At 56.2% G+C, this 60,948-nt stretch overlaps 4 protein-coding genes across 4 annotated transcripts; 3 read left to right on the forward strand and 1 right to left on the reverse strand.

The window, feature by feature from the left end:
• Positions 1–1,908: 1,908 nt before the first annotated feature.
• Positions 1,909–27,509, reverse strand: KIRREL1 (kirre like nephrin family adhesion molecule 1). Its single transcript, XM_030965433.1, is given in 17 exon segments — positions 1,909–2,233; positions 2,235–2,528; positions 2,622–2,699; positions 3,389–3,528; positions 3,623–3,730; positions 4,434–4,519; positions 4,670–4,788; positions 6,122–6,222; positions 7,338–7,464; positions 8,515–8,642; positions 9,164–9,312; positions 9,862–9,967; positions 10,681–10,831; positions 11,098–11,255; positions 11,583–11,732; positions 12,001–12,150; positions 27,369–27,509. Coding segments are annotated over 17 exon segments (2,277 nt in total). The 5' UTR covers positions 27,421–27,509; the 3' UTR covers positions 1,909–2,053.
• A 7,728-nt stretch (positions 27,510–35,237) lies between these two features.
• On the forward strand, positions 35,238–41,443 carry LOC115913180. The gene is made up of 9 exons (XM_030965106.1): positions 35,238–35,310; positions 37,475–37,657; positions 38,146–38,403; positions 39,283–39,399; positions 39,900–39,976; positions 40,234–40,299; positions 40,773–40,841; positions 40,953–41,012; positions 41,090–41,443. Exons 1-9 carry the CDS (start codon positions 35,238–35,240, stop codon positions 41,147–41,149), a joined length of 963 nt encoding a protein of 320 aa, XP_030820966.1. The 3' UTR covers positions 41,150–41,443.
• Positions 41,444–43,699: 2,256 nt separating this feature from the next.
• On the forward strand, positions 43,700–48,428 carry LOC115913433 (SLAM family member 9-like). The gene is made up of 4 exons (XM_030965452.1): positions 43,700–43,884; positions 44,257–44,577; positions 47,020–47,274; positions 47,995–48,428. Exons 1-4 carry the CDS (start codon positions 43,821–43,823, stop codon positions 48,105–48,107), a joined length of 753 nt encoding a protein of 250 aa, XP_030821312.1. The 5' UTR covers positions 43,700–43,820; the 3' UTR covers positions 48,108–48,428.
• A 3,156-nt stretch (positions 48,429–51,584) lies between these two features.
• Positions 51,585–60,211, forward strand: SLAMF1 (signaling lymphocytic activation molecule family member 1). The gene is made up of 7 exons (XM_030965107.1): positions 51,585–51,636; positions 53,460–53,780; positions 54,299–54,589; positions 56,076–56,198; positions 57,389–57,477; positions 57,784–57,928; positions 60,087–60,211. The coding sequence occupies exons 1-7, from the start codon at positions 51,585–51,587 to the stop codon at positions 60,209–60,211; spliced, it is 1,146 nt and encodes a 381-aa protein (XP_030820967.1).
• The last annotated feature ends 737 nt before the right edge of the window (positions 60,212–60,948 follow it).

A 60,948-nucleotide genomic window follows, 5' to 3' on the forward strand; every position in this document is an offset into this window, starting at 1 on the left:
ACGGGCGAGGGTCTCTAAACAAACCTGCGCTAAAAAAAACAAAAAAGGGGGAAATTCCATGTTCCAGCCCCAAAGCGGGGTTGGAATTTTAAAGCTTCCCGGTGGCCGGGGCGGGCTCCCCCTCTTCCCGTGGGATATTGCTCTGGAGTGTGGGGTGCAGCACCTGGAGCGGGAATTCCCTCCCCCCTCTGGCGTTTTGGGGTGAATTCAGGCACCTTTGGGATCCCCGGGGGGACCTTTTGGGTGGTTTTGGGAATTCCGGGAGGAGGAAAGGCGAGGGGAGGGTCCCGCGGCTCGTACCGGGATTGGGAATTTGGGGGATTTGGGGGATAAGATCCCGACCCCGGGGAGGGCCCTTGAAGGGTGGGGAGGGGTCTCGTACCTAATCCCGGGGTTTTTTGGGAATCAACCGGTAATTCCCTCCAAAAGTCACCCCCAAAATCCCAAATTGGGGCTGGGAATCAACTGGGAATTCCCCCCAAAACTCATCCCACAAACTCCCCCATCCCAAACTGGGGTCCCTTTGGGAATTTGGGAATTGGGGCTGGGAATTCCCTCCAAAACTCATCCCCGAAATCCCCAATCCCAAATCTGGGGCTGGGAATCCTCTGGGAATTCCCTCCAAAATTTATCCCCCAAAATTCCCACATCCTTAATCGGGGTTCCCTTTGGGAATTTGGGAATTGGGGCTGGGAATTCCCTCCCAAACTCACCCCACAAATTCCCCCATCCGAAATCGGGGCTTATTTGGGAATTTGGGAATTGGGGCTGGGAACTCCCTCCCAAACTCACCCTCCCCAAATCCCCAGTCCCAAACCGGGGTCCCCAGAGCCCCCCAGTCCCCGGCCGAGCTCCCGATCCCGGAGTTGTGGTTTACATTCCCAGGAGGGACGGGGATGGGGGACCCAGGGGGGTCCCGTGGAACGGTGTGCGTATGGAAACCCCAAATTGCCCCCAGTGCCGCCGCCCCGCGGGGATTTGGGGTGGGGGAGAACGGGGGCAGCCAGCCCCCAGCGAGGGAGGGCGGCCCCAAAATCAAGGCACAGGGAATGGGAATGGTTTGGGATGGGGTTTGTTTGTGGGATTTCGACATCCCCCTGGATTTGGGAACATGCAGATCCCAATGGGAATGGGAATGGTTTGAGATGGGATTTTTTCTCGGATTTGTGTTTCCCCTCTGGATTTGGGGAAACATGGATCCCAGTTGGAATGGGAATGGTTTGGGATGGGGCTGTTTTTTGGGATTTGTGTGTCCCCTCTGGATTTGGGAACATGCAGATCCCAATGGGAATAGGAATGGTTTGGAGAATGGGAATGGTTTGGGATGGGAATGATTTGGATGGGGTTTTTTGGATTTGTGCATCCCCCTGGATTGGGAACATGCTGATCCCAATGGGAATGGTCGGGACGGGGCTGTTTCTGGGATTTACACATCCCCCTGGATTTGGGAACATGCAGATCCCAATGGCAATGGGAATGGTTTGGAGAATGGGAATGCTTTGGGATGGGAATGATTTGGATGGGTTTTTTTGGGATTTGCGCGTCCCTCTGGATTTAGGGACACACAGCGCCCTCAAGGAATGGGAATGGTTTCGGACTGGGCTGTTTTTGGGATTTACGCATCCCCCTGGATTTGAGAACATGCGGATCCCAATGGGAATGGTCGGGACGGGGCTGTTTTTGGGATTTGTGCATCCCCGTGGGCTTCCCAATGGGTGGTCGACTGGGCGTTTTGGACATCCCGATTTGAGAACATGCTGATCCCAATGGGAATGGTCGGGATGGGGCTGTTTTTGGGATTTACACATCCCCCTGGATTTGGGAGCACACAGAGCCGCTCCCTGGGAAATCTCCGGGACCAAGGACAAGGCTCAAACCCCGGCGGGTGGTGACACAGAGGGGACAACGCGGCCACAACCCCTGCCCTCCACCCGCCGGGGGGGCTGGAAAGTACCGGCAAAGCCAACGGAATGAACGGAAGCTCCAAGGAAGCCGCGGGGACGGTGGGGACCGGGGCGAGCACACCCCTGAATATCAGGGAGCCCCGCCCGCCCTAGACGTGCGTCTGCATGCGCTGCTGGAAGCGCTGCCCGTAGTCCGAGTGCTGCGACGTGTACGAGAAGCGCGTGGCGCCGCCGCCGAACTTGCCCACGGCCTCGTAGGGCTCGTAGGCGCCGCCGAAGCCCAGCCGGTAGGGCGGGAACGCCGCCGTGGGGCCGGGGAACCCCACGCCCACGCCACGCCACGCCCACGCCAGCGTAGTTCTCGTAGGAGAGCTGGCTGCTCGTGTCCCCCGCCGCCGTCACCGCGCGGCCCGGGCGCCGCTGCCCGCCTCGGGGAACTTCGGGGCCGCCGCGGGGGTAGGAGCTGAGCTGGGCGTAGCCGCTGGAGTGCGAGAGCGCGAGGGCGCCGCGGCTCGCGAAGCGGACCCGCCAGGGCCGGGCGCCGCTGTAATCGCCGTAGAGCACCGAGCGCGAGGCCGGGCGATCCTCGTGTGCGCGCACGTTGTAGTAGCCGTTGGTGGGGTCCTGGAGGGGGATAAATGGGGAAATCAGCGGGTTTTGGGAATGCTGGAGGGGTGGGAAGGGGGCATTGGGGTTGGGAGGGGCGTGGGGCCGGACCTTGAGCTCGTACTCCTCGCGGGTGTCGATGGTGTCGCAGCGCAGCTCCTGCTTCAAGTCCACGTCATCCTTGAATGACTGGAAAACCCACGGGAGTAATTGTGGGATGATGGGATCGGGGAATTGGGGAATTATGGAAGGGGATGGGCGGGGAGGAACCCTGAGACCCATCCCGCGGTGGGAAGGGGCGGCTCCCCATAGCCCAGGTGGATCCCAGGGGGACCTGGGCACTTGCAGGGATGGGGAATCCGTGGGATCCAGGGAATCAGGGATGGGGAATAAATGGGATCATGGGATCCATGGAATCGGGGATGGGGAGTCCATGGGATCATGGATGGGTCCAGGACTGATCCCTAAAATCCCATTAAACCAGCCCAGGGAACGCTGGAATTCTTTGGGATGGAAAAGACCCCAAAGATCCTTAAAGATCTGAGGGCAGGGGTGTTCCCACCGTCCCGGGTGACTCTGTGAGCCTGGCCTTGGGGACACGCCCAGGGCTGGGGACACGCCCAGGGCTGGGGACACGCCCAGGGCTGGGGACACACCCAGGGTTGGGGACACGCCCAGGGTTGGGGACACACCCAGGGTTGGGGACATGCCCAGGGTTGGGGACACGCCCAGGGCTGGGGACACGCCCAGGGCTGGGACACGCCCAGGGTTGGGGACACGCCCAGGGTTGGGGACACTGCCAGCCCTCCCGGCCATCCCGGGTGACGGTCCCTGCCCTGTCCCCAGTGTGTTCCCCGTGTCCCCATGGTGTCCCTCACCGAGTAGATGGCCTTCATGACGCGCGTGGCCGTGGACACGCTGGCCGTGTCCTCCTCCCGGTCCGCGTGCAGCGTCAGCGGCTCCCGGTTCACCGTCTCCACCTTGATGTCCAGCTTGCGCAGCGTGACGTCCTTGCGGCCTGCCGGGCGACCACAGAGTGACCACGGGGTGACCACGGGGTGACCACTGAGTGACCATGGAGTGACCCCAGAGTGACCCCTGACCCCACTCACTTCCTTTGCGGCGCCGGTAGAGGAAGCAGGCCAGGGCCAGCAGGCAGCTGATGAGGAGGACGCTGGCGCCGATGGTGGCGCCGGCGATGATGCCCACGGGCAGCACCTCTGTGGGGACACCAGGGGACAGTTGGGGACAGTGCCACAGCCCAGCTCTCATCCCAAAGCCCCCACAGCTCGGCTCGGAGGGGGATTGTGGGGTCACCACGTCCAGGGTGGGGCCGATCCCAGAATTGCAGGGTTCCTTGGGGAGCCCAGCCCCATCCCAGGGCTGACCCCTTTTCCAGGAGGAATTGCCCCAGATTTACAACTGGAGGCCACCCAAAGCTGTCCCCAAGCTCCCTGCCACTGTCACCTTTGCCCAGCCCAAAGCTGTCCCAGCTTGACCCAACTTGAGGCCATTCCCCGTCACCCAGATTGTCCCCAAGCCGTGTCCCACTGTCACCTCTCTCCTTGAGCTGGATGATGGCCGTGCCGGGCCCGAAGCTGTCCCAACCCAACCCAAAGCTGTCCCCAAGCCGTGTCCCATTGTCACCTCTCTCCTTGAGCTGGATGATGGCGTGCGGGCCCGAAGCTGTCCCAACCCAACCCAAAGTCACACAAGCTGTCCCCAAGCCGTGTCCCATTGTCACCTCTCTCCTTGAGCTGGATGATGGCGTGCCGGGCCCGAAGCTGTCCCAACCCAACCCAAAGCTGTCCCCAAGCCGTGTCCCACTGTCACCTCTCTCCTCGAGCTGGATGATGGCCGTGCCGGGCCCGAAGCTGTCCCAACCCAACCCAAAGCTGTCCCCAAGCCATGTCCCACTGTCACCTCTCTCCTCGAGCTGGATGATGGCCGTGCCGGGCCCGAAGCTGTCCCAACCCAAAGTTGTACAAAGCGTCCCCAGCGTAGTCGCACTGTCACCTGGCGTTGTAGCTGGATGATGCGTGGGCAGGGCGCGTCCCAACCCAACCCAAAGCTGTCCCCAGCCGTGTCCCACTGTCACCTGTTTGGGGGCGTGTGGGCTCGCTGCTGTCCAGGCCGCAGTTGTAGCGGGTCCTGAAGACGGGGGGGGCGCGTTGTTGATGGTCAGCGTGGACAGGACGCCGCTGCCCGTGTTGCTCCTCTCCACCGTGTAGCGCCCCAGCGTCCCCGCTTCCAGAATGTTCTCCTTCCACGCCCAGGCCTGCGGGGAGGGGCTGCCTCAGCACCGCGCTGACAGAAATCATTCTGAACTCTTTTCTTTATTCACTGCTTTATACTGCGGTTTGTGAATTATCCTGATGTTAACGCAGTTATCATTATTTTATTGTATGTTATATTATTTTATATTATTTGTTTTATGTTTATAAATTGTATTTTATTATATGTATTAATATACTTATAATACTTATATATTATATATACTATATTATTTATAATACTACAGTAGTATATATATACTATATATACTACTTGTAATAGTATAGTACTATATTACTTATAATATTTTCATTGTAAAATAATATCCTTTATAATTATAAATAATTTTATATACATAGGGATTTAATATTATTTTATACTTTATATTTATTTATTATATATAAATATATTTATTTATATTAATTTATTATAAGATTAAATATAAAAAATTACATTTTATATTTAGTTATTTTATATTTGATTTCTTTGATATTTATAAATTACATTTAATTATAAATACATATTAACACATATTAATTATAGTGCACATTTATAAAAAATTTGTATTATCTTTATAAATAACTTCATAAATTTCTTAAATATTTATTTACATATTTATTTTACATTATTTTATATTTTTATTTTATTTTTACAGGCTATACTTATATATACAAATATAACCCTAGGACACACTGAATAATAAATATATAATAATGTATGTTTATGTATATTAATATTACTGTATAAATATATAAATTGATAGGTAAATATATGCAAATATAAAGATATATTAATATATATTAAAAGGTTTCAATATAAAAATGTATTAATATATATTAATTCTAATGTATATTTAATGATAAAATGAATGTTATTAAATAATATCATTATATAAATATATAAATGAATATATAAGTATATAAACATATAAATTAATATATAAGTATATAAATATATAAGTATATAAGTATATAAATATATAAATATATAAAAATATACATATATAAAAATATACATATATACATATATACATATATACATATATACATATATACATATATACATATATATTAATATATATTAATATATAAGAATATATATCTATATATTAATTATAATGTGTATTTAATGATAAAATTTAATATTAAATTAGTAAATAATATTAATAACATCAATATTATTTACTATTAAAAATTATTAAATTATAAAATTAAAATTTATTAAATTATGAAATATTAAAAATTATTGAATCCATTAAATAAATAAGGAAAAATAAACGAGACGTAAAAACGAGCGGATGTTCTGGAACGCGGTGGTTTTGTTCGCGGCTCACTCACGATGCGGTCGGGCGGCGGCGTGCTGCCGATGAAGCACTCGACCTTGCCGCGGTCGCCGCGCACGGCGAACTGCACGGGCTCGCTGGAGATGATCGGGGGGCCTGCGGGGAGACGGGCAATTTGGGGTGCTCCGGGGGGAAATTTGGGACATTTGGGGTATGCCAGGGGGAAATGGGGAATTTGGGGTGCTCCGGGGGGAAATGGGCAATTTGGGATGCTCTGGGGGGAAATGGGGAATTTGGGGTGCTCCGGGGGGAGATGGGGACATTTGGGGCGCTCCGGGGGGAAATGGGGACATTTGGGGTGGTACAGGGGGGAGATGGGGACATTTGGGGTGCTCCGGGGGGAAATTTGGGGTGCTCCGGGGGGAAATGGGCAATTTGGGATGCTCCGGGGGGAGATGGGGACATTTGGAGTGCTCCGGGGGGAAATTTGGGGTGCTCCGGGGGGAAATGGGGAATTTGGGGTGCTCTGGGGGGAAATGGGGAATTTGGGGTGCTCTGGGGGAAATTTGGGATATTTGGAGTACTCCAAGGGGAAAAATGGGGATATTTGGGGTGTCCAGGGGGTAAATCAGGGATATTTGGAGTGTTCAAGGGGGGAAATGGGGAATTTGGGGTGGTCTGGGAAGGAAATGGGGAATTTGGGGTTTTCCAGGGGGGAAATGGGGAATTTGGGGTGGTCTGGGAAGGAAATGGGGAATTTGGGGTGGTCTGGGAGGGAAATGGGGAATTTGGGGTGGCCCAGGGGGGAAATGAGAGGAGGAAATTCCCGGAGCCATGTCCAGGCCGGGCCAAGAATGAGGGATTTGGGGTAAAATTCCTTGTTTTAGCTGGAATCGCGGGAACCCCCCTGCAGGAAATTCCAGGTTTAAATTCCTGGAATTCCTGACCCCCATCCATCCCCATCTCCCCGGGCTGTGGAAAATCTATTTTCAGGATTTATTCCCTTCCCATCATCCCCCCCACTTTGCGTTTTCCCTTAATTTTCCAGTTCCAACCCCAACAAAAAACCCCAAATCCCATTTTCCCCCTCATCTGAACCACCCCAACCTGTAAAATTTAAAATTCACCCATCCAAAACCAACCGAAAACAGAGAATTTTTGGGACGCCCGGATCTGCCTCATTCCCAGGGAACCCCAGGAGGTTTTGGGGTTTTTTTTTGGGTTTTTGGGGGTTTTTTTGGGGGGTTTTTGGGGTTTTTGGGGTGGCTGACCGTTGACGAAGAGGGTGACCTCCCTCTCGCCCACGCCGATGCGGGGCACGATGGCCTTGCAGACGTACTGGCCGGCGTCCGCCTGCGTCACCGACTTGAGGTACAGCTGGTTGCTGTTGCTCAGCACCTGTGGGGACACCGGGGACACCTGGGGACAGCCCGGAGGGGACACGGGACAGCCGCCAACAGCTCGGCAGCCTGGCCATAAATCGTTCCTGCGGGAATCCCAGCCCCCGTTCCTGGGGGGCTTTGGGGTGTGGAGGGGGCACGAGGAATGGTGGGGAGGTTCAGGGGCAACGGTTGACCCCCAATTCCAGCCCCAAACCCAAACCCAAACCCCAAACCCAACCCCAAACCCAACCCCAAACCCAAACCCCAACCACCCAAACCCCAAACTCAACCCAAACCCAATCCCAATCCCAAACCCAACCCCCAATCCCAAACCCCAAACCCAACCCCAATCCCAATCCCAAATCCCGCAACCCCAAACCCAAACCCCAAACCCCAAACCCAATCCCAAACCCCAAACCCAACCCCAATCGCAATCCCAAATCCCATGCCACCTCCAATCCCAAACCCCAAACCCCAAACCCAATCCAAACCCCAAACCCAATCCAAAACCCCCCCAACCCAATCCCAATCCCAAACCCAACCCCAACCCCAACCCCAAACCCAATCCCAACCCCAAACCCCAAACCCCAAACCCAATCCCAATCCCAAACCCAAATCCAATGTCAACTCCAATCCCAAACCCCAAACCCAATCCCAACCCCAATCCAAACCCCAATCCAAACCCATTCACGAATCCCAAGCCTAACCCCAAAACCAGTCTTAACCCCAATCCCAAATCCCAAGCCCAATCCCAATTCCAAATCCCAAATCCCAAATCGAATCCCAACTCCAATTCCAAATCCCAAACCCAATCCAAATCCCAATCCCAGTTCCCATTTTTTGGGGGAGGATTTTTTTGGGCGGATTTTTCCTGACATTTTTTGGGGATTTTTTTCTGGGATTTTTCCTGGGATTTTTTTTTTTTTTTTGGAGGATTTTTTTTTTTAGGATTTTTTGTGGATTTTTTTGGCGAATTTTTTTGGGACTTCAGGTCACACGGAACCCCCCGCCCCCCGACCCCGAGGGTACGGAGAACATTCCGGAAGCCCCTTGCGGGCGCCCCTACCATGTTGGATTCCTTCTTGGTCCAGGTGAGGGTCAGCGGCGGGTTCCCCGACCACACGCACGTCAGGGTGACGTCGGAGCCGATGTCGGTCACCGTGGGCTTGGGGTCCACCACGATCCGGGGGGCGACTGCGGGGACACAGCGGGGACGGGCGCTGGGGCGGCTTGGGGCTGCGGCTGGGGTTCTGGGGCCGTTTTGGGGCCGTTTTGGGGTTCTGGGGCCGTTTTGGGGCCAGTTTTGGTGTTTTGGGGTGGTTTTGGGGTTCTGGGGCCATTTTGGGGTTTTGGGGCAGTTTTGGGGCCAGTTTTGGTGTTTTGGGGTGGTTTTGGGGCAGTTTTGGGGCAGTTTTGAGGCCATTTTGGGGCTGTCTTGAGGTGGTTTTGGGGCGGCTTTGGGGCTGTTTTGGGGCGGCTTTGGGGCCATTTTGGGGCAACTTTGGGGCCATTTTGTGGCAGTTTTGGGGCCGTTTTGTGGCAGTTTTGTGGCGGTTTTGAGGCCATTTTATGGCAGTTTTGAGGCCGTTTTGTGGCGGTTTTGTGGCCGTTTTGTGGCGGTTTTGGGGGCCCGTTTTGTGGCGGTTTTGTGGCGGTTTTGTGGCCGTTTTGGGGCCGTTTTGTGGCGGTTTTGGGGCCGTTTTGGGGTCACTCACAGTGCACGTCCACCAGGGTGCTGACGTTGGTGCTGCCGATGTCGTTGTGCACCTCGCAGCTCACGGGCTCCGTGAAGAAGGTGTAGTCCACCTGCGTGTCGTACCTGTTCTCCTTGGCCTCCTCGATGATCACCCCGCCCTTGGCCCACCTGGGGACAGCGGGGACACCGTGCGACCTGATCCTGATCCCAAATCCCTGTCCTGATCCCAAATCCCTGTCCCAATCCGAAATCCCAATCCCCATCCGAAATCCCAATCCCCATCCTAAATCTCAATCCCCATCCAAAATCCCAGTCCCCATCTTAATTTCCAATCTCCATCCTAAATCCTAATTCCCATCCCAATTCCCAATCCCCATCCGAAATCCCAATCCCACTCACCATTTCCAGGGGATTTTGGGGAGGGGGCACAGAGCCATGGTGGGGACATTCAGGGGCACTTTGGGACCCCAATCCCCATCCTAAATCCCAGTCCTGATCCTAATTCCCAATCCCGATCTGAAATCCCAATCCCAATCCCAATTTCCAAAGGGTTTTGGGGAGTGGGCTCAGAGCCAAGGTGGGGACGTTTGACCCCAACCCCAACCCCAGTTTCCAATCCTGGGGTTTTGGGAAGGGACGGGGACACGGAGCCAGGGTGGGGACATTGGGTGGCCCCAAGTGACCCCCCCAGCCCAGTCCCGGGGTTTTGGGGCTCACCTGTAGCCCTTGATCTCGGGGTTGGCCGTGGCCATGCAGGTGAACACGACCCTCTCGCCCTCCTGCACCGTCTGGGGCTGGATGGACAGGGTCACCGTCGGGGGGTCTGCGGGGACAGGGACGGCTCAGGGGGGGGCACCGAGGGGTCCCCGAAGCCCTGGGGCGGGGCAGCCCCGTCCTTGTTCTTGTGGGGACCCCAAATCCCACCCTGTCCTTGTGGGGACCCCAAATCCCACCCTGTACTTTTGGGGACCCCAAATCCCACCCTGTCCTTGTGGGGACCCCAAATCCCATCCCTGTCCTTGTGGGGACCCCAAATCCAACCCCTGTCCTTGTGGGGACTCCAAATCCCACCCTGTCCTTGTGGGGACCCCAAATCCCACCCTGTACTTTTGGGGACCCCAAATCCAACCCTGTCCTTGTGGGGACCCCAAATCCAACCCCTGTCCTTGTGGGGACTCCAAATCCCACCCTGTCCTTGTGGGGACCCCAAATCCCACCCCTGTCCTTGTGGGGACCCCAAATCCCACCCTGTCCTTGTGGGGACCCTCCCCAGGGCTGTCCCCGCTGTCCCCTCCCGCCGTGGCCGCCCCTTCCCGCAGCCGCCACCGCAGGTCCGTGTTGGCCACCGAGTGCCGGCCCTGCCTCCCCCTCCTCTTCCTCCTCCTCCTCCTCCTCCCTCCGGCAAATCCCATCCACAGTCGCTGCTCTCACCTGCAACGCCACAAAAATCCCCCAAAATGCCCCCAAATCCCCCAAAAATCCCCCCAAATCCCCATCCCCGTCCCTTTCACCCCTGGTGTCCCCAGTGCCACGCACGGTGCACGTTGAGGCGCACGGAGCTCTCCTTGCCGCCCGGCACGGCCTCGTTGGAGCTGCGGCAGGAGAAGACGCGGCCGATGTCCAGCTCCGAGGGCGTGATGGGCAGCAGGCTCGTGGTGCTCTCGCGCTTCCCGTCGGCCAAAAGCTCCTGGGGGGACATGGGGACATGGGGACAGGGGGACAGCTCCGGGGGGACAGGGGACAGGGGACATGGGGACAGGGGACAGCTCCAACGGGGCTGGGGACACAGGGAGGGGACGGCCACCATGCTGCAGTGTCCCCATCCCGTGCTGGTGACGGCCCCGTCCTGCTGCAGCCCGTCGCGGAACCAGGTAAGGGTGGGGACAGTGGGACAGGGGGCACAGATGGGACACAGGGTGACAGTTCTGGGGACAGTTTTGGTGGCAGCCATACCGTGCTGGTGACGGCCCCATCCTGCTGCAGCCCGTCGCGGAACCAGGCCAGCGTGGCCGCGGGTTTGGCGCTGCGCGCCCGGCACGTCAGGTTGTACGGGGTGCCCGCCCTCAGCAGGATCTCGGGGGCGCCGTCGATCGTGGGGTCCTCGGGGGGGACTGCGGGGGCACAGAGGGGACAGCGGCTCGGGAGGGACACCCCGGGACACGGGGAATGGGGAGGGGACACGGGATGGGGACACCGGGAATGATGAGGGGACATGAGAGGCCCTGGAGGACACAGGGGTGGGACATGGGTGACATGGGGGACACTGGGGACTGTGTGGGACATTGGGGGGACCATGTGGGGCACTGGGGGCCAGGTGGGACATTGGGGACCGTGTGGGGCACAGGGAATGGTGAGGGACACCGGGAATGGGGAGGGGACACTGGGGCCAGGGTGTGACGGACACTGGGGACACCGGGGACACCGGGGCCAGCCCTCACTGAGCACGGTGAGGCGGACGCGGCGCGAGCGCAGCGCGGCCTCGGTGGCCTGGCACTCGTAGACGGCGTCATCGGAGAGCTCGGCGTCGCGGATCTCCAGGTTGTACTGGCCCGAGTCGGCCGTGCCCACGATGCGGTACCGGGGCCAGGCTGGGGAGGGACAGGGCAGGGTCACCTGGGGACACCCTGGTCCCACAGGGACACCCCAATGCCACAGGGACACCCCGATAACACAGGGACACCCCAACCCCATGCCCAGGCTGTGGGGACAGCCCTGGGAGGTCACACAGGGACACCCCCAGAGCCACCCCCCGTTTCCCAGGTACCCTTCAGCCCCTGCCCCATGGGTGACACCCCCAAAGCCACCCCTCCTGGCCCGGTGTCACCCCCAGTGTCGCCCCCAGTGTCCCCCGGGCACCTTTGAGGCCCTGGCCCATGCCGAGGGCCAGCCCGTCCTTGGTCCATTGCACGATGCCGGAGTAGTTGAGCACCACGCAGGACAGGACGATTCTCTGCCCGGCCACCACCGTCTGGTCCTCGGGCTCCTCCACGAAGCGCGTCTGCACCGCTGCGGCCACGGGGCCACGGTCAGCACCGGCCACGGGGCCACGGTCACGGCGCAGCGCCCGGCACCGCAGCACCGCGTGCGCTGCCATCCCGGGATATCCCGAGATACCCCTGAGATCCCCCAGGAGAGCCTCTGAAATCCCCCAGGACCCTCCTGAGATCCCCCCCGGAGCTGCCCCGGATCCCCTCAGGATCCCCCCGGAGCTCCCGGGGACCCCCGAACGCCCCCAGCCCGGGCCCCGCCGCTCCCGTTCCCGATCCCGATCCCGTTCCCGTTCCCGGCTGTTCGGGATCGATCCCGGGGTCACGCGGGAATCGAGCGGGCTGTGACGGGGACAGGGACAGGGACGCGGCCGTGCCCTGGAGCGGGGACGGGCAGCGCGACCCCCCCGCCTCTCCCGGCTCCAATCCCGGGCTTTTTATTCTGGCACGGAACGGCACGGAATGGAACGGCACAGCCCGGGGTCCCCGTCCCGCTCCTCTCCTTCTGAACCCCCCAAATCCACAGGCTCCTGCTTTTGATCCCGAAAATAAAACCCCCGGCGGGTCCAAACATCCCCAAAAACCCCCCCAAAATCCCCAAAATCCCCGTGTGGGGGTGTCCCTGGGATCCCTGGGAGCTCGGGAACCCTCGGGTGGGGAATCCAAGGAGCCCCGGGATAAAAAACCCCAAATCCATGGAGTAGGGAATCCAGGGATCCCCTGGGATTGGACACCCCCAAATCCAGGGATTGGGAGTCCAGGGAACCCCGGGACCCCCCGGGAATAACCGGGATTTTGGGGACAGCCAGCGCTGCGGGCAGCCTCGGTGCCACCCCCGGTGCCATCCCCGGTGCCACCCCCGGCCCGAGGCCGCGGGGATTTTGGGGGAAGATGAAGGAAAAGTGGGGATGGAGCGGGAGATCAAAGAGGGGAAGGAGCCGGGGGAGGGAAAATCAGAGCGGGGAACGGGGGAGGGAGCGGCGGGGGGGACGGGGATGGAACCGGGCTGGAACCGGGCTGGAACCGGGCTGGAACCGGGATGGAACCGGGCTGGAACCGGGCCGGTGGGGATGGGCGGGTTTTGGGGCAGAATGAGGGGAAAGCGGGCACCGGGATGACACCGGCCCTTGCGGGAATCACCCCGGATTTTGGGGGACATCGAGGGCAAACCAGGTACCGGGACGGCACCGGGATTTGGGGGGAAATTGAGGGGAAACGGGCACGGGGATGGCACCGGAACGGCGCCGGCACGGCTGGGGGTGGGCGGAATTTCGGGGAGATCGAGGAGAAAATGGGCACCGGGGTGGCCCCGGGATTTTGGGGGAAAGGGGCACCGGGGTGGCACCGGCCCAGCCCGGAATGGTTTGGGATTCCCGCATCCCTGTGTCCCCACACGTTGTCCCCAACCCCGAAACGCCAGCGCCGGGTCCCCGCAGTGCCAGTGCCACGTCCCGGGGCCACCTCCCCTCAGTGCCCCCCCTCTGGTGCCACCTCCCCTCAGTGCCACCTCCCGGTGCCACCTCCCCGCAGCGCCAGCCGCCGTGCCAGACCTGTCACCGCCGGCGGGGGCTGCTGGCGATTGTCACAGCCAGAGCCACCTCCTGCCACCGGCGGGGACCGGGATGGGGGGTGGCGGTGCCGCCCCTGCGGTGGTGCCACCGTGGTGGCACTGGGGTGACACGGTGGTGGCACTGCGGTGACACTGTGGTGGCACTGTGGTGGCACTGCGGTGGCACTGTGGTGGCACGGTGGGGACACTGTGGTGGCACTGTGGGGACACTGTGGTACACTGTGGTGGCACTGCGGTGACACGGTGGTGGCACGGCCTGGTTCGCTCCGGCGACAGCGCCGCGAGGTTTTTGTCGCGCGGCCGAGGTGACACCGCGCCGAGGTGACAGCGGTGGCCGCGGGCACAGGCACGAGGTGGCGCCTCGCTCGCTGCTGTGTCCCCTCGGTGTCGCCACGGTCCCCTGGCCGCTCGTCACCGCGTCCCCCGGGCCATGTCCGTGCCACCGGGCCACCCCCTGTCACCGTGTCCCCTTTGCCGCTGTGTCCCCTTGTGTCCCTCCTTGTCACCGTGTCCCCTCGCTGCCGTGCCCCCCCCTTTGTCACCGTGGTCCCCTCCCGTGTGGCAGCGCGTGCCTGTCCCCACGGCAATGTCCCCAGACGCTGCTGTCCCCACGGCAATGTCCCCCTGTCCCCAAACCCTCCTGTCCCCCCTTCCCCCCGCCCCATTTTCCTCCTTTTTCCCCATTTTCTCCCATTTTCCCCATTTTCTTCCCCATTTTTTCCTTCTTTCTTCCCCCTCTCCTTATTTTATCCCTCCCTCCTCCCTTCCCCTTCTCCTCCCGGCTTTTAAATGTAAAAAGCCTTTCCCCTCTTCCCGAGTCGCTCGCTGCTATTTTTACGTGAAACAAAAAAAGAAGAAAGAAAAAAAAAAAAAATTAAATAAATAAAAACCAAACCCAAAACAGGCGAGGAGGAGGGAGGAGAGTTCTAAAAAAAAAAAAAAAAAAGAAACAATAAATAAATAAATAAAATAAAATAAAAACCAAACCCAAAACAGGCGAGGAGGAGGGAGGAGAGTTCTAAAAAAAAATGAAATAATAAATAAAGAAGCTCTTGGCCGGGTTGGGTTTGTTCATTCTGCGGGGAAGAAAAGAGGATTTGGGGTTTTTGGGGTGGGAAGGAGAGGCCAGGGCAGGTCCCGGGGGCGCTGCTGTCCCCAGGGCCGGGGGCGGCACCGCGGGGTGGGGACACTGAGGGGACAGGGTGGGGTCTATGGGATCCATGGGATTCATGGGATTTATGGGGTATGGGATGAGATCAGTGGGATTTATGGGATGGGATGGGATGGGGGATCCATGGGATGGGATGGGATTGATGAGATCCATGGGATGCGATCCACGGGATGGGGTTTATGGGATTTATGGGATGGGATGGGATCAGTGGGATGGGGAGGGGTCTCGAGCCGGAGACCCCGGCAGTGCCGGGAATGTGGGGTCTCGTCCCGCTGGGATTTGGGATCACATCCGGGCAGGGACCGACCCCATCCCGATGGGGATTTGGGATCCCATTTTACCAGGGATCGACCCCAGTTTCCCGGGAATTCCAGCCCCGTTTTCCCGGGAATTCCAGCCCCGTTTTCCCGGGAATTCCAGCCCCGTTTTCCAGCCCAGCGCTGCTCCCGGCCAAGCCGAGCCGAGCCGGGCCCGGCCCCCCCCCCCCCCGCTCCCGGAGCTATTTTGGGATCGGGAATTTGGGACTCTGGGATCAGGAATTTGGGACTCTCGGCTCTGGGATCGGGAATTTGGGACTCTCGGATGGGGAATTTGGGACTCTCGGCCCGGCCCGGCCCGGAGGGGACGCGGGGACAGCGCCCGGTCCCCCAGGGGTGACCCCGAGGCCCCCCCGGGATGGGATTCCCGAGCCCCGGGATGGGGGTTCAGGCGCTGCCCGGGATTTTGGGATGCCCGGAGAGCGTTCCCCGCTTCCCTCCGCCCTTCCCAAAAATCCCAGCCCGGGAAATTCCCGGGAAAATCTCCACCCTCGGCTCTGGAAAAGCGGGAGCGGCTCCTGGACGGGGAATTGTGGGGTCCCAGGGGGGAATTGTGGGGTCCCAGGGGGGGTTTTGGGGTCCCAGGGGGGGTTTTGGGGTCTGTGGGGTCCCAGGGAGCTCTGGGGTCCCCCCCCCCGTGTCCCCCCCGATGTCCCCGGCCCCACCCCCGGCCCCAATCCCCGCTCTAATCCCGCAGTAATTAAACCCCGGCCCTCGTTAATTCCCCGTTAATTGCGGCCCCGGCCCCAACCCCACACGGCGATGGCCGCACCGAGAGCTGCCACTGCCACCGGCCCTGTCCCCGTGTCCCCATCCCTGTCCCCGCCATGCCACCGAGAGCTGGCACTGCCACTGTCCCCATCCCTGTCCCTGTCCCTGTGTCTGTCCCTGTTCCTGTGTCCCCATCCCTGTCCCTGTCCCCTGGCCCTGTTCCTGCAGTGCCACCATCCCTGTTCCTGTGTCCCCATCCCTGTCCCCGGTGTCCCCGTGTCCCCGTCCCTGTCCCCGGTGTCCCTGTGTCCCCGTTCCTGCCATGCCACCGTCCCCGTGTCCCTGTCCCTGTCCCCATGCTGGTGGCACCGGGGTGAGGGATGGATTCCCACGGACACGGCATTCCCTGGGACATTGAATCGTCATGGGGAAACTGAGGCACGGACGGGGAAACTGAGGCACAGAGGGATCATTCCAGAGGGAAACTGAGGCACGGGCGGGGGTTATTCCATGGGGAAACTGAGGCACGGGTGGGGAAACTGAGGCACAGGTCCATGGATTTCCTCGGACACTGAATTGCCATGGGGGAAACTGAGGCACAGATGGGGGAAACTGAGGCACGGAGCAGTTATTCCACGGGGAAACTGAGGCACAGAGGGGTTTCCAAAGGGAAACTGAGGCATGGGGGGGAGAGAGGGGGTTATTCCATGGCGGAAACTGAGGCACGAATGAGGGAAACTGAGACACAGTCCGGGGTTATTCTATAGGGAAACTGAGGCACGGGTGGGTTATTCTATAGGGAAACTGAGGCACGGGTGGGTTATTCTATAAGGGTGGGTTATTCTTGGAGTGGGTTATCTTAAATATGTTATAGGGAAATGAGGCACGGACACTCCCGCTCCTCCCCCGCTCCCCACGGCCCCGGGGCCGGGACTGGGGCGCCTCTCCCGGGGCCGCTAATTCCATTAATTAGCGATGTCTCATTAAGACATCTGCTAACGAGGCCGCAGCTCCGGGGGGGGGGCGGGGGAAGCTTCCAGCGCTTTTTTCCCCTTTTTCCCCATTTTTTACCATTTTCTCCCCATTTCCCTCCCCTCAAATTCGGGATTTTTATTCCTTTTTTTTCCCTCCCCCCGAATTTTCCCCAAAAAATCCTCCACCCCCCCCCCTCCCGCGGCCCCGAGCAAACAAACAAAAGTCTTAATTAGACATTAATTAGACATTGTTCCTGCGCTAATTAATGAACGCCGCGCCAGTCACGGGAGGGGGGGATTTTGGGGGGGCCGGGGGGGTTTGGGGGTTCAGATTTGGGGAGGGGTCCCTGGGGCTGTGGGGGCTCAGTTTGGGGGGGTCAGGTCCGGGTTTTGGGGGTCTGTGGGGGTTTTGGGGGTATTGGGGGGTTTGGGGGGCTCTGATTTAGGGATGGGGTCCCTAAAGCCTCTGGGGGCTCAATTTGGGGGGCTCAGGGCGGTTTTGGGGGGTTTGGGGGCTCTGATTTGGGGAGGGGTCCATGGAGCCTCTGCAGGGCTCAGTTTGGGGGATTCAGGGCGGTTTTGGGGGGTCAGGTCCGATTTTGTGGGGTCGGGGGGGGTCTGATTTGGGGAGGGGTCCCTGGAGTCCGTGGGGAGCTCAATTTGGGGGTCAGGGTGAATTTTTGGGGGGTCAGGGCGGTTTTGGGGGTTCTAGGGGAGTTTAGGGGGCTCCGATTTGGGGAGGGGGCCCTGAGACCTCTGGGGGCTCAATTGGGGGGGGGGGGGGGGGGGGTCAGGGTTGAATTTTGGGGGGTCAGGGTGAATTTTTGGGGGGGGGGGGGGGGGGGGGGGGGGGGGGGGGGGGGGGGGGGGGGGGGGTCAGGGTGAATTTTTGGGGGGTCAGGGTGAATTTTTGGGGGTCAGGGCGGTTTTGGGGCGCTGATTTGGGGAGGGGTCCCTGGGGCTGTGGGGGTCCCAGTTTGGGGGTCAGGGCGGTTTTTTTGGGGGGGTCCGGGGGGTTTGATCCACCCGGGTCAGCCCAGAAGTGAAATTCGGGAAGTTTGGGATTTTTCTGGGTTGTTTTTTGGGGGGAGTATTCAGGATTTTCTTGGGGACATTCAGGGGTTTTTGGGGGGGATTTTGGATTTTTGGGGGGAGATTCTGGATTTTTTGGGGGTGGGAATTCGGGATTTTTGGGATGAGATTCTGGGTTTTTTTAGGGGAGATCTGGGACTTTTTTAGGGAGGTATTTGGGATTTTTTTGAAGGGATTCTGGACTTTTTTGGGATGAGATTCTGGACTTTTTTGGGATGAGATTCTGGTTTTTTTAGGGTTGAATTTGGGATTTTTAAGGGGGAATTCTGGACTTTTTTTTTGGGACGAGAGTCTGGATTTTTTGGTGGGAGAGTCCGGATTTTTTGGGGGAAAATTCGGCAGTTTTTGGGGGAGATTCTGTGGTTTTTTTTTGGATGAGATTCTGAACTTTTTTGCCATGAGATTCTGGTTTTTTTTTATAGGGGAGATTCGGGGTTTTTTGGGGATGTGGTAATTCTGGATTTTTAGGGATGAGATTCTGAATTTTTTGGGGGTGGGAATTCTGTGGTTTTGGGGGAGATTCGGGGTTTTTTGGGGTGTCCCGAGCGCTCCCGCTCCCGCTCCCCCCCGGCTGCGGTCGATGATCCCACACTCCTGGAATTTGAGGAATTTCCTGCCAAGGCTCCCTCTGGAAAGGCAAAAACGCCGAGATTTTAACCCCCTGCTCCCCGGCCCGCCCGGCCTTTTGGGGGAGAATTTCTGATTTTGAGATAATTTCTGATTTTTTGGATCATTTCTGATTTTTCCCCCTGATTTTTCCCCGCGATGGGAATCGCTGCTTTCCGCGGAAAAACCCGAATTTTCGTGCCTCAGTTTCCCTCCTTGACCCCGAGGGTTCCATTCCGGCCCTAAATCCCCCCAAAAACCCCAAAACCGCCCCAAAAATCCCCCCCGAGGAGGCTCTGCCCACCCCAATTCCCTTTTTTCCGACTCGATTCAATCAAATCCGCCCGGAATTTTGGTTTTTTTAAAATAAAATTTCACCAAAATGGGGAAAGGAGGAGGAAAAAGGGGCCCCAGCTCCAGGATGTTCCCAATTCCAGCCCCAAGGAGGGTGAAAGGGGGAAAAAAATGGGAATTTTGGGGAAAATCCACGTGGAGAAGGGAGGGAAAAGTGAAAATGGGGGAAAATCCAACTGGGGAAGGGAGAAAATGTGGATTTTGGGGAAAATTCATGTGGAAAAGGGAGGAAAATGTGGATTTTGGGAAAATCCACGTGGAGAAGGGAGGGAAAAAGTGGAATTCGGGAAAAATTCAACTGGGCAAGGGGGAAAAAGTGAAAATTGGGAAAAATCCACGCGGGGAAAGGCGGGAGAAAAGTGAAATTTGGGAAAATCCACCTGGGAAAAGGGGGAAATGTGGATTTTGGGAAAATCCACGTGGAGAAGGGAGGGGAAAAGTGAAAATGGGGAAAAATCCACCTAGGAAAGGAGGTAAAATGTGGATTTTGGGGGGGAAATGTGGATTTTGGTAAAAACACGTGGCTAAAGGGTGAAAATGTGGATTTTGGGAGGAAAAGGTGAATTTTGGGAGGAAAAGGTGAATTTTGGGGGGGAAAAGGTGAATTTTGGGGGGAAAATGTGAATTTTGGGGGAAAATGTGAATTTTGGGAGGAAAAGGTGAATTTTGGGGGGGAAAAAGGTGAATTTTGGGGGGAAAATGTGAATTTTGGGAGGAAAAGGTGAATTTTGGGGGGAAAATGTGGATTTTGGGGGGAAAAGGTGAATTTTGGGGGAAAATGTGAATTTTGGGGGGAAAAGGTGAATTTTGGGGGGAAAAGGTGAATTTTGGGGGGAAAATGTGAATTTTGGGGAGGAAAATGTGAATTTTGGGAGGAAAATGGAATTTGGGAGGAAAAAAATGTGAATTTTTGGGGGAAAAAGGGATTTTGGGGGAAAAGGTTTGGGAGGAAAAGTATTTTGGGGGAAAAGGTGAATTTTGGGGAAAAGGTGAAATCCCCGGGCAAAGGTGAATTTGGGTGAACTCCGCGGGGGCCCACGGGACACCCCGCGGGTTTGGGGTGGTCCCGGTCCCGGAGCCTTCATCCCCCTCCTCCTCCTCCTCCTCCTCCTCCTCCCCGATTCCCGTTTAATTAAAAAAAAAAAAAAAAAAAAAAAAAGAAAAGAAAAGAAAAAATTTCATTTTCCCCCCCCCGTTGCCACGGCAACGCCTCCAGCCGCTCTCGCCTTGGAAATCCAAGTTGTTTTTTCCTCCCCCTCCTCCTCCTCCTCCTCCTTTTCCTCCTTCCCTTCCCCATCCCGACCCCCCCCCCCGCATTTTGATTTCCATTTGGATCATAATCCGCCCGTTGCCATGGCAACGCCGCCAGCCCTTTCTGCCCCGGCCCTTGCAGAAAAGGCCTCGTTCCCCTTTTCCCCTTTTTCCCATTTTTTCCCCTCTTTTCCCCCTTTTCCCCTTTTTCTTCCCTTTCCCCCTTCTCTCCCCAGTTTCCCCCCCATTTTCCCCTATTTTTTCTCTTTTTCCCCCTTTTTTTCTCCTTTTTCCCATTTCCTCCCCTTTTCCCCCCCATTTTTCCCGCTCCTTCCCCCCACCCCGGGGTCCCTTTTGGGGGCGGGGGGGGCAGGAGGGGCTGTGCCAGATCCCGGCGCCTCCGGATGCATCCCAGAGACCCCAAATCCCAAATCCCAAACCCCGATCCCCGATCCCAAACCCCAAATCCCCGATCCCAAACCTAAAACCTCAAATCCCTGATGCCAAACCTCAAAATCCCAAAACCCAAATCCCAGATCCCAAATCCCAGATCCCAAATCCCAGACCCCAAATCCCTGATCCCAAATCCCAGATCCCAAACCCCAAATCCCAGATCCCAAATCCCAGACCCCAAATCCCTGATCCCAAATCCCAGATCCCAAATCCCAAACCCCAAATCCCAGATCCCAAATCCCAGACCCCAAATCCCTGATCCCAAATCCCAGATCCCAAATCCCAAACCCCAAATCCCAGATCCCAAATCCCAGACCCCAAATCCCTGATCCCAAATCCCAGATCCCAAAATCCCAAACCCCAAATCCCCGATCCCAAACCTAAAACCTCAAATCCCTGATGCCAAACCTCAAAATCCCAAACCCCAAATCCCAGATCCCAAATCCCTGATCCCAAATCCCAGATCCCAAAATCCCAAACCCCAAATCCCTGATTCCAAATCCCAGAGACCCCAAATCCCAAATCCTAAACGCCAATCCCTGATCCCAAATCCCAAATCTAAAACCTCAAATCCCTGATGCCAAACCTCAAAATCCCAAACCCCAAATCCCAAAATCCCAAATGCCCAATCCCAAAATCCCCGATCCTAAATCTGGAATCTAAAATCCCAAATCCCTGATCCCACATCCTTGACCCCAAATCCCTGATCCCAACCTCTCAAATCCCAGATTTGGGAGACCCAAACCCCAAACTCTAAATTCAAAATCCGCGACCCCAAATCTCCAATCCCAAATCCCAAAACCCCCAGATCCCAAAAAATCCCCAATCCCAAATCTCAACCCCCTGATCCCAGGCTCCAAATCCTTGATCCCAAATCCCAAACCTCAGATCTCAAATCCCCAATCCCAAATCCCAAATCCCAAATCCCAAACCCCAGATCTCAAATCCCTGATCCCAAATCCCAGATCTTAAGTCCCAAATCCAAAATTCCCGATCCCAAAATCCCAAATCCCAAAATCCCAAATCCCAAATCTCAGATCCCAAAACCCCAAAATCCCAAACGCCAAAATCCCAAATCCCAAATCCCCAAACCCAAAACCCCAAAACCCCAAATCCCCAAAATCCCAAATCCCAAATCTCACATCCCAAATCCCAAACCCCAAACCCCAAAATCCCAAATCCCAAATCTCAGATCCCAAAACCCCAAAATCCCAAGCCAAATTAAAATCCACCCAAACCCCAAAACCCAAACCCCAAATCCCCAAAATCCCAAATCCCAAATCTCAGATCCCAAATCCCAAACCCCAAAATCCCAAATCCTGACCCTTTTCCCGCTGTTCCCCCTGGATCTGCCCCCGCTCCCTGCGGGGTCTCTGGGGGGTTTTGGGGGGGATTTTGGGGGGTTCTGACCCCATGGGGAGATTTTGGGGGGAATTTTTGGGGGGGGATTTTTTGGGGGGATTTTTTGGGTGGGGATTTTTTGGGGGGGATTTTGGGGGATTTTTTGGGGGGGATTTTGGGGGGATTTTGGGGGATTTTTTGGGGGGATTTTTGGGGGATTTTTTGGGGATTTTTGGGGTAATTGGGGGGGGGTGGGTGGGGGGGTGGGGTGGGGGGGGTTAGGGGTTTTTTGGGTGGGGGGGAGGGGGTTTTTGGGGGTTTTGGGGGATTTTTGGGGGTTTGGGGGGGTTTTGGGGGTTTTTTTTTTTTATTGTTTTGGATTTTGTTTTGGATTTTGGGGTTCTGTTCCCGTCCCCCCTTTCCCGGATCCCCCGTTATGCAAATGAGCCGCGGGCCCCGGAGAGCGCAATTAGCGCCGAGCGGAGCCCGGAGCGATTAATTAAGAGATAATGAAGGGAAGAGGAGCCGGGGGGGGGGGGGGGAAATGGTGGGGAGGGGCGGAACTGCCGAGAAACCCCAAAATTACCGAGAAACCCCAAAATTACCGAGAATTCCCGATAAAAATCACCATAATCCCCGAAAATTGCCGAAAATTGCCGAAAATTGCCGAGAATTGCCAAGAATCGCCGAGAATCCCCGAGAATTGCCGAAAATCCCCGAAAATTACCGAGAATTGCCGAAAATCCCCGAAAATCCCAAGAACTCCCAAGAATCCCTAAGAATTCCCCAAAAATTCCCCCAAAAATCCACAATCATTCCCAGAATTCCCAATAATTCCCAATAATTCAGGATACGAATTCCCGAAAATTCCCAATAAATCCCAATAATTCCCGGTAATCCCCGAGAATTCCCAAAAGTCCATGATAATCCCCGAGAATTCCCAATAATTCTCAATAATTCAGGATATTAATTCCCGGTAATTCCCAAAAACTCCCAATAAATCCCAATAATTCCCGATAATTCCCAAAACTCCACGATAATTCCCGAGAATTCCCAAAAATTCCTGATAGTTCCCAAAAAATTCCCAAGAATCCGCGACATTAATTCCTGATAATTCCTGGAAATTCCCAGTAATTCTCAAAAATTCCCAAAAATTCCTGAAAATTCCCCCAAAATTGCTGAAAGTCCCCGAGAATTCCCGAGGCCCAAGCCGAGCCGGGCGTTCCCGGGGTTTGTCCAGGTGGGCAAAGCTCGGGATTAAATCAAACCGGGATTAAACCGGGGGGATTAAAGGAATAAATCAGTAATGAATGAATAAATTAATGAATTATTGAATGAATTAATGAATAAATTAATGAATTAATGAGCTGGGGCGGAGGCGCCGCCCCCCGAGGTCACCGCAGGGACTCGAAGGGAACCAGGAGGAGGCGCCGGGGGCTCCGGGGTTGGGGTTCCCCACCCCAAAATCACAAAAAATCACCCCAAAAATCCACCTGAAATCACCCCCAAATCATCCCCAAATCATCCCAAAATCATCCCAAAATCATCCCAAATCACCCAAATCACCCAAAGTCACCCAAAATCCCATTCCCAGGGACTGGGGACAGCCAGGGCGCTCCTGGCCCTGGCCCTGTCCCTGCCCCAAAATTTGGGGTCGAGGGGTCACATCCCATGGGATCCCAAATCCTCCAGGATCCCAAATCCCATGGGATCCCAAATCCTGTGCGATGCCGAATCCTTTGGGATCCCAAATCCTCCAGAATCCTAAATTCTGCAGGATCCCAAATCCCATGGGATCCCAAATCCTTCTGGATCCCAAATCCTCCAGAACCCCAAATCCCACAGGATCCCAAATCCTTCTGGATCCCAAATCTTCCAGAATCCTAAATTCTGCAGGATCCCAAATCCCATGGGATCCCAAATCCCCCGGCATCCCAAATCCTCCAGGATCCCAAATCCCTCGGGGTCAGCTCCCTGCTGTCACCTCTCCCATTTGAGGGAAGGGAAGGAAGAGAATAAAATAAAATATATTAAAAAAAATATATATATATAAAATAGAAATTAAAATATCAATATAAACAAAACATAAAATTATATATTTAAAATATACAGAGTAAAATAAAAAATTCAAATATAAAATAAAATCTAGAATAGAATGTAGCGTAAAATTAAAAAATGAAATAAATAAAACAACCCGGCGGAGAGGAGAAGAAGGGCCCAGAAAATGAATAAATATTTCAATTTGAGGCGCAATCACGGCGAGTGATTGAAACGGGGAAGAAGAATGGCTTTCATTTAGATAAGATACAGAAAATTATTTCGTGAGGAATGAAGAGTGATGAGCCCCATTCAGCGCCGGCCCCGAGCGCCCCCCACGGCGGGAGGGACCCCAAAACTGCCCGGAGTGACCCCAAACTCCAGGCTGCTCCAGAGTGAGACCCCACGGTCTGCAGAGAACCCCACGGTCTGCAGAGAACCCCAGGTTTCACAGAGAACCCCACGTTTTACAGAAAACCCCACGTTTCGCAGAGAACCCCACGTTTTACAGAAAACCCCACGTTTCACAGAGAACCCCACGTTTCGCAGAGAACCCCACGTTTTCCAGAAAAGACCCCAACATTCTCCAGGAAAACCCCGACATTTTCCATAAAAGCCCCAAATTTTGGCCCGGCACTGGGGACAAGGCTGCTCTGGGAGGTGATGGTGGAGCAAGAGGGCGGGACAGGGATGGGGTGGGATTGGGGTGGATTTGGGATGGGATGGGATTGGGATGGGATGGGTTTGGGATTGGGGTGGATTTGGGAGGGGGGTTGGGATGGGTGGGATGGGATGGGTGGGATGGGTGGGATTGGGTGGTTGGGATGGGGGGGGGGGGTGGGTGGGTGGGTGGGATGGGTGGTGGGTGTGGTTTGGGTTGGGGGGGGATGGGGGTTGGTGGTGGGATGGGTTTGGGATGGGATGGGTGGGAGGGATGGTTGGGGGGATGGGTTTGGGGGGTTGGGGGTGGGGGGATGGGATGGGATGGGATGGGATTGGGAGGGAGGGTGGGGTGTTGGGGGGTTTGGGAGGGTGGGTGGGAGGGTGGGTTGGGATGGGATGGGATTGGGATGGGATGGGTGGGGTGGATTTGGGGTGGGTTTGGGATGGGATGGGTTTGGGATGGGATGGGTTTGGGATGGGATGGGATTGGGATGGGATGGGTTTGGGGTGGATTTGGGGTGGGTTTGGGATGGGATGGGATTGGGATGGGATGGGTTTGGGGTGGGTTTGGGATGGGTTTTGGGGTCACTGGGATTGTCACGCAGGGATGTGAGCCCTGACCCCAAACTGGAGCCCTCGATCCCAAATCAGAGCCATTGACCCCAAAATGGAACCATCCCATCCCAAACCAGAGCCATCGATCCCAAACAGAGCCACCCCAAAATGGAACCATCCCATCCCAAACCAGAGCCATCGATCCCAAACAGAGCCACCCCAAAACGGACCTATCCCATCCCAAACCAGAGCCATCGATCCCAAACCGGGACCATCGATCCGATACCGGAGCCGTCCCAAACCGGAACCCTCCCATCCCAAGCTGAAGCTGCCCCATCCCAAAACGGAGCCGCCAATCCCAAACCGGATCCCTCCCATCCTAAACTGGAACTGTCCCGCCCCAAACCGGGACCATCCCACCCCAAACCGGGACCATCCCGCCCCAAACCGGGACCGTCCCACCCCAAACCGGGACCATCCCGCCCCAAACCGGGACCATCCCATCCCAAACCGGGACCATCCCGCCCCAAACCGGGGCCGTTTCCCCGGGTCCCTCCTGCCCCACACCGGGGCCGTCTCTCCCCGTTTCCCCGGGTCCCTCCCGCCCCACACCGGGGCCGTTTCTCACCGTTTCCCCGGGTCCCTCCCGCCCCACACCGGGGCCGTTTCTCGCCGTTTCCCCGGGTCCCTCCCGCCGCTCCCGCCGCTCCCCGCGTGGCCCCGCGGCCGCTTTTGTTCCCGGGGGACGCGGAGCCCCCGGCGCTGCCCCCGGCGCTGCCCCGGCCCCGCGGGGCTCCCGCCGCTGCCCCGGGGGTCGCGGCCCCGCCGGCGCCTCCTCCCGCTCCTCTCAAACCCCCGCGGGCCAGGCGGCTTTTTGGGGATTTTTGTTTTTTCCGTTTTTCCCTTTTTTTCCCCTTTCCCTTCCCCTCTCTCCTCTCGGCATCTTAGCAACGCCGCCCCCTTAATTAAAAATTAGATTGGATTTTGCAGCTGGGAAGCGCCGGAGGCCGCGCTGGGGCAGAGCCCGGCCCCGGCCCCGCGCGCAGGGGGAGACGAGACCCCCCCAAAACTCCCTGGGGGGATGGGGGCGCCCCCCCCGCGCCCTCCGAGGGTTTTTGGGGGGATTTGGGGACCCCCAGCCCCCCGCGGCCCCGCGGCTTTTCCTCAGCGTGACCTTGGCAGAGCAGCTCCCCCCGTGCCTCAGTTTCCCCCGGGAGGGTTTTGGGGGTCCTGGGGGTCGGGTCGTTCCCCACCCCCACCCTGGGGAGCGGCTCTGGAGGGGGTGGGGGTGGGAAAAGGGGGGTCCGGGTTCCCCCAGACCCTTCCCAAGCAATGCCCGGATTGGGGTCCTGGGGTACCCCCGGAGGCGGCCCCTGCGCTCGCCACGGACGGACGGACGGACGGACGGACGGACAGACGCCCCCCGGGCGGGTCAAGTCCCCCCATCACCCTCAGCCCTGTCCCCCCCCAGCCCCTCCCGGGGGTCCCGTTTGACCCCAGGGTCCCCGAACCCCCGAACCGGCCCCGGGACCCACATCGGGGGGCCAAACCTCGGTCCCGGTCCGGGGGCTCCAACAGGACCGGAACCGGGGGAACGGAGCGGCCCCGGGGAGGGAGAACCGGGCCCGGTTCTATCAGGAACCCCCGGTACTGAGGGGGGGTCCACGAGGAGCGGTCCCGGGACCGGGCAGAACCGGGCCCGGTCCCACCGGGATCTCCCCGGTACCGAGGGGGGTCCACGAGAACCAGCCCTGGGGTTCGGGAGAACCGGGCCCGGTCCCACCGCGATGCCCCGGTACCGGGAATCCACGAGACCCCACGGCGGGATTTGGCAAAACCGGGCCCGGCATTGAGCAGAACCGGCCGCGATTCCATCCGAACCCCCCGGTACCACCAGCGGCGACCGCGGGCCCGCCAGCACGGCCAGAACCCCCCGGGACCCCTCCGAGCCCCCGGTACCGGCCGGAGCCCGGCTCTCATCCCTCCGGGAACGGGCGGGACCGGCGGCGAGCGGGGCTGGAGCGCTGCCCGCGGAGTTGGGAACGGCGCCGCCGGTCCCGCCGCCGGTGCCCCCGAACCGCGCGTTCCCCGGTGCCCCCCGGTTCGGTGCCCCCGGTTCGGTGCCCCCGGCGCCGTGCCCACCTTGCCCGCGGGTCCCGGCGAGAGTCAGCAGGCACAGGAGGAGGATCCGCATCTCCCGTCCCGTGGCGGCGGCCGCGCTCCGGGGCCGGGCCCGCCGGGGGGCTCCGCTCTGGGGCTCCGCGCGGCAGCGCCGCCCCGCTCGGCCCCGGCCGCCCCCGGTACCGGCGGCGCTCTGGGCGAGCCGAGCCTGGCCCGGCCGGGCCGGGGCCGGGCAGGGGGCCGGGAAGGGCCACGGAGCTCCGGCGGCTCCGCTGCGAGCCCCGAGCGAGCGGCGGCGGCGGGGGGGGGCGGGGGGGGAGGGGGCGCGGGGAGGGGGAGCGGGAGCGGCGGGGGAGGGGGGGGGGAGGAGGAGGAGGAGGAGGAGGGAGGGGGGAGCGGGGACGTGCGCGCGTGTCACGCGTGGGGCTCGCGGGGGGAGCGCGCGGTGCGGCGGGAGAGCGGGATCGGGGCGGGAGAGCGGGATCGGGGCGGGAGAGCGGCATCGGGGAGTAAATGTGGCGTCTGGGGTGGGCGAGGGGGGGTTTGGGGTGTGCGATCTGGATTTGGGGTGTGCGATCTGGATTTGGGGTGGGAGAGCGGGATTTGGGGTGGGAGAGCGGGATTTGGGGTGGGAGAGCGGGGTTTGGGGAGTAAATGTGGGGTCTGGGGTGGGCGAGGGGGGTTTGGGGTGTGCGATCTGGATTTGGGGTGAGAGAGCGGGATTTGGGGTGGGAGAGCGGGATTTGGGGTGGGAGAGCGGGGTTTGGGGAGTAAATGTGGGGTCTGGGGTGGGCGAGGGGGGTTTGGGGTGTGCGATCTGGATTTGGGGTGGGAGAGGGGGATTTGGGGTGGGAGAGCGGATTTTGGGGAGTAAATGTGGGGTTTGGGGTGGGAGAGCAGATTTTGGGGAGTAAATGTGGGGTTTGGGGCGGGAGAGGGGGGTTTGGTGTAGGAGAGCGGGGTTTGGGGCTGGTGAGGGGGATTTGAAGGGGATTTGGGGTGGGAGAGCGGGGTTTGAGGTGTGCGAGGGGCGTTTGGGGAGTAAATGTGTGGTTTGGGGTGAGCAAGGGAGCTTTGGGGTGTGCGATGGGGATTTGGGGTGTCTGAGGGGGATTTAGGGCGAGAGGGGGAGATTTGGGGTGTACACGTGTGTTTTGGGATGTAAACTTGTGGTATTTTAGGGTGTGCATACGTGTTTTGGGGTGTAAATGTGTGTTTTGGGGTGTAAATGTGTGTTTTGGGGTGTGCACAGGTGTCTGTGTGTTTTGGGGTGTTCGTGCACCCCCGTTCTCACACGTCACCCACCTTTGCACACGTGTGGGGCGCACATCTGCATTTGGGGGCGCTCATCTGGGTTTTGGGGCTCACATCTCCGTTTTGGGGCTCGCATCTGCATTTCGGGGCTGTGCTCCTGTGCGTGCACATCTGGCCCCGGCCCGGGACCCCCGGGCCCACCTGGCTGTGCCCACCTGGAGCTGCAGGCGCGCACATCTGGCCCGGCCCGTGCACATCTGGCCCCGCGCGTGTTTCTGGGCGCACACCCGCGTGCGTGGGAGCTCCTCCATCTTCCCGGGATTTTTCTTTTCTCCAGGGCTGGAATTTTTTTTCCCCCTCCCCGTTCCTCTTTTTTGAGCTTTTAATTTTTTCTCCCTCTCTCTCTTTCTCCCTTTTTTTTTTTTTTTTTTTTTTCCTTTAATCTTAAATAGAATTTTTTCTTTTTTTTTTTTCCCGCCTGGAGGGATTTGGAGGAAACCTGGGAAAAACGGGGCAGCAGCGGCGCCTGAGCCAGCGCGGAGCTGGGCCAAGGGGTCGGGGAGCAGCGCGACCAGAGGCCGCCCAGCCCCTCCTCCTCCTCCTTCCAGAGTTTTTTCCATGGAAAAGTCCATTTTTTTCCCTTTCTCCCGGGGATTTCCAAGCATTTTTTCCCTGCCCTGTCAGCGATCCCGGGCCTTGTCCCGTGCCGGGACACACCAGGGGCTCCCTCCTCTCTTTTCCCCTGGATCCCCCAGCCCCAGGAATTCCCAAATTCCCGGGGGGCACCGGAAGATTCCGGTTCCACGGTGCCCGAGCTGGGCAGCAGCAAAAAGCGGTGAAAAGATCGGATTTTCGTTAAAACCAATCCCGCGGGGCAGCCCGGGCTGGGACGGCGCTCCGGGACACCGCCGTGCCCGTGGGGACTTTGGGGTTTTCTCCCAAATGCACCCGAATGCTCCGCTCGGTGCCGGAGGGTCCCGGGAGCGGGAGAGGCCCCGGAGCTGGCAGGAATTTGGGGAGGAGGAGGAGGAGGAGGAGGAGCCGGGAATTCGCTGACGGGACGGGAAAAGCCGCTGTGTCCGCACTCGGGAGCCGGGCAGGGGCACGGGGGGGCGGGAGAGGCAGCGGGGACCCCAAAATCTGGGAGGAGGAGGAGGAGGAGGAGGAGGAGGAGGAGGAGGAGGAGGAGGAGGAGGAGGAGGAGGAGGAGGAGGAGGAGGAGGCGTCATGGCCTGGGCGGCTCGGCTGCAGCTTTAACGCGGAGTTTGGTCTGTTATCGCAGGGTTTGATCCGTTATCCCAATGTTTGGTCCATAATCCCAGTTTTGGGCCCATTATCCTGGTGTTTGGTCCATTATCCCAATGTTTGGCCCGTAATCCCAGTTTTGGGCCCATTTGCCCAGCATTTGGTCAATTATCCCCGTGTTTGGTCTGTTATCCCAGAACGTGATCCGTTATCCCAGAGTTTGATCCGTTATCCTGGTGTTTGGCCCATAATCCCAATGTTTGGCTCATTATTTCAGTTTTGGGTCCATTTTCCCGGTATTTGGCCCATTATCCTGGTGCTGGATCCCAAATCCCAACCTTGGATCCATCACTCCAGCACTGGATCCCAAATCCCAGCACTGGATCCCAAACCCTGACATTGGGAAGAGCCCAGCGAGTCCCCCAGCGCACGAGACCCCAATTTTGGGATTGCTCCCCAATCCCAAAATCCCGGATCCAATCCCGGAGCAGCCGGGGGGGACACGGCCCCAGAAGCGACAGAGCCGGGATTGGCGTCCCGAATTCTGGGATTGGCACCTGGAATTACGAGATTGGGACTCAGAATTCTGGGTTTGGAATCCCAAATTCTGGGATCGGCACCCCAAATTCCAGGATGAGCACCCTGAATTCCAGGATTGGCACTCGGAATTCCGGGATTGTCACCGGGAGCTCGGGGCCTGGCACTGGCCCCGCGTTCCTCGCGCCGCGGCGCCGGGGGCGGGCGGGGGCTCCACTGGGCCGTGAAATCCCAATCGTGGACTCGATATCCATCCCAGCTTGAAATCTGATATCCACCCGAGCTTAAATCCTTTATCCACCCATGTGAAATTTATCGCTAAATCGTGGGGATTTTTATTGTTTATTCGGTATCCCCGAGTGTATACCCCGGCTGTTCCTTACGGGATTCCTGGGATATCCACCCCGAGCTGTGAAATCCCAATCTGTGCGGGAATTTCTGGGATATCCATCCCGAGCTGTGAAATCCCAATCTGTGACGGGATTCCTGGGATATCCATCCCGAGCTGTGAAATCCTGGGATATCCACCCCGAGCTGTGAAATCCCAATCTGTGCGGGAATTCTCGGGATATCCATCCCGAGCTGTGAAATCCTGGGATATTCATCCCGAGCTGTGAAATCCCAATCTGTGCGGGAATTCCCGGGATATCCACCCGGAGCCGTGAAATCCCAATCTGTGTGGGAATTTCTGGGATATCCATCCCGAGCTGTGAAATCCCAATCTGTGCCGGGATTCCTGGGATATCCACCCCGAGCTGTGAAATCCCAATCTGTGTGGGAATTCCTGGGATATCCATCCCGAGCTGTGAAATCCCAATCTGTGTGGGAATTTCTGGGATATCCATCTGGAGCCCGCGGCTCCCGGCAGATCCCAGAGCCGGCTTCGGCCGTTCCCGAGGGAAATGTTTGGGATGGAGCAGGAAGATCCTTGGAATGGACCAGGAAAATATTTGGGATGGACGAGGAGGATCCTTGAAGTACATGGGGAAAATATTTGGGGTGGCCAAGGAGGATTTTTGGGGTGGCCAAGGAGAATCTTTGGGGTGGAAGGGGAAAATATTTGAGATGGATGAGGAAAATATGTGGGATGGCCTAGGAGGATCTTTGGGGATGGCCAAAATGATTTTTGGAGTGGCCAAATTGATTTTTGGGGTGGCCAAGGAGGATTTTTGGGGTGGCCAGAGGGATTTTTGGGGTGGCCAAAGGGATTTTTGGGGTGGCCAAGGAAAACCCTCCTGGTCAGTCCCAGGATCTCTGTTGGGATTCCCTGGAGAGCTGCGGCCCTGGAATTGGGATGGAAGGAAGGAATTTGACGATTTCCATGGATTTTTAGTTTTGGGAAGCGTTCCCACAGGGGAAGGAGCGGCCAGGCTGGGGGCTCCAGCCCTTCCCACCGGAACGCGCCCCTTTGTGATCCCTTTTTAAATATTTTTTTCATTTTTTTCCCTCCCAGAAATCAATTCCCAAACGCCTGCCCTCCATCCCGCGGGAATTACCGCCCTGCCGGGGATTTGCAGGAATTCCATTTCGCCAGGAAAAGCCTCTCCAGCCCCGAAATAACTCCTGAGCTGCTCGGGGATCTCAGCCAAATCCCGGCACTGGGGGAAGGGCTGGGGGGACTGGGGGGACACTGGGGGGACTGGGGGACACTGGACATGGGTGGACACTGGCGGGTTCTGGTAGATACTGGACACTGGTGGACACTGGTCACTGTGGGTGCTGGGTATCAGTGGACACTGGTGGGAGCTGGACATTGGTGGACACTGGTCACTCTGTGCTGGTCACTGGTGGACGCTGGTGGTCACTGGTCGCTGTGGGTGCTGGGTATCAGTGGACACTACTGGACACTGGTGGGAGCTGGACATTGGTGGACACTGGTCACTCTGTGCTGGTCACTGGTGGACACTGGTGGTCACTGGTCACTGTGGGTGCTGGGTATCAGTGGACACTGGTGGGAGCTGGACATTGGTGGACACTGGTCACTCTGTGCTGGTCACTGGTGGACACTGGTGGACGCTGGTGGTCACTGGTCACTGTGGGTGCTGGGTATCAGTGGACACTAGTGGACACTGGTGGGAGCCGGACATTGGTGGACACTGGTCACTCTGTGCTGGTCACTGGTGGACGCTGGTGGTCACTGGTCGCTGTGGGTGCTGGGTACAGGTGGACACTGGTGATCATTGGTGGGTGCTGGACACCAGTGGACACTGGGGGGTGCTGGACCCTGGTGGACTTTGGTCACTCTGCGCTGGTCACTGCTGGACACTGATTGTCACTGTGGGTGCTGGACACTGGTCACTCTGTGCCGGTCACTGCTGGTCACTGGTGGTCACTGGTGGTCACTGGGTGCCCCATCCCCACCCCCAGCCCCGAGCTCCTCCTCGGCCTAATCCCGATCCAGGGTGAAATCCCCAATCCCCAAATCCCCAATCCCCAATCCCCAATCCCCAGACAGCTCCCGGCCCCAATCCCGGCCCTGCTCCGGCTGCTCCCGGCCATCCCGGCCCTGCGGAGCTCCCTGGATGCTGCCAGCGGGGCCCTCCGTGCCTCAGTTTCCCCAGCTCCTAAATCCTGCTGCTCTGTGGCCATGGGGGTCTCTGAATTCCGGAATGCCAGAACCCCAGAATGCCAGAACCCCAGAATCCCGGAATCCCAGAATTCCTGAATTCCAGAACCCCAAAATCCCAGGATCCCAGAATTCCGGGATGCCAGAATTTCTGAATTTTGGAACACCGAAATCCCAGAATTCCAGAATCCCAGGATCCAAGAATTCCAAAGATCCCAGGAACCCAGAATCCTGGAACCACAGAATCATAAAATCCCAGAACCCCAGAACCCCAGAATTCCAAAATCCCAGGATCCAAAATTCCCAGGACCCCAAAACCCCAGGATCCCAAAATTAAAGGATCCCACAATTCCAGGATCCCAGAATTTCTGAATTCCAGAACCCCAGGATCCCAGAACCCCTGGATCCCAGAATTCCAGCATCCCGGAATTCAGAATCCCGGGATTTACGAGGTTGGAAAAGCCCACCAAGCCCAAGCCGTGCCCACTCCCCACCTGCCCACCCAGAACCCCAGGAATTCCTGGGACCCCTCAACCCTCCCGAGATTTTGTGCCGCAATTCCCAAATTTGCTCTCCAGCGTCAGGAATTCCTCCCGAAATCCCCGATTCTGGAGAGGAAATTTGCGAATTGTGGCACAAAAAAGGAACAAAGCCCCTTTGGGGAGCAGCTCCAGGGCGTGGCTGTGCCTCGGGGTGTTCCTCCCCTCCATTCCCTAATTAATCCCCAAATTAATCCCCTAATTAATCCCCTAATTCCCCAAATCTCCCGCTTTTGTCTGGGCCTTTGTTCTGGGGACAGAGGCGACACCCGGGGGACATCTGCCACCATTGGGGCGGGACCTCGGCCCTCCCTCATCACCAATTAATCAATCGAAATTAATTAATTAATTAATTGAGCCTCATTATTGAATCCCCGGATCGACAATCGGCTGTTAACCCAAACATCCCCGGCGGGTGGAAAAATCCGGATTTTCCCCCTTTATTTTCCCCATCAAACCCCGCCGCGTTTGGAATGTGCGCTTTCCAAATTCCCTCCCCAAAATCCCGTCCTGGGATTGTGGGATTCTGGGATTTTGGGGGTTCCAAACCTCAGGGGTTCTGGGATTCTGGGATCTTTTGGATTCTTGGATCCTGGGATTATGGAATCCTGGGGTTCTAGAATTCTGGGATTCTGAGATTTTGGGGTTCCGGGATTCGGGAATTCTGGGATTTTGGGGTTCGGGAATTCAGTGATTCTGGAATTCAGGAATTCTGGGATTCTGGGATTTTGGGGTTCTGGAATTCTGTGATTTTTGGATTCTGGAATTCTGGGATTCTGGAATTCTGGGATTTTTGGATTCTGGAATTCTGGAATTCTGGGATTGGGGGGTTCTGGAATCCAGAAATTCTGGAATTCTGGGATTTGGGGGTTCTGGAATTCAGGAATTCTGAAATTCTGGAATACTGTAAATCAGGAATTCAGGAATTCTGAAATTCTGGGATTCTGGCATTCTGGGATTTTGGGGTCCCATCCCATCCCGACCCTTTTCCCAGCTCGGACACGGCTCCAGGATTTTATTTGGGGCTGGGGGAGGCGCAGCCGCGTCCCGGTTCCTCCTTTCCCGGGGGGATTTGGGATTTGGGGGTTCGGGGACCCCCGGCCGCTCGCTGTCTCCTGCTGCCACCTCCCGGCCCCGGGATCGAACAGAATTCCCGGGAACTTCGCTCCCTGCCGGCTCGGGAGGGCGGGATGGGGCTGCAAATCCCACAAAAACCGCGCGTCCAGAACTCGGGGAGGGTCTGGGGCCGGAACGGGGATTTTGGGGCTGAAAAGGGGATTTTTGAGGAGGATTTTGGGGTCGGAACCGGGAAGATTTTGGGGCTGGAAGGAGGAGGATTTTGGGGTTGGAACGAGAAGGATTTTCGTGACTGGAACAGGCATTTTGGGGTTGGAAAGTGCATTTTGGGGTTGGACATTCCTCCCCAAAGCTCCCGGCCCCGCTGCTGGGCTGCCCGAGCTGGGGACAGCGGAGCCACCGCCATGTCCCCAAGTGTCCCCGGTGCTCGCTGCAGAGGGAAAGCAAAACCCCCCAAAACCCCCAACATTGCCCTCCCGGGCCGATTCAAACGAATTCCCTCCGAGTTCTGGGGCTGAGAGCGCCGCACCCCGACACGTCCTTGTCCCCTCTGCCGCAGGGGCGGCGGCGGAGGAGGAGGAGGAGGAGGAGGAGGAGGAGGAGGAAGGAGCCGGAGCAGAGGAAGTCCCGGCGGGCACTCGCAGCCCCGAGGGGTCCCCGCTCCGCTCCGCGATGGCCCCGCCCGGGGGTCGCCGCTGTCCCCCCGCGCTGCTGGCGCTGCTGCTGGGCCTGGCCGGGAGCCGAGGTGAGGAGGGGGCGCGGGGGGGGCCGGGGGGGCTGCGGCCGTTCGGGAATTGCGGGAATTGGGGAATTGCGGGAATTATTGGGGAATTGCGGGGAAAAGCCGGGGCGGCGCTGGCCAGAGGGGCGCGGGAGGATGCAGAGGGGCTGGGTGCGGCTTTGGGGGGATTCTCCTCGCTTCTCTCAGCCCCCCCTTGGCCAGGGAGAGCCGGGCCGGGCCGGGCCGTGACGCGGGGCCGGTTCCCCTTCCTGGGCAGCGTTTCGGATGCGGAGTTTGCCTGAAAGTCGCGACTTCCCTGTCCCGACAGTTTCTGAGCCCCAGAGCTGTGACCTTTCCCTGTTCCCAAGCTCTGATCCCTCTGCCGGACCGGCCCCGTTCCTTCTCCTTTTGGGGCAGCTGGTGGTGACCCAGGGTCTTTTTTCCCCTAAAAGCAGCGATTTTGGGGTGTGGGGAACAGAAAACCAGCGGGATTTGGGGGATGGATTGACCCTGGAGCTTCTCCAGGTGCCTGGAGGAGCTTCTGGCCTCACCTCGGTGGGGTTTGGATTCGTTGTTTTCCTGACAGCTCCAGGATTCGCAGAATCCCAGGATTTTCAACAGCTCCGAGGTCACGGGGGACCAACCCCCACCTGGCCCCCCAGAATTCCAGAGATTCCCTGGACACCCCCAGGGGTGGGGATCCAACCCTTCCAAGGCCTTTTCCCTTTTGCGGGAGGAATTTCCCCGAATTTCCAGCCCTGGTCCTGCCCCGTTCACTGGGCTCAGACCCCAAATCCCCCCCGGCAGACCCCAAATCCCGCCTGGACCCCCCTTTTCTCCAGGCTGAGCCCCCCGAGCAGAGCTGGGGACCCTCTGAGCCCCCCTGGCAGCTCCGGAGCAGCAGGAGAAGACAATTCCCGTGTCCTGCAGGAATTCTGGCACCTGGAGCTGCGGGAAATCCCTTCCCCATCAAGGATCCCGGCTCCCACTGCCCCAGGGGACGATTTTCCTGCATTTCCCTGGAATTCCCGAATTTCCCCAGCCCCGGGGGTGTCCCCGCACCTGCGGCTCGGCCCTGGAGCCGCTGGAGCTCCCGGAAAAACCCTGGAGGAATTTCCTGGCGGAAAAACGCCCGGGATGGGTGGGATGGGCTCCGGGGTGGGGAACGGGGGATTTAGGGGCGGTTCAGGGGGGATTTAGGAGCCCCCAGAGCCGCCCTGACCACACGGAGCTGCAGGAAGCGGCGTCGGCCCTGCGGATGTTCCGCGGGTTTTATTTTGGGGGCCTTCGACATCCGGGGCTGCTCTGAGGAGAGAAAACCAAAAATTGGGGGGGAAGGGGGCAGGGGGGGAAATTCCCCGGGTTGGGAGGGTGTGGGGTGGTGTGGGGAGAGGGGAACCCCTGGAAGGGGGAACGGACCTTGGTCAGTCGGGGAAAATGGAAATTTGGGGTGGAGATGGGGAATGGACACAGGACCAGCTTGGGATAACGGGGAGAAAATGGAACTTTTGGGATGGGGAATGGACACTGAGCCAGTTTTGGGTAACGGGGAGAAAATGGAACTTTTGGGATGGGGAATGGACACAGGACCAGTCTGGGATAATGGGGAGAGAGGGGAAATTTGGGAATAGGATTGAGAATAGAGAAAGAATCAGTCTGGGGTAACAGGGAGAGAGGGAAATTTGGGATGGGGAATGGACACAGAACCAGTTTGGGATAATGGGGAGAAAATTGAACTTTTGGGATGGGGAGTGGACACAGAACCAGTTTTGGGTAACGGGGAGAGAGAAGAACCCCTGGAATGAGAGCAGACCTTGATGAGTCTGGGATAACTGGGGGAGAGTGGAAATTTGGGGTGGGGGATGGACACAGAACCGGTCTGGGAGAACGTGGAGAAAATTGAACTTTTGGGATGGGGAGTGGACACTCAGAGGGCCTGGGATAACGGGGAGAGAGGGGGAATTTGGGAATGGGATGGGGAATAGATGCAGAACCAGTTTGGGGTGGTGTGGAGAGAGTGGAAGTTTTGGGATGGGGTTGGGGAATGGGCCCTGGGGCCAGGAGTGGCCTTGGTGGACGCTGCAGGTGCGGCCCAGGGGTGGCCCCAGCAGTGACCGTGTCCCCTCTGGACTGCAGAGCCCCTTGTGGGGTCACAGCCTCACATGGGGCTCCCCTGGCTCTGGTTTAGGATCCCCGGAATGCCAAAACCAAACGGTGACCCACGCTGTGACCGCGGGAGGATCGCTGTGCCTGGCGCCGGAGAAACCCCCTCGGGAGTGGACAGAGATGCACTGGGTGGTGGAAATTAATTCAGCAGAGCGGCAGCGGATCCTGACAGTCACCGGGAATGGAACTGTCTCCTATCCCAGAGGTCCTTTCCATGGGAGAGCGAAATTCCTGCGGGGAAACCTCTCCCTGTGCATCTCCCCGGTTCACAGGGATGATGACGGCGTCTATGGGGCTGGAGTTTGAGACTTCCTCAGGGTTTTACTTCGGTGCTTCCGAGTGTCCGTGTGGGGTGAGTGCCCGTGTCCCTGTGTCCCTCTGTCCCTGTGTCCCCCTGTCCCCGTGTCCCCTGTCCCCTCTCTGTCCCCCTGTCCCTGTGTCCCCTCTGTCCCCGTGTCCCTGTGTCCCCTCTCTGTCCCCCTGTCCCTCTGTCCCTCTGTCCCTCTGTCCCCTGTCCCCGTGTCCCCTGTCCCCTCTCTGTCCCCCTGTCCCCTCTCTGTCCCCCTGTCCCCGTGTCCCCTGTCCCCGTGTCCCCTGTCCCCTCTCTGTCCCCCTGTCCCTCTGTCCCTCTGTCCCCTGTCCCCCTGTCCCCTGTCCCCTCTCTGTCCCCTCTCAGCCCCGCTGTCCCCGCAGACCCCGTCCCGCGGCCGGAGCTGAAATCCCAAATCCTGCAGCGGGATCGGGGCTGGTGCCACCTGGCCCTGCTCTGCTCCAGCCCCGCGAACGTCTCCTACCGCTGGGCCTGTGCCGGGGATGCCCCGGGGCAGATCCCGGGGAGCCCCTCCCGGCTGCTCCGGAGCCTCCCCGAGGGCGCGGAACCCCAAATCTGCCTCTGCAACGTCAGCAACCCCGCGGGCTGGAACGCGGCCCGCGCCGCCCTCACCTGCCCAGGTGAGCTCCCCGCGGGACCCGGGGGCTGCGCGGGACCCGCCGGGCTGGGGCTGAGCACGCCGGGGTTAGGGGCCGCAAATGGGGGAAAATGGTGGAAAATATTGGGTAAAAATTGAAAATGTGGAAAATGTTAGCTGGAAAATATTAGGTAAAAACCTGATGGAAAATATTGGGTAAAAATCGAAAATATGGAAAATATTAGCTGGAAAATATTAGGTAAAAATAATGTATATAGACGTAAATGACATAATTTCTAGTTTAATTTTTGTGTGTAATATACATAATTTTTGTGAATGTATTCTGTGTAAAATCTATACTTATATATATAAAATCAATTCCTATATAAAATATAGACTTACATATATAATATATACTGATTTATATAATCGACTTATTTATATATATAATTTATACTTATTTATATATATAAATATACTTTTTATAGATTTAAAATATACTTATCTTTATATATAAATCCACACTTATTTTCTCATATAGCATATTTATTTATCTGTAAAAAATGAACATTCATCTGTATAAAATCTACGTGTATTTTTATATAAAATATGTACTTATCTATATATATAATTATACTAATTTATTATTTATTATTTATTATTTATTATTTATTATTTATTATTTATTATTTATTATTTATTATTTATTATTTATACATATTTGTTATTATTTTAAAGCTGCAATCGTTCACATGTAAAACATAAAGTTATTTTTATACCTTTAATCCACATTTTTTAATACATTTTTATTTGATATAAGGGGAAAATACCAATTTAAGGATCCGGGGGAAGCTGGAATGTTTTGGGTCGGAAGGGACCCCAAGCCCCAGCTGAATTCCAGGATTCCTGGATCCTTTTCCAGGAGTTCCAGGGGATTTCAGCCGCTGGACGCTGCTGGCCGTGGCCGTGGCCGTGGGGCTGTCCCTGCTCCTCATGGCCTTCTGCTGCTGGAGGAAGAGGAGGGAGAATTCCCGGGAAGGTTTGTCCGCAATGTGGGGGCGGGATCCCAAATTTGGGGGGTCTGACCCCAAACCGACCACTGGAACCCCAAAATCTGGGAGTTCTGACGCCAAACTGACCCTTGGAACCCAAATCTGGGAGTTCTGACCCCACACTGACCCTTGGAACCCCAAATTTGGGGATTCTGATCCCACACCGACCCTTGGAACCCCAATTTGGGAATTTTGACCCCACGTGGACCCTTGATACCCAAAATTTGGGAATTTTGACCCCAAACTGACCCTTGAAATCCCAATTTGGGGATTCTGGCCCCGCATGGACCCTTGATATCCAAAATTCGGGAATTCTGACCCCACACCGACCCTTGGGACCCAAATTTGGGGATTCTGGCCCCGCACTGATCTTTGGAACCCCAGTTTGGGAATTCTGGCCCCACACTGACCCTTGGAACCCCAATTTGGGAATTCTGACCCCAAACTGACCCTTGGAACCCCAAATTTGGGGATTCTGGCCCCGCAGGGACCCCCGGAACCCCCCCGGAGCAGGCGCTGACCGTCTACGCCGAGGTGGGAGAGAAGAAACCCTGCCAGGAGCCCGTGAGTGCCAGGATTGTCCCTTCCCACCCCAAATCCGGGAATTTTGGGGTCGGAAAAGCCCCCCAAGGTCACCGAGTCCGCCCCGGCGCGGACCCCAGCCTGGTCATTCAGCGTCCGGTCACTCCTCGGACACTGCCAGGACCAGGAACCCAAACCTCGGGCGGTTCCCAGGCCTGACCCCGCTCCCCCACGGGTGGGAATTTTGGGAACCCCGAGTGGATCCTTTTAACCATTCCCGGCTTTTTTTGTGTCCCCAGGCCAGGACGGGCGAGGCCGCCCAGGAAGGAGCCACCATCTACGCCGTGGTCACTCCCAGGACATGGGTAGGGTCATTCCCGTGGGACCCCAGTGATCCCCAGGCTGGATCCATCTTTAATCCCAACATTTCCCATTTTTTATCCCAAAATTTCCCATTTTTTTAATCCCAAAATCTCCCTTTTTTTTATCCCCAAAATTTCCCCTTTTTTATCCCCAAAATTTCCCATTTTTTTAATCCCAAAATCTCCCATTTTTTATCCCCAAAATTTCCCATTTTTCATCCCAAAATCTCCCATTTTTTATCCCCAAAATTTCCCATTTTTTAATCCCAAAATCTCCCATGTTTTATCCCCAAAATCTCCCATTTTTTATCCCCAAGATTTCCCATTTTTTTATCCTGAAATCTCCCATTTTTAATCCCAAAACTTCCCATTTTTTCTCCCCAAAATTTCCCATTTTTTTAATCCCCCAAATTCCCACTTTTTATCCCCAAAATTTCCCATTTTTCACCCCCAAATTTCCCCCTTTTCCCCGGCAGGAGCGCCCCAGGCGCCAGGAGGAACCCGGGAATTTCACCGTTTACTCCACGGTCCAGTTCGACCGGAGGGTGAGGCTGTCCTGGAGCGTCCCCGAGCCCTGGGCACCCCAAATCCGTGTCCCCCGAGGTTTTGGGATCCCGCTTTTCCCAACGGGAATTTCCCCCCTTTTTTCCCCACAGCCTTCCTCCATCAAGAGGAAGAGGCTGAACCCATCTTTGGTCTCCACCGCCTACTTGGAGGTAATGGAGAATCCATGGGGTTTTTAGGGATCCAAAAAATCCCCAAAATGCCCCAAATCCGGCCTGTTTCCTTGCAGGATAACGGGGGCTACAGGCGCTTGGGCTCCCCAAATCCCGCCGGCCGCCAGCGCCCCTGAACCCCGGAATTCCCGTCCCTGTGGAATTCTCCTCCTGGAATCTCCAGCGGCCACCGGGATCCATGGAATAGAAATATCCAGAAATTCGGGGTTTTCCCCCCCCCCAAGATTCCACCCCCAGCTGCGCCTCGGAGCGAAGATTTGGGGATGGAAAACTCCGGAAGGGATGGATTTGGGATCGGGCAGGCGGGACGGGAATTCTGTGGGGTTTTCAGGGTTTGGAAATTTGGGAATTCTTTTTTATTTCTTTTTTTTTTCATTTATGCAAACACAACTGATACAATATACTTGTAGGAATACTCGTAATGCGCAGTGTAAAAATACAACTGCACAATAAATTTGTTTAATTAATTAATTGGCCTATTAGAGCCTGAATTACACCTCGGGCACGGGGAGGGAGCGGGAATTTTTTTTTTGGGAATTGGAATTCTGGGCTGGAATTCCGTGTGGGGATGGAGTGGGATTTTCTTTGGGATCGGCGTTTTCCTTGGGATCGCGATCGCGGCGCCTCTTCTCCCTCATCCCAAAAATCCTCGTGGCCGCTCCCGGGCCTTAATTGGGATCATTTACCGGGCGTTAATTGGGATCATCCACCCGGAGGGAATTTAGGGAATTGCGGCGTTCCCGGTTTTTCCCGGCGTTTTGGGGCGATCCCAACGCTTCCCCTGCTCGTGGAAGCCGGCGCTGATGGACAGGTGGGCACGGGATTGGGCGGGAAAAGCTCAGGATTGGTGAAAAAGGTGAAAAACCCTTGGAAAAGGCGCTGGGAACGCCTGGGTGACATCCCGTGGAATCGTGGAACATCCCGGTTGGAAAAGACCATCCAAACCACCCCAAAATCCAGAATTTTCCCTGAAATCCATCCCAAACCCCCCCCCCCCGGAGCAACTCCAGCCCCTCCTCATCCCGAAGTACAAGCGCTCCGTCGGGGCGCTCTAATTTATTCTAATGACCCTCATTTGCATATCGGGGTTAATTTGCAGCCCTCCAATCGCCGTTCCCGTCCCTCCTCTCTCGGTTTGGGTGTCACCGGAGGGGACGGGGACAGCCCCGGGCCGGCCCCAAGTGGGTCAGGGCGCAGCGGGGGTGGCGGGGGTCCCTTTGTTCCCCTTTGTTCCCCTTTGTTCCCCTTTGTTCCCCTTCCTTCCCCTTTGTTCCCCTTCGTTCCCCTTCCTTCCCCTCTGTTCCCCTTCGCTCGCCCGTGGGAAGACGCCGAGGGCCGTTTGTCCCCAGCCTGGGGACAGCGCGGGGACAGCGGGGGTGGCCCCGGGGAGCCGCGACAGAGGCGCCGAGTGGGGCCGGGGGGGGCGGGAGGAACCCGGGCTGGAATTGCGGTTTGGTGTGCAGGAATTCTGGAACTGTGGAATTCCGGAACTGTGGAATTCCGGAATTGCAGAATTCCGGAATTGTGGGATTGTGGAATGGTGGAATTGTGGAATTGTGGAATTGTGGAATTGTGGAATTCCGGAATGGTGGAATTGTGGAATTGTGGAATGGTGGAATTGTGGAATTGTGGAATTGCGGAATGGTGGATTTCCGGCCCCTCCTCGGCGGCCTCTGGAGCGGCGACCCCGGGAAATCCTGCGGGGATGGTTTGGGGATTGGAGGGGAAAACCGGGAGGGAGCTGGGGTCAAGCCCGGCTGGACAGCCAGTGGTCATTCGGCGTCCATCCGGTGTCCATCCAGTGGTCATCCAGGGAATTCCTCGGATACATCCCGGGGATGGGGATCCAGCCCTCCCTGAGACCCTTCCGACGCTTCCCAACCCTTTTTCCATGGAAAAACCATCCCAGACTTCCAGCCCTGGCACAGCTCGAGGCCGTTCCCTCTTGTCCAGTCCCCGTTCCCTGGGATCAGATCCCAAATTCCCTCTGGCAGATCCCAAATTCCCCCTGGATCAGATCCCAAATCCACCCGGCTGCCCCCAGGCTTTGGGGTCACTCTGGTCACTCACAGTGACCCTTGGGGTCGGTGTCCCACCGGCCATCGGGTCATTGGGGGGGTCCTGGATGGATTTGGGGAAATTTGAGGTGTTTTGGGGAGTCTGGGTAGCTTTTATGGGGATTTGAGGGGTTTGGGGGAGTCTGGCTGGATTTTGGAGGGGATTTGAGGGATTTTGAGGGGTCCCAGGTGGTTTTTGTTGAGGATTTGATGGATTTGGGGAGTCTGGGTGGGTTTTGGAGGGAATTTTGAGGGATCTGGGTAGGTTTTGTTGAGGATTTGATGGATTTTGGAGGATCTGGGTAGGTTTTGTTGAGGATTTGATGGATTTTGAGGGACCTGGGTAGGTTTTGTTGAGGATTTGATGGATTTTGGGGGATCTGGGTAGGTTTTGTTGAGGATTTGAGGGGCTTTGGGGTCACTCCGGTGGGGATTTGGGGGATCCATGGGGCGCTGTGTCCCTGTCAGTCTCAGGGGCTGTTTGTAACGCCCCGAGAGCCTCACGTCCCACCCCAAAATGTGGTTTTCGGGCCCGGAAGAGAAACAGGAACCTCCATCACGCGGTTTCTCCGCCGGCCGTCAGAATCCCCCAGCCCCAGGTTTCGGGGTGTCTCAGGGGCCTTGGGGTTCCTCGGGGAGCAGCCGCCCCGTGAGGAGTCCCACCCTGAGGGGGTCCCACCCTGCGCGCGACCGTGTCCCACCCTCGGTGAGGTGACACTGGGGACAGAAGATGGCACCGGGGCTGGCGCTGAACCTCCTCATCTTCCTCCTCTTCCTCCTCTTCACCGCGCCAGGTACGGGGCTGCGTGAGTGGCTGGGGTGGGCGCGTGGCTTTGGGGACATCTGGGGACGTTTGGGGTGAACCCGCCCTGTCCCCACACGGTGCCACCACCGGGTCCCTCCCCACAGGAGCCGCTGCGCCCTTGGGGGATGGACTGTCCCACACGGAGTCCCAAAAAATTGGGAATTTTTGGGAATTTGGGGTGGGAAAATTCAAAATTCTGGTCCTGCCCCCTCTTCATGCAAAGGGCTCCAGAAAGGGCGGAGCTGTTTCGATTTTATTTTTAATAATTATTTGCTTTTTGAACGTGTCTGGAACTCCAAGCGGGATGAGACCTGGGGAAGGACGAGCGACCCAACTCCGCCATCCCCGTTTGTTTTGGCAGCCTGGGCACAAGGACCCCAATCCTCGGAGGTGGCCGGAGCCGTGGGCGGGGTGGCACTTCTGAACCCCCAGAGCCTCCAAAATCCCTCCAAATTCTCCCAAATCCACTGGCGCTGGCAGAACCAGCTGAAGATCGCCAGCTGGAAGAAGGGGGAGCAGCCCATGTACCTCCAGGGCCGATTTGAGGGACGCCTGGAGCTCCTGGAGAACGGCACCCTCAGGATGAGCAACCTGAGCCTCGGCGACGGCGGCGAGTACCGGCTGTACCTGGAGGAGGACACGGGCAGGGAGAGCGTCCACAGGGTCCTGCTGAGGGTCTATGGTGGGTCTGGGGACAGGGAACTGTTCCAAGGGGTGCTGGGGACGTTGTGATGGTCTGGGGGTTGTCCCAGAGGTCCAGGAGGTCCAGCTGAGGGTCTACGGTGAGCCTGGGGACAGGGAACTGTCCCAGGGGGCACTGGGGACGTTGTGATGGTCTGGGGGTTGTCCCAGAGGTCCAGGAGGTCCAGCTGAGGGTCTACGGTGAGCCTGGGGACAGGGAACTGTCCCAGGGGGCACTGGGGACGTTGTGATGGTCTGGGCGTTGTCCCAGAGGTCCAGGAGGTCCAGCTGAGGGTCTACGGTGAGCCTGGGGACAGGGAACTGTCCCAGGGGGCGCTGGGGACGTTGTGATGGTCTGGGCATTGTCCCAGAGGTCCAGGAGGTCCTGCTGAGGGTCTACGGTGGGTCTGGGAACAAGGAATTGTCCCAGGGGGCGCTGGGGACGTTGTGATGTTCTGGGGATTGTCCCACAGCTCCATGGGTGGGCTGGGGACATTGTGAGATCCTGGTTGTCCAAGAACCTCATGGGGACATTGTCCCAGAGCTCCATGGGAGGGTTGGGGCTGTTGTGGTGGCCTGGGTGTTGTCCCGGAGCTCCAGGAGGACGTTATGACATCCTGAGGGTTGTCCCAGAGTTCCACAGAGGGGTTTGGGGACGTTGTGGTGTCCTGGGGGTTGTCCCAGAGCTCCATGGGAACTTTGTGACTTCCTGGTTGTCCAAGAACCTCTTGAGGACATCGTGACATCCTGGGGGTTGTCCCAGAGCTCCAGGAGGATGTTGTGACATCCTGGACATTGTCCCAGAGCTCTGTGGGGGAGTTGGGGACATTGTGGTGTCCTGGGCACTGTCCCAGAGCTCATGGGGACTCTGTGCCGCCCCGCGCACTGTCCCAGAGCTCCAGGGGGATGTTGTGCCACCCTGGGCACTGTCCCAGAGCTCCAGGGGACACTGTGGTGTCCTGGGCACTGTCCCAGAGCTCCAGGGCACTCTGTGCCACCCCGCGCACTGTCCCAGAGCTCCAGGGCACTCTGTGCCACCCTGCGCACTGTCCCAGAGCTCCGGGGCACTCGGTGCCACCCTGGGCACTGTCCCAGAGCTCCAGGGGACTCTGTGCCACCCCGCACACTGTCCCAGAGCTCCAGGGGATGTTGTGCCACCCCGCGCACTGTCCCAGAGCTCCAGGGGACATTGTCCCACTGGGATTGCCCAAGCCCGGGCACTGTCCCAGAGCTCCAGGGGGATGTTGTGCCACCCCGCGCACTGTCCCAGAGCTCCAGGGGACATTGTCCCACTCTGGGCATTGTCCCAGGGCACTCGCCCGCTAAGCTCCAGGGACTCGTGCCACCTGGGCACTGTCCCAGAGCTCCAGGGGACTCTGTGCCACCCCGGGCACTGTCCCAGAGCTCCAGGGGACATTGTCCCACTCTGGGCATTGTCCCAGAGCTCCAGGGCACTCGGTGCCACCCCGGGCACTGTCCCAGAGCTCCAGGGGACTCTGTGCCACCCTGGGCACTGTCCCAGAGCTCCAGGGGACTCGGTGCCACCCCGGGCACTGTCCCAGAGCTCCAGGGGACTCTGTGCCACCCCGCGCACTGTCCCAGAGCTCCAGGGGGATGTTGTGCCACCCCGCGCACTGTCCCAGAGCTCCAGGGGACATTGTCCCACTCTGGGCATTGTCCCAGAGCTCCAGGGCACTCGGTGCCACCCTGGGCACTGTCCCAGAGCTCCAGGGGACTCTGTGCCACCCCGGGCACTGTCCCAGAGCTCCAGGGGACATTGTCCCACCCTGGGCATTGTCCCAGAGCTCCAGGGGACATTGTGCCACCCTGGGCACTGTCCCAGAGCTCCAGGGGACTCTGTGCCACCCTGGGCACTGTCCCAGAGCTCCAGGGGACTCTGTGCCACCCTGGGCACTGTCCCAGAGCTCCAGGGGACTCTGTGCCACCCCGGGCACTGTCCCAGAGCTCCAGGGGACATTGTGCCACCCTGGGCACTGTCCCAGAGCTCCAGGGGACTCTGTGCCACCCTGGGCACTGTCCCAGAGCTCCAGGGCACTCGGTGCCACCCTGGGCACTGTCCCAGAGCTCCAGGGCACTCTGTGCCACCCTGGGCATTGTCCCAGAGCTCCAGGGGACTCTGTGCCACCCCGGGCACTGTCCCAGAGCTCCAGGGGACATTGTGCCACCCCGGGCACTGTCCCAGAGCTCCAGGGGACTCTGTGCCACCCTGGGCACTGTCCCAGAGCTCCGGGGCACTCGGTGCCACCCTGGGCACTGTCCCAGAGCTCCAGGGGACATTGTCCCACCCTGGGCATTGTCCCAGAGCTCCAGGGCACTCGGTGCCACCCTGGGCACTGTCCCAGAGCTCCAGGGGACTCTGTGCCACCCCAGGCGCTGTCCCAGAGCTCCAGGGGACTCTGTGCCACCCTGACCTCTCCTGCAGACCTGGTCCCCAAGCCCCGCGTCACGGCCACCACCAACGGCGACCCCCAGGTGTGCAACACCACCCTGAGCTGCTCCGTGGCCCTCCCAGGGGTCACCTACGAGTGGATCCCGCCCCAGAAGGCCCCGATGAAGGAGGGCCCCGTCCTGGAGGTCTCCGTCAGCCCCGCTGTGGAAACCTACGTGTGCAGGGTCAGCAACCCTGTGTCGTCCAGCAACGCCTCGCTGACCCTGCGGCGGCCCTGCAGCTGGACAGGTGCGGCCAGGGCTGGCCTGGGCGCTGGGGTGTCCCCAGAGGGGCTTGGGGGGCAGCTGGGCACTTCCAGAGCGATCCCATGGAATTGTTGGGGTTGGGAAGGAGCCCCGAGGTCATCGGTCCAACATGGGGCTGACCCCTCATGCAGAGGGGTCTGCAGGGATGGACACCCCAAACCTGCCCGGGACTGACCCCATGGGGTCACCCAGAGGGTCTCCAAGGGTTCCTCGGGCACCTCCAGGGATGGACACCCCAAACCTCCCTGAGCCCCTTCCAAGGCCTTTTCCCCACTTCCAGGAGGAATTTCCCCAAATTTCCCACCCCGAGCCTCCCCTGGCACAGCTCGAGGCCGTTCCTCTGTCCTGATTTTTGGATTCCACCCCAAAATTGACTCCGCTGTGGTGTTGGAAGACCCCTGAACCCCAAAACTGAGCCCAGAGGGGCTCCAGAGGTCCCTGAACCCCAAAAGTGACCCCATGGGTTCCTGAACCCCAAAAGTGACCCCATGGGTCCCTGAACCCCAAAAATCACCCCATGGGTTCCTGAACCCCAAAAATCGGTCTGGGAGAGGTCAGAGGGTCCCTGCGCCCCCCAGATGATCCCTGGGAGCAGATCCTAGTCCCAAGGCGGGTCCCAGGGGTGGGGGATCCCTTTTCCCTCCTCCCGTGGGTTTGGGGAGGGATTTGGGGACCATCCTGGAGCTCCTGGGTCTTCCTCCAGATGAATCCTCCTCATCCTCCTCGTCCGCTGCCTGCGCCATGCCCAGCGCCCCGGCGGCCCTGGGACACCTCGTCCTCCTTGTCCTCCTCTTCCTCCTGCTCGCTGCAGCCTGAGGACCCCGTGGGCGGCACCCCCGGTCACCTCATCACCGTCCACCACCTGCGGTCACCTCCTCACCGTCCACCACCTCCGGTCACCTCCTCGCCGTCCACATCTTTTTGTGAAAATCATTTCTTAGGATTCCTCCTGCTGAAGCTGAGACGTTTCAGCAGCGAGACGTAAACAACGGTTATCTGCTGCTGAGGAAGGCAGCAGGTCCGTCTGCGATTGGTCCGTCTTGGATGTTTATAACGAATGGCCAATCAAGGGCCAAGCTACCCCGGACAGAGTCCAAGAGAGCTGCCTTTGTTATCATTCTTTCTGTTCTTAGTTTAGCTAGCTTATGAGGAAACCGTTCCTTCTATTTCTTTTAAGTATAGTTACTATATATATATATATATATATCATAAAATAATAGATTAAGCCTTCTGAGAACCCCTGTGACCGCTGCCACACGGGACCAAGGTCTGGACGGAGATCCCAAAATCCTCCCAAAAACCGTGGGCGGGCGAGGAGACGGAGTCACCAGGATTGTTCCGTTTGGGGTTAATCTGGAAATCCTCCTCTCCCCAAAATCATCCCAAAATCTGCGGGGAGCCCCGATCCGAGCCCTTCCCGGGGTTCCCTGGGATTCTGGGGGATCCCCCTTTGGTTGGGGTGGCCTTTGGTGCTCCCTGCCACGGAGGGCCTGGGGTCGGTTTTGGATTTCCCAAATGTTCCTTTGCACATGAAATTCCATCCTGGACACCACATTTTATTTTATTTTATTTTAATTTCCCATTAAATTCCATCCTGGACACCACATTTTATTTCACTTTATTTTAATTTCCCATTAAATTCCATCCTGGACACCACATTGTATTTTATTTTATTTTATTTTATTTTATTTTATTTTATTTTAATTTCCCATTAAATTCCATCCTGGACACCACATTTTATTTTATTTTATTTTATTTTATTTTATTTTATTTTATTTTATTTTATTTTATTTTATTTTATTTTTAATTTTTATTTTTTTAAATTTTAATTTCCCATTAAATTCCATCCTGGACACCACGTTTTGTTTTATTTTATTTTATTTTATTTTATTTTTTTATTTTTTTTTATTTTATTTTATTTTATTTTATTTTATTTTATTTTATTTTATTTTATTTTATTTTATTTTATTTTATTTTATTTTATTTTATTTTATTTTATTTTATTTTATTTTATTTTATTTTACTTTATTTCATTTTATTTTAATTTAATTTCCAATTAAATTCCATCCTGGACCCCACATCTTCGGGGTTTTCTGGATTTTTCCCTGGGCTGGTTCATCCCGCGGCTCAGGGGTCGGAGCTGTTTCCCCCCAGCCCCGTTTTTGGGGACAAAATCCCTTCCTCTGTCCCCCAGAGCGGGATCTGGCTCCAGCGGGGTGGGAAGAAATCTCGGGAATGACGGAGATGATCCCTCAGCCTCCAAAAAAATCCCTGGAAAAGTTTGGGGCGCTTCCAGCTCCACCAACCCAGCCCAAAAAAGGGGAAAATCGGGGATTTCACCTCCATAAATCCCCAAAAAGTCCCACTTTAGGCAAAGATTCCTTGGGATCACCCAAGGGTCAACAGGAACCTCCTTGGAATATTCCAAATAATTCCAGCCCCGCCTGAGGAGCAGCTCGGGACAATCCCTGTTCCTTGGGTGATGATTTTAACACCAAAATTGATTTTTCCAGTGAATTTCCCCACTTGGAAATAAATTTTGGGGGTCTTGGTCCATTCCCATGTGGAGATTTCGAGCTTTTATTCCGCTTATAAAATCCAGGATGTCCAAAAAAACCTCTGGGAATTAATAAATATCAATCCTGCTGCTGAGTTTCCAGCCAGAAAATTCCAGGATGAGTTGACGGGGAGAAGAAAGGATTTAGGATCATGGTTTCCACTTAAAGGAGGTTTTCCCTGCCATTTTTAGTTCCTTGTTCCCCAAAATGCTTCCCAAGAGGAATTTTCCTCTGGATGATTCCATTTCATTAATTTTTCCCTGCCCGATGCCAGCCAAGCCCAGAGGGGGAAAATTGGATTTTGGGGGGGATTTTTTTGGCTTTCCTGGACCATTTCCAAGTTGAAAATTTTCCTTTTGGGATCTGGGGGTTGAACTGGTGGAGAAATCCATGGAGAAATCCAGCCTGGCCATGGGAATTCCAGGTGGGATTTGTGCCTCTAAAAACACCCCCAAAAAATCCTAAAATACCCACAAAATCCCAAAATACCCCCAAACACCCCAAAACCAACGGCTTTGCCACCCCAAAATCCTCCCAAGCTCCCATTCCAGAAGTTTCCAGGAGAACCACCGCTGTTTTTCCTGGATTAATTCATCCTGCGAGTCCCCATCTGTAATTTTTTCTGTAAAAGTCTGATTTTTGAGAAATGGTGGCTTTGGGTTTTTACCTATCAGGTGCTTTCTGAGCAAGGAAGGAGGAGGAGCCTCCCAGGAGGTTCCGGGTGGGTTTTTTTGGGTGGTTTTGGGTTTTGTTTTTTTTTTTGTCATTCAAAAATCATTTCCCGGCAGCAAAACCTCGGGGAAAGCTCTGAGCTGGGCTTCCCTGGAAAGCAGCGGGATGTGACCCAATCCCGGGATTGGGTTTGGGTTAAAACCCTGGGATTTTCATCCCCAGAGGTGTCCAAGGAGCAGCAAGGTGGGAGCCGGTGACCTCTTGGATTGCTGGATCCCGGAGCTCTTCTCCAGCCTCGGGGATCCTGGAATTCCCGCTCCATCCACATCCTGAAAATCGGGACAAGCGGCGAAATTTGGAGAGAGAAAAAGGCAAAAACCCTCGGATTTCAAAGCTCCTCCACCAAAACCAGCCAGGATTTCCCAGCAGCAGATCCATGACTGGGTTTTTTCCAGCCTTTCCCAGCCATTCCACCAGGAAGGACCATCCCCATCCCCAGGTGATCCCAAATCCACCCAGAATGAGGATTTGGCTTCTCCCAGGTGAGTTTTGGGGACCTCCCGTCCTTCTCCTCCTTCTGTGGATCCCATGGAGCTCCCAGCTGGGATTTTCCCGGGAAATTTGGGGATTTCTGACCTTTCTGGGTGGTCCCACCCCTGTTGGGATGGAGCAGATTTTGGGATGCTCCGAGGAGCCGCCCACGTCCCTTAGCGGGATCACTTTGACGCTTCCGCCTCTCCAGAGCTGGAAAAATCCATGAAATTCCCCCCAAACTGGATTTTCCCTCTTTTTTCAGAGCGCTTTGAGGACCCCTCAGCAGGACGATGGAATTCTGGCGGAAAAACCAAACCCGTTTTTTGCTTTCTTCTGCTTTTTCCTCTTCCATTGCTGGGGCCACGGAGCGCAGCCCCGTGCTTTGAATAATTTCCGGCCGAAGGGGATAAAAGGCGAAGGTTTGACTCAATCAGCCCCAAAAAAACAGGAAATGAGAGGCCTGGGGTGAAGCTCTTCCTGTCAGCACCTGCTCCTCGCCCCGGGGCAGCGGCGGCTCCGTGATCCCGGGATGGGCTCCGGGGCTTGGCTCCGGCTGCTCCTCGCCCTCGCAGCTCTTTGGGGTACGTGGGGTTTCCTCACTCATTTTGGGGCGTTTCGGGTGGTTTTTTCCTGTATTTTGGGGTTTTTTTGGTTTTTTTTTTTTTTGGTGGATCTGAAGGGGTTTGGGTCTTTGGGGTGGAGGTGCTCCAGGTGGGATTTGAGGAGAGTCCCTAAAAGTCTCCCAGAGGGAGGAGGGGAGTAAAATGTGATGGAAAAAAATTCAGCGGGAGAAGTGAAGGATTGGGGTGAATTTTAGCGGGGTTCTGAGAGCCCTGAGGGATCAGTTCAGTGCTGGACGGAGCTGGGACGTTCCAGAGGAAGATTCCCGGAGGATTGGCTCAGATCCCTGGGCCGGGAGATTCCCAAGGAATAAAATCATGGAATGGTTTGGGCTGGAAGGACCTTGAGGATCTCCAGCTCCCAACAATTTGCCATGGGACGACTTCCATGGAAATGGGGACAACCCCTGGTTTTGGGGGGTCTGGAGAGCCAAAATTCCCTCCAGGCTTGCAGCCAAAATTCCAGGTTCCACCAATAGGAGGTTGTTTCCCTTTTCCATTTTTTCTTCCTTTTTTTCTTCCATTTTTCTTCCATTTTTCTTCCATTTTTCTTCCTTTTTTCTTCCTTTTCCTTCCTTTTTTCTTCCTTTTTTCTTCCTTTTTTCTTTCTTTCCTTTCTGGGCCAAAACCCATGGAAAAAAGACTTTGGGAAAAGTGGGGGACCCTCCTCTGCTTCTGGGAGCTCCAGATTTGGCTCCTCCTCCTCCTCCTCCTCCTCCTCCTCCTCCTCCTCCCTCCTCCTCTCACAATTTCCTACAAAAACAAATTTTGTTTGCCCAGAAATGAGGGAAAATCTGAGTCGAGGAAAATCCAGATCGAGGAAATTCTGAATCACTGGCTTGGAATAAAAAACAACAAAGGGGTTTTGGGGGGAAAATCCTCCCACGGGAATCCCGGGCTGTGGGAGATGAAACCCCTCAAATTTTTTCTCCAAAAAAAACCAACCTGGAGCCGCCTCAACCAGAAGGAAAATGTGGGATTTGTACCCGAGCCCGCTCCCAGGGGGCTGCAATTCCCAAAATTCCAGGATGTTTGAAGTTGGGAATGAGACTTTGGATTTGGGATCTCACCTTTGGATTTGGGGTCTTTCCCTTTGATTTGGGATCTCACCTTTGGATTTGGGGTCTTTCCCTTGGATTTGGGGTTTCACCTGTGGATCTGGGGGTCTCTCCTTTGGATTTGGGGCCTTCCCTTGGATTTGAGGTCTTTCCCTTTGGATTTAGGGTCCCTCCTTTGGATTTAGGGTCTTTCCTTTAGATTTGGGGTCTCCCCCTTGGATTTGGGGTTTCACCCATGGATCTGGGGGTTTCTCTCTTGGATTTGGGGTCTCACCTTTGGATTTAGGGTCTCTCATTTGGATTTAGGATCTCCCCTTTGGATTTGGGGTCTCACCTTTGGATTTAGGGTCCCTCCTTTGGATTTGGGGCCTTTCCTCTGGATTTGGGGTCTCTCCTTTGGATTTGGGGCCTTCCCTCTGGATTTGGGGTCCCTCCTTTGGATTTGGGGCCTTCCCTCTGGATTTGGGGTCTCTCCTTTGGATTTGGGGTCTCTCCCTTGGATTTAGGGTCCCTCCTTTGGATTTGGGCCCTTCCCTCTGGATTTAGGGTCTCACCTTTGGATTTGGGGTCTCTCCCTTGGATTTGGGGTCTCACCTGTGGACCTGGAGGTTTCTCCCGTGGATCTGGGGCCCTGTGGCTCCCTGAGCCGATCCCAGGGGATTCCTCCAGGGCCGGGATGGGGACGATCCCCGTGAGCCTCAGCCCTTCTCCCTCGCCCCTTCCCAGGGACCCGAGCCAGGGAAACGCAGCTGGGGACTCTGGGGGCGCCGACGCTGCTGCAGGTGCCCCAGGAGCTGCGGAATCGCACCAGGGAGTTCGGGGAAGCCTCCTGGAAGAAGATCACCGAGGAGCCACTCAAGAAGAAATTCCTGCTGAAGATTTCGGGCGGGAACCACACGGAGTTCGAGCCGGGGCGGCTGCGCTTCCACCGGCGGAGCTTTTCCCTGGAAATCCTCAACACCAGCCGGGACGATGGGCGGCTCTACGAGTACAGCGTCTACAAGGGCGAGGAGGAGGAAGTCTGGCAGATCCAGCTGGAAGTGCTCGGTAAAAAATTCCCCTGGGAATTGCCAGGATGGTGATCCCGGCCTTTTCCGGGATGTTCCTGGCTTTTTCATGGGTGTTCCTGGCTTTTTCCTGGATGTTCCAGACCTTTCCTGGATGTTCCAGGCTTTTCCTGGATGTTCCAGGCCTTTTCCTGGGTGTTCCAGACCTTTCCTGGATGTTCCAGACCTTTCCTGGATATTCCAGGCCTTTTCCTGGTCAATTCTGGCATTTTGGGAGCAGGTCTGGGAGGTGGGAGGTGGTCAAGGGGCTGGGAAACGGCCACTTTGATGTCCAAAAAATCCTGGAATTTCCGTTTCTCCTTTTTCCAGAGCTGGAGGTCAATCCTAGCTTTTTTGCCGGAATCTCCCGGCTTTTTGTTGGACATTCCCAGCCTTTTCCTGGATGTTCCCGTTTTTCTTTTCTGGGTGTCCTCAGCCTTTTGGGAGCAGCTCTGGGATGCGGGAGGTGGAAACCGCCGCTCTCCGGTTCCCAACCGTGGCATTCCCGTCTCTCCCCAGAGCCGGTGGCCGATCCCAGCATCCGCATCCTGCGCCGGGAATCCTCCAACGGGAGCTGCTGGCTGGAGCTGAGCTGCTCCTCGGAGCGGGGGGACGAGGTTTCCTACAGCTGGGACAGCCGGGACGGCCGGGCCGGCGGCGCCGGGGGGCTCTGCCGGGCCAACGGCAGCGTCCTGGCGCTCTCGTTCCCGCTGCGGAGCGCGGCCTTCGGCTGCGTCTGCACCGCGCGGAACCGCGTCAGCAGCGCCCGCGCCGCCTTCGACACCGCCCGGTGCGGAGCCCGGCACAGGGGTAGGTCCTGGGGTCGCGGAACCCTGGAATCCCGGAATTCCAGAATCTTGGAACACTAGAATCCTGGGATTCTGGAACCCTGGAACTCTGGAATCCCAGAACCCTAGAATCCTGGGATCCCGGAACCCCAGAATCCTGAAAATCTGGAGTCATGGAATCCCAGAATTCTGGAATCCTAGAATCCTGGAATTCCAGAATCATAGAATCCCAGAATCCTGGAATTCCAGTACCCCTGGACCCCAGAATCCCAGAATTCTGGAACCTTAGAATCCTGGGATCCCGGAACCCCGGAATCCTGAAATTCTGGAACCCTGGAATCCTGGGATCCCGAAACCCTGGAATTCCAGAATCACGGAATCCCAGAATCCTGGATTCCTGGAACCCTGGAACCCCAGAACCCTGGAAACCTGGAACCCTAGAATTCTGGGATCCCAGAATCCCGTGATCCTGGAATTCCAGAATCCCAGAACCCCAGAATCCTGAAATTCCAGAATCTCAGAATGCCAGAATCCTGAAATTTCAGAATAATAGGATCCCAGAGTCCTGGAATTCCAGAACAATGGAATCCCCATTATTCCAGTATTCCAGAACCCCAGAATCCTGGAATTCCAGAACCCCAGAATCCTGGAACCCCCAAATCCCAGAACCCCAGAATCCTGGAATTCCAGAACCTCAAAATCCTGGAATCCTGGGATCCTGTAACTCCAGAACACTGGGATCTCATATTCCCAGAATCCTGGGACCCCAGAAACCCAGAATACCACAATCCCAAAGCCCCATAAACCCAAAATCTCAGAATTTTGGAATCCGAGAGTCCTGGAACCCCAGGAACGGAGAACCTCAGATTCCCAGAATCCCAGAATCCCAGAATTCCAGGATTGTGGGGTGGGAGGGGAGCTCTGAAGATGTCCCCACGCTGTCGGCACAGGGGTGGGAACTTGATGGATTTGGGTGGAAATTTGAGAGATTTGTGTGGGAATTTTGGGACATTTTAATGGATATTTGAGATATTTCTATGGATTAATGGGATCCCCCTTTAGACAGGAGATTTTTACGGATATTGGAGGTATTTCTATGAACATTGAAGATATTTCTGTCCCTTGAGCCCCCTTAAAGCCACCACGGAGATTTTAGGGGTTTTTTCCGACCCCACATCCAGCCCCCAGTGGGTTTTTAGCTCAAATGAGGCAAATAAAGAGAGCTCAGAGGCATTTCCTGCCCTTTGCTTCCTGTTCTGCAGCAAATCAACCCCAAATCAGGTGACAGAGGTGACAAAATCAGCCTCCGAATCCGGTGACAAAGTGACAAAATTCAGGCCCAAAATTAGGGTGCAGTGGTGAGAAAAACCTGCCCCAAAGTCAGGGGAGAAAGCGACGGAAATCAGCCCCCAAATCAGGGGACAGGTGACAAAAATCAGGTGGCAGAGGTGACAAAAGGCTCTGGGTGACCCGGGGCCACCTGCCCTGTGTGTCCCCTGCTGTCCCAGGTGTCCCCGGGGTGAGGACAGAGCTCCTGGTGCCTCTGGTGGTGCTCAGTGTCATCATCGTCATCATCATCGTCATGGTCATCGTGGCTGTTGTCACCCGCAGGGCCACCCGCTCGGCCAAACGTGAGTTTGGGGGCTCCTGGGGCGGGTGGGGGTCCCCAGGGGCTGAGCCCCAAAATTCCAGAGGCTGGGAAAGAATTCCGAGGTCATCGAGCCCTGGCTGTGACCGGTCCCCAGGCGGCCACCTGAGGGAGAGGAGGTGGGACTGGGATCACTGGGATCCCTGGGATCACTGGGATCATTGGGATCACTGGGATCATTGGGATCATTGGGATCACTGGGATCACTGGGATCGCTGGGATCATTGGGATCATTGGGATCACTGGGATCACCTGGGATTGCTGGGATCATTGGGATCACCTGGGATCACTGGGATCACTGGGATCACTGGGATCGCTGGGGTCATTGGGATCACTGGGATCACTGGGATGCTGGGTCATTGGGTATTCACTGGGTCATGGGGACTGGTTTTGTTGGACATGGGATATTGGGTTGTGATCTTGGGATCGCTGGGATTGCTGGGATCATTGGGATCGTGGGGATCATTGGGATCGCTGGGATCACTGGGATCATTGGGATCTCTGGGATCACTGGGATCATTGGGATCTGGGATCTGGGTGATGGATCACTGGGATCACACTGTTGGGACTGGGACTGGGCACTCCGTCTGGTGGTACGGGATCATTGGGATCAATGGGATCATTGGGATTGCTGGGATTGTGGGGATAATTGGGACCATTGGGATCATTGGGATCGCTGGGATCACTGGGATCATTGGGATCATTGGGAACTCTGGGATCATTGGGATCGCTGGGATCACTGGGATCCTCTCCCAGCTCCACCCCGAGGGACCCAGGACGAAGTTCCTGGCAGAGAAAATCCTGGAAGAAGAATTCCTGAGGGAGCTGGGGGGGCTCAGGCTGGAGAAAAAGGGGATCCGGGGGGGATTTGGGATCTGCCGGAGGGAATTTGGGATCTGCCAGAGGGAATTTGGGATCTGATCCCAGGGAACGGGGCCAGGACAAGAGGGAACGGCCTCGAGCTGTGCCAGGGCTGGAAATTTGGGAAAATCCCTCCTGGAAAAGGGAAAAGGGCTTGGAAGGGGCTCAGGGAACTTTGGAGTGTCCGAGGAATTCCTGGAGATTGCTCGGGATGACCAAGGGGGGACCGGGCACCGCTCGGACCCGGTGACCTTGGAATTCTCTTCCAACCTGGCTGACCCCGGCGTTGTGCGACCCCTCCCCACCCCACAGATGGCCCAGAGCCCTCCCAGGTCACCCCGGACACCGCCCAGGCCGCTCCGGCCAGCGCCACCATCTACGCCCAGGTGCAGCGGGTGCAGGTGAGGGGGGAAAATGGGAAAAAATGGGGGGAAATAGGGAAAATGGGGAAAAAGGGGATAAGGGGGGAAAAAGGTAAAAGAGGAGTAGAAAATAGGGGAAAAGGGTGAAGAAAAGGGGGAATAAAGCTGAGTGACACAACTTACTGAGTCCCCAACATCCCACGGTGTCTTTGGGGACAAACTCCGGGATTTTCCCCCTTTCCCGAGCCCCATTGGGCACAGCCCTGGCAGGAAAAGGTCCAGCAGGACTGGGGTGGCCCGGTGGGGACCCTCGGGTCGCTGCCCACCCTTTGTCCCCTCCCTCAGAAGCCCAAAGGGACCGTCCCCAGCGCCACCCCCGTGTCCTGCACCACCATCTACGCCGCGGCCACCGGGCCACCCCCGGCCCCCAACGGAGCCCCCCGCTCCCAGCCGGGTCCCCAGCCCCGTGGGGGCGCCCCCGCTGTCCCAGGTAAGGGGGACCATCCCCAACCCCCCGTGGGGCACCCCCAGCCCGGCCACCTCGCTGACCCCTTTGTGTCCCCGTTTTTGTCCCCCCAAGGAGCCCACCACGGTTTATGCCAGTATGACCCTTCCCGTGGCCTGAGCCTCCCTGGGATCCGTTCCTGGCTGGAATCGCCGCTGATCCCAGAAAACACTTTGGGGATTTTGGGGAATCCTTTGGGAATCCCAGGAAATCCTCTGGGGATCCCTGAGCAACCCCAGAGCCTCCCTGGGATCTGTTCCTGGCTGGAATCACTGCTGATCCTGGAAAATCCTTTGGAGATCCTGGAGGGATCCTTAGGGGATCCCTGAGCAACCCCAGAGCCTCCCTGGGATCCATTCCCAGCTGGAATCACTGCTGGTCCTGGGGGATCCTTTGGGAATCCCTCAGCACCCCCAGAGGAATCAGGGGGAACTCTCTGGAACGAACGGCGTGGCCGGAGTGGTGTGGGATGGTCAAACAAGGGCTGGACACAGGGAAGGAATTCCAGGCTGTGCTGAAAGAGTTCCAGCAGGATCCTGGAGCGGTGGGAGAAGGGAGAGAGGCTCTGGATGCGCCTGGAGCTGGGAATGGTGGAGGATCCAATGGGAACGGTCATTCCCACAGCTGGAGTCCTGGGAAGGATCATTCCCATACCCGTGGAACCAGGAATGGTCATTCCCACACCAAAGGAACCAGGAATGGTCATTCCCACACCTGTGAACCAGGAATGGTCATTCCCACACCCGTGGAACCAGGAATGATCATTCCCATACCCGCGGAACCAGGAATGGTCATTCTCACACCTGTGGAACCAGGAATGGTCATTCCCACACCCGTAGAACCAGGAATGGTCATTCCCACACTCGTGGAACCAGGAATGATCATTCCCATACCCGTGGAACTAGGAATGATCATTCCCATACCCGCGGAACCAGGAATGGTCATTTCCACACCTGTGGAACCAGGAAGGGTCATTCCCACCCCCGTGGAGCCAGGAAGGGTCATTCCCACACCTGCAGCCTCAGGAAAGCCGTCGGGATTTGGACTCCGACCTCATCCCTGCGGAATTTCAGGATCTCATCCCCTGGTCCTGAATTCCCAAGGGAACCCACAGGGACTTCAAAGAGGAAAAACGAGAAGTGGGTTTATTTCCTGAGATCTGGAATGACTTAAAAATCCCAAATGCTGCTGGATTTTGGCCCAAGGAATGAGGGATTTTGGCGACCCCTCTGTGGCAGGAGCCAGGCCACACTAAACTTTCCCATTCCCATCCTTTTCCCACCGATCTGAGGGGATTTTATCATCCCAAAATGTCTCAGGCGTCTGCAGGTCTGAGCTCGTAGATTGCGGCAGAGAGAAAAGAAAATGAACTTGGAATTTAAAAAATCCGTTGGGATTGGATCCTGGAGAGGTTTCCCAGGCTGGACCTGGATTTGGGGGAAGAGAACCCAAAGTTTTTGCCCAGGGAAGGGCAGGTCACGCTCGTCCTGGTGGCTCTAAATTGGTGGGAAAGCCCCAAATTCCATCAGGGAGGTTTGGAGTCTCTATCCAAGAGTGAGAATTGGGGCGTTTCTCAATCTTCCTGTGCCCGAGGTGTAATTCAGGCTCGAATCAGCCAATTAATTAATTAAACAAGTTTATTGCGCAGGCCAGTTGTATTTGCACCAATAAAAAAGCAATAAAAAAAGAAAAGAATTCTCAAATTTCCAAACCCTGAAAACCCCACAGAATTCCCACGCCTGCCCGATCCCAAATCCATCCCTTCCGGAGTTTTCCATCCCCAAATCTTCGCTCCGAGGCGCAGCTGGGGGTTGAATCTTGGGGGGGAAAACCCCGAATTTCAGGATATTTCTATTCCATGGATCCCGGTGGCTGCTGGAGTTTCCAGGAGGAGAATTCCACAGGGATGGGAATTCCGGGATTTTGGGGGCGCTGGCGGCCGGCGGGATTTGGGAACCGCCTGTAACCCCCATTATCCTGCAAGGAAACGGGTGGGATTTGGGGCATTTTGGGGATTTTTTTGATGCCAGAACTCACAGATTTTGGGGTTCCAAGGGTCGGTTTGGGGTCAGAACCCCCTAATTTGGGATCCTAGCCTGACATTCCGGACAAACCTTCCCGGGAATTCTCCCTCCACCAGCAGGAGAAGCCCACGAGGAGCAGGGTCAGCCCCTCGGCCACGGCCACGACCAGCGGTCTCCAGTGGTGGAAATTCCCCGGAATTACTGGAAAAGAATCCCAGAATCCTGGAACCGGGCTGGGGTTTGAGGTTCCCTTCCCACCCAAACCATCCCAGTATTCCGTGGATCTCTAAATTTATAGTTTTGCCTTATATAGAATAAAAAATTTATAAATAATTATGGATTAGGGATATAAAAAAAAGTTTATAATATATATATATGTATGCACATATATATATACATATATGCATAATGTATTTAATATATAAAACAAGTAGTATATTTATATAGAAAAATAAGTATACATTATATATAAAAATAAGTAACCATTATATATAAAAATAAGTATACATTATATATAAAACTGTACTATATACATATCTATTATATATATACTTATATATTTTATAGATATAAATTTATTTTTTTATATATATATAAAAATTTATTTTATATATATATAACTACAGATTTTACATAGAATACATACAAAAATTTTGTATATTACATACAAAATGTATGTAATATACAAGATAAAATAAATTTAAAATTTTATGATTTACATCGCCATAAACGATTTTTACCTAATATTTTAATATTTCCCAAAATTTCCACCATTTTCCCCCATTTGCGGCCCCTAACCCCGGCGTGCTCAGCCCCAGCCCGGCGGGTCCCGCGCAGCCCCCGGGTCCCGCGGGGAGCTCACCTGGGCAGGTGAGGGCGGCGCGGGCCGCGCTCCAGCCCGCGGGGTTGCTGACGTTGCAGAGGCAGATTTGGGGTTCCGCGCCCTCGCGGAGGCTCCGGAGCAGCCGGGAGGGGCTCCCC

The sequence above is a fragment of the Camarhynchus parvulus genome, chromosome 25 (assembly GCF_901933205.1).
Source record: "Camarhynchus parvulus chromosome 25, STF_HiC, whole genome shotgun sequence".
Taxonomy (NCBI): domain Eukaryota; kingdom Metazoa; phylum Chordata; class Aves; order Passeriformes; family Thraupidae; genus Camarhynchus; species Camarhynchus parvulus.

Bases quoted from the DNA above. Each gene is read 5' to 3' on its own strand.
- LOC115913180 (XM_030965106.1), top strand. From the start codon at position 35,238: ATGGCCCCGCCCGGGGGTCGCCGCTGTCCCCCCGCGCTGCTGGCGCTG. The intron at 38,404-39,282 runs GTGAGCTCCCCG...ATCCTTTTCCAG, and splicing joins CGCCGCCCTCACCTGCCCAG to GAGTTCCAGGGGATTTCAGC. The intron at 41,013-41,089 runs GTAATGGAGAAT...GTTTCCTTGCAG, and splicing joins TCTCCACCGCCTACTTGGAG to GATAACGGGGGCTACAGGCG.
- SLAMF1 (XM_030965107.1), top strand. From the start codon at position 51,585: ATGGGCTCCGGGGCTTGGCTCCGGCTGCTCCTCGCCCTCGCAGCTCTT. The intron at 54,590-56,075 runs GTAGGTCCTGGG...CTGCTGTCCCAG, and splicing joins GTGCGGAGCCCGGCACAGGG to GTGTCCCCGGGGTGAGGACA. The intron at 56,199-57,388 runs GTGAGTTTGGGG...CCCACCCCACAG, and splicing joins GGCCACCCGCTCGGCCAAAC to ATGGCCCAGAGCCCTCCCAG.
- LOC115913433 (XM_030965452.1), top strand. From the start codon at position 43,821: ATGGCACCGGGGCTGGCGCTGAACCTCCTCATCTTCCTCCTCTTCCTC. The intron at 43,885-44,256 runs GTACGGGGCTGC...TTGTTTTGGCAG, and splicing joins CCTCCTCTTCACCGCGCCAG to CCTGGGCACAAGGACCCCAA. The intron at 47,275-47,994 runs GTGCGGCCAGGG...GTCTTCCTCCAG, and splicing joins GCGGCCCTGCAGCTGGACAG to ATGAATCCTCCTCATCCTCC.